This window comes from Sminthopsis crassicaudata, chromosome 2 (genome assembly GCF_048593235.1).
Source record: "Sminthopsis crassicaudata isolate SCR6 chromosome 2, ASM4859323v1, whole genome shotgun sequence".
Taxonomy (NCBI): Eukaryota; Metazoa; Chordata; class Mammalia; order Dasyuromorphia; family Dasyuridae; genus Sminthopsis; species Sminthopsis crassicaudata.
In genome coordinates this window covers 673,404,035-673,460,843 of record NC_133618.1, presented here as the reverse complement: position 1 = coordinate 673,460,843, position 56,809 = coordinate 673,404,035, and the positions used below count along the sequence as shown (strand labels likewise).

Sequence of the window (56,809 nt, the reverse complement as noted above, 5' to 3'; positions counted from 1 at the left end):
TGAATTAGAGCCAGTTGTTAAATGTTGACCAGCACCCCCTCCCCCAGGATATCCCATATTGGCACATGGCAGGACATTCAGGAGACCCTGAATCATTTAAACTCTCTGAGCCATAGTCTTGACAGGGGTTGAGGTCCCTTTAAGATTCCTTTCTGATTTCCCAATCCCCATGGCTGACCTTTGATTCACAAATCCTGACCAAAAAGCACCCTTTTGAATATCTGGCCCGGCCCCCACTATCTGCTCAGGTTTTCCCAACCCCCCAGTTTCTTCCTTAATCTGAAAAGCCCACCAGAACTTGGGGCACTGCCCACAAGCCCCTTTTAGGTATAAAAGAGCCAAGCTGGAGCCCTCTCTTGGCAGGAGCCCTTCCCCCAAACATGGTATCCTTCTGGCCATGTAAGGGTTCCTCCCCACCCAGCGGCCACCTTTGGCCCTGGTGTCTTTCTAACTAAACTTTACTTCCAAATTCCTACAATAAACCTTTTATTTATCAATCTAGGTTTTCGGGCCTGTAAATTCATTTTCAGGGAACACTGCGCCTCATGGGACTATCTTACTATCTTTGCGCCGACCAACGGGGTTCCCCCTTTCCTATCTCTCATCAGTCTCCTCACCTGTAATGAGAATGATAATAACAGCACCAGGGCTGACCTCACAGACTCAAATGAGATAATGCATCTAAAGGGCTTTGCAATCTTTAAGGCAGGAGACAAAAATCAGTTGTGGACATCATCTCATTAAGGAGGGAATCCTGAGCCTCTCAGGACAAGAGCCTGTTCTTCCCGAGATGATTCACTTGGGAAACTCTCCATGTGGCTCCGATGGTGGGTTGAGAAAGTTACGGAGCTCCGGCTGGAGAGATGCTCTGGTGGGATAGAGGGGAAAACTCAAGCTCAGAGAATCATGGGAATTTTCCAATGGTCACCCACAGAGGCAGAAATTTGAGCCCAGGTCTTCATGGGAATCTCAGAGATGAAGCCAGGGTGACCATAGCAGGTGGCTCTTCCTGGGCCAATCTTCGAGCTTAGTCAGGGGTGAAGGTCAAGGTCCCTCCATGATGGAATCAGCCTCATTGGCTTTGGAGGCATCCACACTGCCCTGTGCCTTGGTGAGAATTCCCAGTATCCCCAACCCAGCACTTGATCTCCGTCTCCCTTTCTCTCCCTCCCTGTCAGGGCCAGGAAGATAACCTGAGTTTGACTCCACTCAGCTTCTCCATGGCACGTTGCCTCTTCCAGACTCACTTCCTCAGGACTCTGCTCCTGCACTCAGCCTAGGAATCCAGACGATTTACTGAACATCACCAGCTTCTTATTAGTCATTCTTAAATATATTGATTTTTTTTAATCCCACAAACCCACTATTTAAAAATACCCAACCCTCGTGGTTTAGTAATTTAATTTTTCATTAATTTCAAGACTGAAGGGGACTTCAGGGGTCATCTGGTCTAATCCCCTCCTTTCAAAGCTGAAGAAATGAAAGCCCCCTGAGGGGAAGTGTCTTAGTCAAGGTCCCCTGAATAAAAAGCAACAGGAATAGGATTTGAATCCTGGTCCCTGATCTCGCCAATATGGGAAAATATAAGCTTGGTCCTTTTAGTGGGTATCCTGCTGCACTACTTAAAAGACAGCCTTCCCAGAGCCACCCTAACAAAGCCCTTCTGGGAAGCCCAGTTGATTGGATTCCCCCCTTGACAATTAAGCCTTCCAGCCCTTTGATTCTCCCTTTGTGCCAAGATTTCAGGGTTTGTTTGTTTGTTTTTTTTTTTTTTTAATTTTTATTTTTTTACTCTCCTTTAAAGGAGTTGTCAGTGGCAACAGGATGGACACTCTTCTCTGAAAAGATAATGGCCTTATTGGGGGAAGGCCGATGTGTGAATGTGTTTTGTTGAATTGCTTTTCCCCCCTTTTGGTTTTTAATCTTTGTTACAAGAGATGAGTAAGGAAAGGGGGGGGAGGAGAAAAAAGAGATAGAGACACAGAGAGACAGACAAGAAACAGATTTCATTTTGAATCAGAGATAACTAAAACAACAGTAAAAGAAAATAATTTAAAAGATCAACTTTTAAAATGTTAATATTTTAAAGGAAAAAAAAACTTGCTATTAAAAATTGACTGTAGAATGCTTAAGGAAGCACTCCAATAGATGCTGGGGTCGCTGGGATATATGAACTCAAGGCAGTGAAATCTTCTTTACTATCTTCTATTAATCACTGACTTTAAGTCCGAGATCCACTGAATCTCAGAGCTGGAAGGGACCTTTGAGATACTTTAGTACTGAGTTAAAATCCAAGATCAAGAACTTACTATTTGCATGACACTGAGACTTCTCCCAGCCTTAATTTCCTCATCAGAGAAATGGGGAGTTTGTTGAATGGGGGTATGTTGTAACTCAGAGTTGTAAGGAGCAAATGAATTAACATTGGCAAAGTATTTTGGAAACCTTCTAGGGCCATATGAATGCTAGCTATTCTTATTATCATGAAAGTTCATGAACTTGTTTTTATAAAAAATAGTTTTTGATAACTATTTCAATACAATTGGATTCCTTTGTAATTCTATGGATTTTAGTTTAAAATCATGATTCTGAGAAAAGATCCATAGCCCACAGAAATGAGATGAAGAATCTCAGACCCAGCCACTCTGACCCTGAAGAGGGTCCCATCTACCTCATCTCTTACCAGTGCTGTCCCTCTGCTCAAGGACCCTGGGAAATGAAGGCCCACCCTGCCTTTGGAAGCCTCCATCCCACTTCCCTGACACATCTGGAGGCCTCTAACCCACTTGGAACTTCTCTAATTACTAGGAACTTTTCTTTAAATTAAATCTATGTCCTCTGCAGCTTTTATTGAGTTCTGGTTCTTACACGGAAGCTAAGCAGAACCAGCCTCTTCCCTCTGCTACATGGAGGCCCATTGAAGACTTGAAAACCCACCATCTCTGAAGGACAAAGTCCCCCCCCTCCTTCCCTGAAGATTGTTCTTGTAGAAGAAAGCCCTTTGAGCCTCCCCCAAACACTCTCCATCTTGTTCCACCTCCAGTTCCATTCATGCCCATCTTCAATACAGACCCTCCACCCTTTTTGTTAAATCTGTTTGTTTTCCCAGAACATGGGATCCTCTTCAATTATCATATGCTATTCCTGCATTCTATTTCATCAAGTTTTGGTGGTACCTCTAAGCTCATATTTACCTGCTTGTTTTAAAATTTAAAGGCAACCTTGCTAATTATAGTTGTCCCTTCCACATGGGGGGGGTTTTTTACAGGTGTAGCGTCCCCTTGATTTGGAAAATGCTCAGAAAAGTTTTTGGTCCTCCCTTCATACCAGAGAAGAATTCTGAATTATTATGGTATTAAAGGATAAAATATATTGATATTATATAATACTAAATAATAATATATATAATAATATATATTACTATATACTATTATATATTACTACATTATATATTATATATACTATTATATAATAATACTATTATATATTATATAACGCTATACATAAATTTTATACATTTCTGAATTGCTGAACTTTTTCTGTATCATCTGCTAGCCTTCTCTGGTCATCTGCAGCTTTTACAACCCCCTCCACCCCAGCAAATTCCCACTTAATTTCTTATGCCAACTATGACATATCAAAACTGCAGTGGGGAAAGTTGTGATGTGGAAGTGCCCAGCACAGTGCCTGGAACACAGTAGGTGCTTAATCATTGCTTCCTGAATGATTGCTAGACTAACTACTACTTACTCTTTGCTTGGTTATACATATATCTGGGGCTGTAAGCATTTTCCTCACTCTGCCCTTCTTCTCCATTCTTTTTCCCCTTATCTGCTAATATTGTGGTTCTTCAGAATCTGACATTACCATTTTATTCAAGCATTTTCTCTTACCCTCTTCATTTCTCTTTGAATCCCATTTCATGATGAGGTTTACACTTCTCCCATTAAACCCATGCTTTCTGGTGTCCCTAAATATGGATGATTTTAGGGGTATATCCTTTGGATGGTATGAGCCACACACAATATGGACACATAGAAGATAAAGACTGAGCAAAATGGTATCAGAACAACATCATGGTGCTCCACCACACCAGCTAAATGGGAGGTCTGTTCAAATATTTGCTCAAAATGTTCATTTAACTGTTTGCTTTAGCACTGTCGGGGAGAGAGGGATAAATCCAAGACCCCAGTGAAAACACCCAAGCTTCTGACAAGTCACACGGAAATCCCAATCACCAGGATGCTGTTTGCAACTCGATTTATTATTTTTGGTACACGAGGAGATTCCAGTTTACCGTCACCATGAGTTCTGTCTCGAGTTGGAACATTCCCAAAAGAAAACGGCAAAATATGTGAAAGCAATAAATATCAAACCATCTGATCTAAAATGTATAAATATAAAACGTCAGTTCTGAAAACTTCTTAAGAAAATCTGGCAGTCACTTGTGTGTGAGGGCCAGGGCATCCGTCTTTGGGGCTCATCACCTCAGGTCCAGCACTGTGATGCTTATGTCTTGGCCCACCACGTGCTTGCATGTCTATGGAAGAAAACGATTTGTTAGAGGTGGAAAATAGATGATTAGGATAATATTCTTTTAACATTTATCACTGATCTTCTCTGGATGGGATCCTGGGTTTTGACCCATGAATGACTCACCAACAAGTTGGTTTTCATGAAAAGGATGAATGTGAAGGGGAGTAAGTATGTGGGGGCTCTCCTTACAATGTGTTCTTATTTCTACCAAAAAATAGAGCCAAATGTGGCCAAAAGAGCTTGGAGGGAAATGGCTTGGGTGGGGGTTGGTCCTCTACCTGAACAATGCTGGGAGAACTAACTGTGCTGACTGGATAGAGTGCTTTAGGGAGGGGCCAAGATTATCCCAGATCACAGCGAAGAAGAGAGAGAGGTCAGGGTTCTGGGGGCCCTGGCTGGGCTCCTCCGATTTACAGATCACCAAGTGGGGCTGGACACTACAGAAAAACCAGGAACCAAAAAGATCCCTACAGATCATTGATCTGCAGGACCTGGGGTTCCATGGATATGAGGAACTTCTGGGGGAGGGATGCTCCCTCTGCCAGTGCAGGCCAACAGCTCCTTTGGCTCTTAGACCGGCCTGCAGCAGGGCTCCTTAAACTTCTCCCACCTGCAACCCCTTTCCACTCCGATATTTTATGAAGCCCCGGGTATAGAGGTATATGAGACACAGAGAAAGGAGGTCACTTGTTGGGGGCCCGTGGGAAAGTGCCCATGGTTCTGTTTGAATCCTGGTCCCGCCGGCCCCCAGATCCCATTCCTCAGAAGTGAATCAGCACTCTGCTTACACTGAACAGCCTGGGGTCCTTGGTGTGGGGATGGAAGCCCTTCTTCTTACAGGCCGACACCTCCAGCATCCCGGCATTGGTGAGTCTGAAGATGCCCATGCTGGAAGGAGAGAAAACACGTTCCCACACACGTCCTCTCCGGGGGGCGGGGACCACTTGTCCCTGGTGCCCAGGCCAGTGTCTGCCCCAGAAAGGTTTCGATGAGTCGGGAGATCCCGTCCTGCCTTTCTCGAGATTCTCCATGTTGTGCACACTTCCCGTGGAACGGAAGCTGCTTGAAGGCAGGGATTTTCTCACTTTTGCAGGGCAACAAGCACTTAGTGTGCTTGTTATCGGCCCAGGGCTGAGCCCAGGGAGGCAAAGGCAAGTCCTCGTTGTTAGGGAGCTCCCAGGATAACGAGACTGCAACACATACATGAGCAGGTCCTTACAGGGCGGAGATGAGCAAAAGATGCTGGGGGACCCTGCAGGGAATTCCTGGCTCATCTCATTCAAAGCTGTCTGCTCAGAAGAGAGCACCCGCTGTAGCCACACCTGTCACATCTTTGTGGCTTCTGGGGTCACAGATCTAGGGATGTTAGAGACGAGACCCACTGCTTCATTGTACAGAAAAGGAAACTGAGGCTGGGCCCAGAGCAAAGAGCACTGGGCTTAGAGTAGGGAAGACCTGAGTTCAAATCACTCAGACACTTCCTGTAAAGCCCTGAGCAAAACTAACTTTTATTTGCCTCAATTTTCTCAACCATCTGTCTCTCAGAGTTATTGTAGGATCAAATGAGAATAATTATAAAGCACTTAGCCCAATGCCTAGCATGCAGTAAGTGCTTAACAAATGCTTGTTCCTTTCTCTTCTTCCCCCATGCCTGAAGCCACCCAGTGAGGATGTGTCAGAGGTCAGATTAGACCCCAGGGCTTCCTGACTCCAAGTATGGTCAGTGCCCTGTAAGCCTCATGCACAAAAAGGAGGTGGGGGCCGAGCCCTCTGAGTCTCCCACCTCTGGGCCTCTAAGCACGAGGCTGGGAGCCAGCCTCCCGAGGCCTGCCTGTGGCTCCGACTCCCAGACTCACTCGTTATGTCTGGGCGAGCAGACAATGGCGATGGCTTCTGGCAGCATGAGCTGGTAGGAGCAGTGCGTATGGAGGTCCACGCTGGACAGGAAGGCCGTCTGCGTAGGGTGCGTCTGTGGAGAGAAGAGGAGAGCCTGCCCAGAAAGAACCCATCTCCCTTTCCTCTGAGGTTGGCGTGCACCCCAAGGGGAAGCTCCAAGAAGCCCATTCCTGGTCTGCATCTCTCTGCCTCCTTATGGGAAAAGGAACCGATTCCCCAGGGGAATCTTCCCTTCCCGCCCCTCCAGGAGAGAAGTCCAAGCTCCCAGCTCAGGTCCAGGGGCTATGGAGTGCATCTGAGCAATGGGCGATCCCAGCTCTGGAACAGACACAGCTGCATTCTGGAGACAGTCACAGGACTCCTGCTGGACAGAGGCTCTACTTAAGGCTCCCCGGCCCTCTCCTACTTGCCCCTCTTGTTTCCTTTTTACCTCAGTCTCCTTCTCACTCCCTGTAGGCTATGGAGCTTTTGATGGCACATCAGCCATGCTTAAAGTCAAAACTGTCAGGGGGAATTTGTGGGGTGGGATGACGGGACCCTAGGCAGCAAGCAGGGACTTTATCGCCACTGGATCCTTTTATGGCTAGATCCCCGAGGATCCTTTTACACCTGGATCACCGGGACCGATACCCTAAAGGTAAGTGCCGTATTTTTAATTCACTTCAGAAACTCTCAAAGGCTCTGATATTCTTATACACCGGGATAGGCTGAATTCCAAACACTCCGATGTTAGGTTCTTACTAAGTGCTAAGTCGGTACTTAACTCTAGTTCACATCTTTAGTTCACACCTTTAAAAGGAGTTCTGAAAAGGAGTTTACACAACCTTTAAAAGGAGCAAGTTCATTGGTTGAAGTATTTCCCACAAGCCCCTGAGTTCCCACAAGCCCATTCTCTGGGAGGATAAAAGAGGCAACATTGGGCCTGGACAAGCAGTCTGGATTGGGGAAGGACAAGAGCTGGAGGAGATTCAGAGCCAGGATTCAGGAAGAAGAAGAAGAGGCTGGCTGGAGGCTGCAGAAGCTTCCCAAGAAATCTGTGCACAGAGAAAAGGATTCACAGAGAAAAGAAACCTCCTCCCAGAGAAGGATTACAATTGAGAGACGTTCAGGACTTTACACTCCCTCCTTCCTAGGAGTCTCCGCTAAGATTGCCTCCTTAACTGATTGAACTGACTGACATGAAGGAAGGGAGACCCTCGAGGGAGGCAGCTTCTCCCTCATGTTCACTGCAAGCAGCGTCAGCCTGGTGCAGTTAGTCAGGGACTGCTTTACTGAACTCAGCTGAAAGCCTTGAACTTAAGGAAAACGAATTGAGCTAGGCCCCTCGACATTCATGCGACGCTCCCCTCTGCTTTATTCACCATCTTGGGGGGGTTAGAACTGGCCCCCAGTGATTTTATTTACTATTAAATCTAGAATTCAAGCACTGATTATTTGAGATAACCACTATTAGTTACTTGTTTTGGAGAGTTGCCCAAATCAGCACATCCTCCCGTGGCCCCATATCCTCAGACGTGTCTCTTACCCAAGATGACTTTAGGTAACATTTGTAGGAATCTTGAAGAAGAAAAATCACAGGATGGGAAGAAAACATCCGACCCTCTTTTTCACAGTGGGAAACGCATCAAGGGCTTTTTTATCTTTTTTGTGGACTCGACAGACCCAGGTGTAAAGGTCCGGTCGTCTCTAAGTTACCCTTCTAGACTGCGCTCTCAACTCACTCTCCCAGCCTAGACTCTCCTTCCAGACCACCATCTAAACTCAATCTCCCAGTCAGACTGACTCTCCAGGCTCAATGCTGCCTCTTTTATCCTCCCAGAGAATGGGCCTGTGAGAATTCAACGGGGCCTGTGAGAACCCCCACAGCCAATGAGCTTGCTCCTTTTAAAGGTGTAAACTCCTCTAAATATGTAAACTCCTCTTCAGAAGTCCAAAGGTGTAAACTCCCCTTAAAGGCCTGAACCAAAGTGTGAATTCTGAGCTAGAAAATTGCCCAGACCACCTGAGTTATCACCTTGTAATCCTAACACCCAGGTAACATTATCTTGACTCAGGATTGAATGCAAAGGGTCACCTTGTCTGGGTGGCGATCCCAGGTTGCTCGTTACATACACGTTCTCTTCCACAGGGCCATTTGGACTGGGAATGCCGTTGCCCGGCCATTTTTCTTCAGGGGACAAGGCCGGTCAGGGTCTTTGTTGACTGTCCCTTGAAGAAGTCGCCCAGGACTTCCCAACGGCTTTATCTTTCACCCAGAGGATGAAGGGCAAAGCCGGCTTATCTTTGCAGTCAGCAGAAAAGAACTCTGCAGGGAGAAATGTCTGCAACGGAAATGCTCAGAGACAAGTGAGGATGGAAGCATTTTAGGAACCTGCATCCTTTGGCCTGTGGAGGAGAACCTCCTGACTACTGCTCGTAGTGACTTTCTGCAGGAACTACCATCCTCAAGGCCTCTGTCTCAACAAGGTCTGATCCTCAGAGAACAGGCTGGCCATTCATTCATGACACATAAAGGAAGGCCTCCAACACACTGAAGGGACCAGTTTATTTAAGTTCTTTGTCTGCTGCTTCCTGCCTATATGACTTGAATAGACACTGCCCTGTGCCTCAGTTTTCTGCTCTGAAAATAAGGAGGCTCTGCCAGATGGACCCTGAGCTATTTTCCAACTTTACAGCCAGGTCTTCTGGTTTTCTGGAAGGGCAATTAGCATCCCAGAATCTACAAACTGGACCTGAATAAAAAAAATCTCCTCAACACCATGAGCTGTTTAATAACCCACTTTTAAAAGTGAGAAGACCTCTCCTGAGGGAGGACTCCCTGCCTCCTGAAGCAGTCCATGGCATTTGGGAAAAGCTTGATCTTTGCAAATGTTGTCATGCATCAGACTGATTTTTCGGGTCATCCTTGGCCACGTGGAGACCAGACTTGACTGACCATCTACATGGACTAAATTAATGCAAAAGTGGAAGAGTGGGTTTCCATTTTCTGGAGCAAGTCACCTGGATCATTATTTGTCAGGCATGAGCGTCAGGACTCAGAACAGAGAACAGTCTTTGAGGTTCTGCAATCTGCCTGTGAGGGCCAGAACTCTCTCCATCCCTGACAGAGGAAGAAGCTGGCAGCAGTTAGGGGACTTGCCTAGGCTCTCTTGGGTGATAAATGTATAGGGTGGAATTCGAATCCAGGCCTTTCTTGACATCAAGGCTCTTCCAGCTATGGGGCACTGTAATGTGCCCCATATTTGCATTTAAATAGTGTGGGAACCCCAAAGAAGGGGGCTGTGATCTTGTCATCATGTCCCCTGGGCAAACAAGCCCCTGGAAAGGGGTGGAGTGGGGCAGAACTTACATGGATCCATCCCAGGGTGAGGAGATTGTGCTGGTCCTGAACACTAAAGAGCTCCTCCACGTTAGCTACGTCACAGTAGTCCGGGCCGGCCGACTGCTTGGGCACGATGACGTGGGTGATTGTAAACTCGTTGTGCGTCTAGGAGGAGGTCAGTGAGAAGGTAAGCATCAGTAAGCACCCAGGACAGGAAGGAGCACCGTCTCCCTGGGGAACCTCGTCCCCAGACAAAGTCAGGTCCCAGCCCAGAAGTGCCCAAGGGATGGGCACAGTGGGCACCAAGGGGCAGAGCTGAACAGGATGCATGAGCAGGCGCTTTGGCTTCCTGGGCAGAGAAAGGGACTTGGACTGGATTCTGCCTCTGACATTTCCTTGAAGGGACCAGATGACAGGTGTGGCCTGGGCTGCTTCCCCAGGGCCAGCCTTGGCTGGATCAAAGCAGCCCTTACTAGGGGGCTGGCCACTTGAGGAAGAATTCTTCAGGCACAGCAAGACACAGAACCAAGAAAAATTCGTCACTGCCTCCGTTCCAAGGGCTGCCTTCTCATTCTGCAGGGGAGTGGCAGAAAGCAAGGGAAAGGAGCTAATAATCAGCTTTCCTTGGCTGTTGTTAATCTGAGCTCCTTGGCTAATGGCCACTGAGTCGACAGTGGAAAGAATCATGGCTTTAAAGTCAGGTTCGGGGTTCAAATTCTGGCTTTGCCACTCCCTGTGTAACTGGGTAACTTATTAGGTCTCAGTGTCCTTTTCTGTAAAATGAGAAGATTGAATCAGATGGCCCCTGAGGTCCCTTTTAGACCTAGAGCCAGAGTTCTATATCAGTAGCACCAGGCTCAGTGGTCTTCCCAATAGTGGACCCTATGAAGCAGCCATGAAATCTTGGCTCACTTGTTCTGAAGATAAAGTCTTAAAGATACGATAATGAGATCTAGAGTCAGCAGGAGACACCATTGAGCGTGTGGTTAAAGGTCACAGAATGAGAATCTAGGTCCTGTGACAGCCTTTCTGAACCAGCCTACCTCCATGGTTTCTCTCAGCTCTCAATCTGACATCCTGGACCCCATTATATAGCACTGAAGGCAATGAACTGCCTTCTGACCCACAAAACTGGCGGACAAACGTAAGGCCCAGTGGAATCCTGGGAATACCAGGAGAACCCAAGAACCATCTCTAGCACAGAGGATTGTACTCTGCCCCACCCTGAGGGCATCTTCTGGGAGGATGAGAGGGAGACAACATCCCCAACAGGATGGGAAGACCTGCGAGGGGGTGGGGAATCTGGTTGCTGAGAGGGAGCGTGTGAACTGAACCGATGCCAGCCTCCCAGAGGAGCTGAGGCACAATCAGCTAAGGAAATCCATGGGGGCATTTTGCCAACCTTTGAGAACAGCCTTTATTATTGCCTATTTTGCCACACTGAAGCCTAGGACCCTGCCTGCAGGGATTAAAGCTTGAAGCCCACATACCAGTTTTCCACAGAGAATTCCACAGGTTTCTATGCCCCTCACTGTGTTTGACTCAGCCAAGAGAAGGAACCGGTGACAAAGATCCTTGGGCATCAGGACACAGCGCAGGCCCTCCACCACCAGGTCTGAAAGAGACAAGGAGAGACAAGGAGCTCAAGGCCAGGCCCACCTGCCTTGATAGTTTCTTTTCTTTTATCTTTTTTTCCCTGAGGCAATTGGGGTTAAGTGACTTGCCCAGGGTCACACAGCTAGGAAGTATTAAGTGTCTGAGAATAGATTTGAACTCAGGTCCTCCTGACTTCAGGGCTGATGCTCTATGCACTGCTCCACCTAGCTGCCCCCCTGGAATACTCTTGGGAACAGAATACAGGAAGTGGGCATCCAATTTCCCTCCAGACCTGTGACATTTTGAGTTCAAGATGACACAGAGCTAAAAGCCAAGAGAGAGGAAACTCTTAAGCAAGAGCCTTGCTGGGACTCAAAAATCATTGCAATTCAAGAATCACATCTTAAGTGTTCCCTATTCTCAGCCCACTGTGTCAAGTACTGGAGAGACAAAAAAACAGTCTCTTTTCTTAAGGAATTTCCTTTCTACTGAGGGATACAATAGCTGAGTAGTGGAAGAAAGCCAGAAAGCAATGAAAGGAAAGAAAGAGAGAGTGTGTACTGATGAGTAGGGTGTAAGGAATCCTAGTGAGTAAGGAATCTGAAGTGAGTCTCAGCCATGCCTTTTGTGGAACTTTTTGCTGAGAACATGAGAATGCATTTGCAGTTATCTGATGGAATACCAGGAAAGCACAAAGAAGTTGCATTAATCAAAGAGTATTCTTTATTGCAGGCCCATGTTTACCCCAGAACCTAGCCAGTTCCTTGAGTAAACACAATCCCCCTAAAGGAATGAACAAATATTCTCCTGGGTGGGCCCCTTGTGATGGAGCTCCTTGTACTTGGGAGGCTGCTACTTCTCAAGAGTTATAGATCAAATGAGAAGACATAGTGCCTTCTTTGTTCTCAGCCTAGAAACACTCCTTAAGTAGAAAGGGACCTGGAGGATTCAGGCTAGGAAGTCTTGTACAATTTGCCTAGCAATGGATCCCACTAGAGACTGAATATCTGTGACTGTAAGTCTTTCTAATCAAGGAATTCAGATGTTGGTGCTTCCTCAGAGCAGTGATGATGTATGTTGTAAGTTATTTGTTTGTTATAGTGGTCACTGTGTTTTTTAATTGTGTATTACTTTTGTGCTATGAGCTTTGACTTCCCTTATAGCTTATTTAAAGCAAGGTTCTGAGCAGTAATAAACTTGTTCTTACCCTCTTTAAGACTATGGCTGCTGAAATGCAAATTCAGAACCTAGATTAATCTTATATAGGGCCATCAGCAAAGTCTTCCTATAGGAAGTAGTCCATGAGCTGAGCCTTGAAGAGTGTCAACAGTTCTAAGAATCAGATGAAAATGGAGGGCATTTCAAACATGTGGAAGGAGGAGACAATGCCCAGTTGGGAAACTAGAAAATGAGCTGGTAAGGCCAGAATCTGGAGACAGGTAAAGAGAAAAAAGGCCAGAACCAGATTCAAGTAAAAGTATTTAATTTAAAATTATCTAGTCATTACAGTGATTGTAATCCACAACCTGATAAAAGTCAGTTCTTGAAACATCACCACCATATAGAGTAACTGCTACTATTAAATGATCAGCTGCCACCAAAGGTGTCGAAATCAAATAAAAACGGGGGCCACTAAACTACATCAAAGGATCAGAGCCACCACATAATGAATACCTTAGGAAATCACATATTAACATTATTTGTATCCTATTGGGCTTTTGTTTTGTTATATGTTTCCCAATTATATTTTAATCTGGTCTGTGATTGATACCTCAGGCATAGACCATGGAAGGTACTTTTTGAAAGGGGCTCATGCAAACTTCCCACCCAAAGGCTCATAAACATGGTGCCAATGGTCAAGCTTGACTGCACCAGGGAAGACTTACTCTGGACAGCGCTCAGCGTGGCGGCTGGCTTCAACGCCCTGTTCACTGGTGGCGACTGGTCGGCATATGTTGGCGCATCGTTTTTAGGGGCTTGCTTGGAAAAGAGGGAGTGGCTGTTCTGGTGGGAGCCGAAGCAAGGCAGGGCATTGCCATCGGTCTGCTCAGACAGTGCCGGGGCCTCCTGGCTGCGCAGCTGGTCTCGGGCCAGCTCCTGCTTCCGGAGCTGGTCCTCGAAGAAGTTGAACTGCTCGGTCTCCAATTGTTGCCGTCGCATCTGTGCAATCCGCTGCTTCTCCGCCTCTATCAACCGCTGGTGCTCCAGTTTCCTAAGCACATCTGCTTTGTATTTGTTCTGAAACAAAGGTATTGCCAGCGCTTTCCTAAGTGGATGTCCTAACTGCAATGACCGCACCAAAGAACATGAGTGTTCAGGATTCTTTTGGGCAAGGAGGGGCAGAGCAAACTTCAGAGACACGTGGCAAAGCATTTGCAAACCCCACATTATCAGAGGGGTTCCAGCAGTATACATTTAGAGCTGGAAGGCAGTGAGCCTAACCCTGCTTCATTTTACAGATGAAGAAACTGAGGGAGAGATGGGGAACTGCTTTTTCTGAGGGCCCAGGAATTTTCTTTACACATGGGCTGAGCTAGAGAGGGCCATGTAGCCACTAAAGTCTGAGAACCTGGAGTGGCTTCTCAGCACTTCCCTCTGCCAGTCTTCTCTAAGATCGCCTTGTACTAACTCCCTATGGCTCTTAAAGGAAGCCAGAGAGGTCAGTATCATAATGGAGAAAAGTGTTCAAGGCCTAGAGGTGAGCCAGAATAAAACGTCCAGAGCTGAGACACAGTGTCTTGTTCATGGAAAACAGTCAGGAGACCAGTATCAGGATTAAGAAGTTCAAAGCTGGCCTTAGATACTTACTAGTTTGTTGTCCAGGGCAGGATACTTAACCTGTCTGCCTCAGTTTTCTCAGCTGCAAAATGGGAATCATAATAACACCGATTTTCCAGGATCATTGTGAGGATCAATGAAATGCTATTTGTAAAGTGCTTAGCACAGTGCCCGGCACATGGAAACCATTTAATAAATGTCTGTTGAAATGTTTAAACTAATTTAAATTTTGAGGTTGAAGGGGCCTAGAGGGCATCCATCCCAACAGCCCCAGGAGAACCTCACAGATGACTTGCTTAGGTCACATAACAGTAAACTGGGAGGGGATGTGAACATGGACCTTTAGACTGAAAGCCATTCTCTCCTCTCTGTCCCACATCATCTACTCTCCTTTATTTTCATTTTTGGTGGTCTGCCTTCTCTTCCCTGGACAGCTCCAGCCCGCCACCTTGCTCTTAGACTCTCAGCCTCCTCATTGGTCTCCTTGTCTCAAGTTCTTTCTCTTATCCTCCTGCTTATCCTCCCCACACCTCCCAAAGTTATTACAGCAAGACTCCAGAAGGGACTGGACTTAACCTCGTCCTTATGGCATTTAAAGCTAGGCAGGACCTGGTCCCACCTCAACCTTTCCAATCTTACTACTCATTAGTCATGCTCGCACACACCCTGGTCCTGTCATACTGTCCTACCAATGCTTTCCACTAGAGGCTTCACCTCCATGGCTTTATTTGGTCTCCTTCCTATCTAGATTCTCTATACCTCCATCTCTCAGAATCCCAGCCTCCCAAGTCTTTCCCGTTGCTAGTGCTTTCTCCCATCCTTTTTCCCACTGTATATATTCAAATTTCTGTATGTCCACATAGGGACACATTTATGCCTTTGATAGGAATAAGCCCTCTGAAGTCAGGAAGTATTTTGCTTTTGTACTTTTAAGCCAACCACCTTGCACATAGTAGGTGCTTAATGTTTGTGACTGGCCTACGGTGTCCAGGTCAACTACTTCCAAAGCCAATACCAATGGGCTGCCATGCAAAAATGGCACTGACGAGCCATGATGAAGCAAAAGAGACAAGCAAGACAGAACATGTGTTTGCAAAAACATGAAAAAAAATGAGGCAGGTTCATGTTTTAAAGTCTGGGTCTTGGGTACGGGCCATTCTCTTCCTCTTCCCTTCTCTGGGCTAGGTTTCTTTTAGAGAAGGGTCTTTAAAAATATTTACCCACTTCCCTGCTGGAAGGGATGATTTTAGGCAATATGTGGAGCAGGGCCACACAATCCGAAAGCCAAAGAGATAAAAGAGAGTCCAACGCCCAATCTTGGGGCCACCCCTGTTGAATCCCGAGCCACTCACTGGTGGCCCGAGCCAAGATTCTGAGCCCCATTCTGTGACCTGATATATTCTGGCCCCAGGTCTGTTCCTGTCCATTGATCTGCTGGCCAAGAGCTTCCTCTGCCCCCCCGCCAGGTGGGCAGATACAGGGCAAAGAATCCACTTTAAATCATGGCCAGAAATCCATTTTGTAACACTTTGCTTCATTAGCTGCAGCAGAGAAGTGGAGAGACCATAGCCGGGAGGAAATGCTCCGCCTGGAGAATAGGAGCATGAATTTTTCATAGCCGTTTGACATCATCATGGTGTTAATTTTTCATCAGAACGCCTAGGACATTTGAGAGATGTATCATACAGAAATGAAATCAGGACAGAAAAAAGACAATGAACGATACGACTGTCCCACTTACTTTGCTTCGCAAGCATTCTTGGTATTCTACGTTGTATTTCTTTAAAAGATCCTTTTTCAATTCATCTGTCCTTGGAAAGGCTATCTCCTTCAGTTTCTTTTAAAATATATATACATATCGATTAGTGGGATTTCAGGAGGATGCTTATAGATCAATAGCTAGGGAACAGAGTGAGTCAAAAAAACACCAAGGGAAATGGCAAAATGAAAAATCAATTTTTCTTTAGAGTCTAAACAATACCATGTAGAATCACACATTAAGAGCCAGAAGAGAATCAAGTTCCTTATTATATAGATGAGGAAACCAAGGCCTAGAGGTCCAGTGACTAAGGATTTCAAGATCCCAAATGGACCCCCGGGGCATCCGGTCCAAACCCTCATTTTAAAGCACAGAAATCTGAGTCTTGGGGGGGGGGGGATTAACAGACTTCTCCAAAGTCACAAGCCAATTAAGTGTCAGAGCTAGGATTTGAACACAAGACCCTGGATTCCAAGTGGGGTGGGTGTTTTACTTGATAAGATTCAGGTCTGAGGTGTTTGGTTCTGAACCAATGTTTTAGCTGAAAACATTCAGACAAGGGAACTTGGGAGTGGGAACATGGAGGGTCTCAACTCGAATCTTCACTGGTTTCAGGATGTGACAAGGAAGCCCCTTTACTGATGGGCTTCAGCTGATTCCCCAGGGACACTGTCACAAGTCACAAAGCCTCTAAGCTGTAGGAAAGGCAGAACTCCAAGCCAGGCCAGCTCTTTACCCACTAGGCCACAGAGTAGAAAGTTTCCATTCCTCTCCAAGACACCTGCAGAAAATCCAGCTGGGATGGACAGAGGAGTGGCTATCAGACTCTAAGGAAACACCCCACTTATTCTGGGTAAAGCACCAGCGGTTGGCTACCAGAGAACTTCTACCTCTTTCATAAAAGAGCAACTCGGGAGGAATTTAAGAGACAAGAAAAAATAAAGTTATTTCATATTTACATTAGGACCAGACTGGTCAGAGCTGGCCTTGGAATTAAGGAGTCTTGGGTTCAGGTCCTGCGTCTGACACTCACAGGCCATGTGACGCTGAGCAAGTCAGTCACCCAGTGTCCCAGAGTCACTGTCTGAAGACTGTAAAGTGCAGAGAAGGGAGATGGGGCCCGGCTGCTCCCTTCCTCCTCCAGCTTCTGATTCCCTTCAAGGCCCAGCTCTGTTCTGGCCATCTGTGGGAGGCCTTTATAAGTCTGTTCCTAGCCTCCGTTCCTCCCATCAGATCTGCTCCCACTTTCTGCAGGAGGCCTTAGTCTGTCCCCAGCCTCCATTCCTCCCATCAGATCCACTCCCACTTTCTGCAGGAGACCTTACTCTATCCATCTTGGATCACCCCATCCAACAGCTCTGAAGCCAAGTCCCCATAGGCAAAAATGACTCGACTTGGGCTCAGACACAGGATTTTTAGAGCTCTCCACCAATGGAATAGTGTCCCCCCCCCCCGCGCCCTCCCAGGACGGGCCCCAGCAGTGATCCAAGATGGCCAGAAAGATGTCCCTGGCTGGTGGAATCGGTCCCAGGCTCATTCCCTTGGAGGAAGGATGGCTCCCGCCCCCCACTCTCGCAACTGAGGAGGGGTTCCCATGGCTGCTGTCTTGGTGTGGTTCCTTCCCGTCAACCATGTCTGGAGACTAAGTGGCCAAATAAAGACCAAAATGAACTTCAGGATGGGAGGGGGTTGGGTGGCAGGGGTGAGGAGGGGAGGCGGCATAGGCAGGGGAGCCCCTCCCATACCTTCATGATGTCCTGTTTCTCTGGGATTGCGCACTGCTGGTAGTCCCGGTGAGTGGGCAGCTTTTCTACAAACAGGCTGGAAGAGGAAAGAAGAGAGCTTCCATGTTACATGATAGCCAGGAATGGAGGCTATCAGTGGAGAAAGGAGAAGTGTGTTTTTCACGTGGGAAATGCTTAATTCACTCCTGCTCCTGTCTGGTTTCCCCTTCGGGGTCTGCTGAGGAGGGTGAGTGGTCGGTCTGACAGGAAAGGCTGGAACAAGGCAGGCCCCAGGCAGTGCGGTTCAGTAGCTAGGGGCTGGCCTTGGGGCCTCCACCCCCAGACTGAGCCCCTCCCCCCCCCCAGTGTTTCCCACTTCTTCCACAGAACAGTCAACAAGATTTCATGGGCTTGTGATTTCTGCCTGAGAACCCTCCTGGGTGGAGACAGGGCCACAGGCAGGGGTGGGAATGGCTCCTCTTCCAACACTTATGAGATAAATGCAGGGAAAGCCCATCCCCATGGGAGAGGAAGGGCCATCTGCCAGGCTCTCAGCCTCTGGGATGTGCAGGGGGACTGGAGGGGGGCAGAGAGGGGCAGCCCCTTTTTCTTTCTCCTTTGGCAGGATCTGGGAGTAAGGCTTCCTGTTTTTCTTCTGTTGCTAAATAACTTTCCTTGCCCCCTTCTCAAGCTGCCTCCCCTGTCTTCGAGTTCCCAGAAAACAGCAGAAAAATAGGAGATGAGCCAGTGGACGGGTCGACACGTGTAATGAGGCTTCCTCCCAAGGTCACCTGAGCTTTTAAACCTCATCTACTAGTTGGGAGGCTCTTGTTTGCCTCAGTTTCCTCATCAGTAAAATGGGGTAATAACAGCACATACCTCCCAGGACTGTTGTGAGAAGACACTATGAAAGGCCCCTTCTGTGTTAGGATTACCAGGTGAATTCTCACCTTGTCACTGTCCAGACAACTTGAGTTCTCACCTGGTAATCCGGCTAGCTCAGTCAGTAGAGCATGAGACTCTTAATCTCAGGGTTGTAGGTTTGGGCCCCATGTTGGGCGCCAATTTGAAAAGTTCTTGAATTGTGAGGGTCTGGTCGTCTGCTCAATTATAATCCTTCTCTGGGAGGAGATCTGTAAAATCTTTTCCTCTGTGCGCAGGTTTCTTGGGAGCTCTGAATCTCCTCCAACTCTTGTCCTTTCTCAAATCAGACTGGTCTCCTTTCAGCCTGCCTGGCGTCAAGACTTTATCCCAGAGTTGATTCTCTCAGACCCAATGCTGCCCTTCTTTTATCCTCCCAGAGAATGGGTGTGGGATAACGCAAGGGCTTCTGGGAAACATTACTTCAACCAATGAGCTTGCTCCTCCTAGAATTCCTAAGGTGTAAACTCCCTTTAAAGGCCCGAACCAAAGGTCTGAGCCAGAGAACTGTCAAGTCAACCTGAATTCTCACTTTGTCACTGTCCAGATAACCTGAGTTCTCACCTGGTAATCCTAACATTTTTGAACCTCAGAGTCCTATATAAATGCCAGCTGTTATCATCATCATTCTTGTGGATTTTTATCCCTGGTCCCAGAGAACTTAAAACACTTGTTACAGAACCGGGGAGGGGCAGGGGCAGGATTTGGCTCCGGGGTATCAATAAATTCATCCATCAGCAATTATTAAGCTCTGACTGTGTGCTAAGCTGTCCTTGCCTCTGATTCCTCCATTTTATCCTTCTGAGATGAGCCCAGCTCCCTGCCCTCATCTCCCCCCTTCCCCCAGCTATTCTAGACTAGGAGAAGAATGGGGGCTCTCAAAGTGACGGCCAGTGATGGACACTCAGTCTGGGGCATTCAGGGATAAGCACAAAAGACTTACGTGATAAACTTATTGTAGAGGACAAAGGCATTTTCCAAGTTTCCCTCTTCCAGGTACACGGATGCCATTCGCTCCATCTCCACCCCCGATCGGAAGTAGCGGCGTGGGGTGATGTCCTCGTTGATGGTGATGTTGCATCCCAGCTTGCTCAAGGCCCGGACGCGTTCCTCCGGACTTAGGGATGCATCGGTGTGGTCTGGCCCAGCGGCTAACTTTTTCTGTAAAGCAACAGGGTCCCCTTATCGTGGGATAGCACACCTCCTGGAACAAGCCGCTGTCTGCCCTTCTCCCCGGGGAGGCTCGACACGGGGCAAGGGCTCGGAGGTCAGCCCACCCAGCTCCAAGCAAGGACCCTAGTTCTCTAGCTAGAAGGCCCCCCCCCAGGCCTCTAGTTTGAGGTCACTCAGGTAATAAGTAGAAAGACCTGGAATTTTGATTCCTTTCCCAGGGTACTGATGAAGATGCTGAAAGGAGAAACTCCATGCTTCCCATTTTAACAATCCTGCTCCCAGAAATGTGACAGCTCAATGCAAAATCCAACCCACTCCAATTCAATAAGCCTCTAACAACTCTGGATAACAAAGATAGTCTAGTCCCCAAATTCAGAGCAAAAACAAAGCAGCCCCTGCCCAATGGAAACAAAGTCATTACCAGGAATGATTCCAACCAAGACAAACCACTGGGGAGAAAGTGAGATAGAAGGCAGCTGCCTGGGGCTGGGTGGATCCCCAGGGTCTAACCCAGCCAATAATCCCCAGCCTTTCAATCTCCATGAGGAGGGAGAGATAGACAAAGGCTTCCAGAAATCCCTCTGATGGAGGGGGCTCTGCGACAATGGGACGCAATGGCCTGGGGCCAGATAAGAAATGAGGAGAGGGTGGTGTGGGCCAGCAAACTATTGTGGGGAGAAAGTGCTGCTCCTAAATGTTTATTCTCTGGTACAAAGTGCCAGTGGTCAGCCCTGGCCAAACCTGCCTGGCTTGTCCAAAAAGCTGTCCCAACAGAAGAGAAATACCATATCAAAGGCTTCAGAGAATTCACCAAATATTTACTAAATACTTCTTTGGAGTCTTACTAAGTCGGCATTCAGGAGGAGTTCTTGGGGCTTTCCCTTTGGCCCAAATCACTCAGCTTACTGAATCACTGAGTGCTGGGACAGGGAGTTAGAAAAGCCTGGGTTCAAATGCTACTTATGATTTCCCCAATTCTGTGTAATTAAGGCCAAGGCATTTAATCTCATTGAGGTTCAGTTTTCTCATCTGCAAAATGGGGCACTTAGTTCACAGGGCTGTCATGAGGCTAAAATGAGATGTAGACACCTGTGTAATGCACTGTCTAAGCTTTAACAAACCAATGCCAGTCACTCTTGCTATGCTCTTGCTCTCATTCCTATGACTTATTATCTGCACACCTGCTGGAATTCTTCGAAAGAATTAAGCCATTTTAGGAAAGCCATCTGAGCCTCGGAGGATGACACTGGGACCAGAGATCCAAAGTACGAAGGGAGTGACCTCAGAACTTCTCCCTCGTTAGTTGTCCAAGAGAGGTTAGGATTTACCAAAGTCACAGAGACTGGTTGCAACAGAAGTTGAACCCAGGTCCTCTGGCCCCAAATTTATCTTTTTTTCTAGGACAAACTGCTGTCTTTACCTGGACATCCAGGTGGTGCAGTGGAGAAAGCAAAGGGCTTGGAATCAGGAAGCTCTGAATGAAATCTAGCTGCAGGTACTTCCTATCATGTGACTGAGTCACTTCCTTCTGTCTGCCTCAGTTTCCTCATCAATAAAATGAGGATAACAAGAGCATCTACTTCCCAGGTTTGTTGTGAGGATGTTTATATAGTGTTTAGCACAGAACCTAGCAGGTACCAGGTGTTTAATAAATGCAGTTTCCTTCCTTCTTCTCTGTACTCTGTGACATCTAACCTTAGCTGTCAGCAACCCACAATCCTTCCTATTTGAGGAGCCTCAGACACCCCTGATGCATTGGAGCTTTTTCCTCTTCTCTTTAGATGGCACTTTAAGGGGTCTGAGAAAACACTTTTTGTACCACATACTTTTTTATCCTCTCCTCTCCCAGACTGCTTTCCAGATGTAAATCCCAATTTAATTCAGGTCAACAAGAATTTACTAAATACCTACTATGTGCAAACCGGGTACTGTATTGGGGATACAGAGGCAAAAATGAAAGCCTGTGTGCAGCTCACCTCCTGGCAGAGAGGGGGTGGATTCAGGCACAGAAGGCACCATCTTTTTATTTTTAATTAATTTATTTATTTTTAGCATGGACCACTTAGAGGATTGTTTTAGTTGACTGGGCATATTTTTTTGGCAAGTTTAAGTTTTTCTTTATCAAGTGAGATCAAGAGGAAAAGGAAGGGATAAAACATAGATTTTTGATCTTTGAAAAGAATAACATTAAATTGAAAACAAACAAACAAAAAAAACCCCCCAAAACAAAACAACAACAAAAAAAAAAAACAAGAGCACCTGTCCTTAAGTTTATTTTTGAATGGAATCAAAGTCCTAAGTAGGAATTTTTATCATCTGAGGATTGCAATAACCCTGAGAAACAAATAATGCAGGCATTATTATTTCCATTTTACAGAAAAGAAAGTTGAGGCTCTGAAGGAAGGTGGCTTATGTAGGGTTATACACTTATCAAGAATGCGAGGTAAGATTTAAATCCAGGTTTCTCCGGACTCAAGTAGTGCAATCTTTCCATCATGCCTCTCTGCCTTTTGCCAAGCTCTAAATTAAAAAGCTCCTTTTTTTTCACACAACATCCTCATTGTAGACTGGACATTGGCAGGAAGTCAGTCATCCTTAAAGAGAAACTAGAAATTCAATAAAAATTGGGCCATTTTGGAGGAGAAATGAAACTTTAGAGTCAGCCCAGATGGGGCAGGGACCCTGTGACATCTCTTTGTTATATTTCAGACCCGGTGCTGAGAACTGCACTTTCCCCCTGAAAGATTCCAGGCTCCTCCTTTGGCAAAAGTGACCCCAAGGTGGGCTGGGTAACAGCCCAAGTAGTCCTTGGATTGCTGGACCATTGTGCTGGAGCCTCCAGACATTTCTGACTTTCCATACCCTTCTCCCACGGCCCCACTGACACAAGTCCTCAGCACTTATTCTCGCTCGGACAGAAGTCTGTCTGCCCAAAGTGCCCCCCAAAAGCCTGCTCCCCCTCGAGGAGCCAGACACGTGCAAAATGCTGCAGAGTGGCCCAGTTATTTTTAGTCCTGGCGAGACGGCAGGGTTATTAATCACTTCCTCAAAGGAGGAGATGGGGAGGATGCCAGGTGGCTGCGGAGGGGCTGGACAGGCAGCCTGAAGCAAGTGAGGCTCATAGCCATGGGCTTTTGTATGGTGTGTGTGTATGTGAGAGAGAGACAGAGAGACACAGAGAGACAGAGAAAAACAGAGAAAGATAGAGACAGAGACAGAGACAGAGAGAGACAGAAACAGAGAGACAGAGAGAGATAGAGAGATAGACAGAGACAAAGACAGAGAAAAAGGAAGAGAGAATGTGAGAGTGTGTGTATAAGTGTTTGTGCATTTGAGTGTGTGTGAGAGCATGAGTTGTTTGTGAGTGGGTATATGTGTGAGTTCAAGAGAAAAAAGAGTATATGAGTGCATGTGTGTGTGTGTGTGTGTGTGTGTGTGAGGGTATGGGTGTGTGTGTGGGGATGTGTCTGAGTGTGTACGTGTGACTGTGTATGTGTGTGTGAGTATACACATGAGTGTGTGTGAGCATGTGCATGAGTACATAAGTGTGTGGTCACTTTTTAAAAAAGTGTGCGGTGGGCACAGCGGGAGACATACCAGAGAATTCACCGTCAGAGGCTGGTCCATGGCGCCGTGTGGGTCGGCAGGTGAAGTTGCTCAGTGCTGCTTCTCGATCCCTGCATCTGTGGACAGGAGACAAAACCGGGGTGGGGGGTCAGTCCAAGCTCTGGCGGGACGGCCCTCAGGGGCTCTGGAGGAAGGTCTGCCTCATGCCGGCTCCTGCGCTGGGCGCCAGCCCCCCTCCCCAGCGCTCCACTCTCCAGGGAGCCCATCGATGGTCGGTTTATTTCTATTGCCATGGCTTTCCTTGACATTTATGAGTCGAAGGCGGGTGCAGCCCGGTACCACAGGCAGGGACCACTCTCCGAGAGCACAGAGCCCAAGTCCTGCCCGGCCCCTGGCGGTGGGACCCCGGCCACAGGTTCCTCCGGGGGCCAGGCAAGTCTCTAAGACTGTGAGGGCAGATCAGGTGCCAGGCGCTCACTGGGGAGGGGAGCTGCCCCCTTAAATGAAGGGCAGGTCCGACCCAGAAAGAAAGGAAATCCTGAAGAACGTGGGTCAATCACCAGAGAGGGGCAGCTCGGCGCAGGGACCGGCTGTCATAGGGACACTCACAGAACGGCGGACAGGGGACAGACCACACCCTGGAGGCCACAGGATCAGGTGTAAAGAGAAGCTGCTTCCCACCTGGGAAGACACGGAAATCCTCCCTCCAAAGGCCCCCCCATGACAAGGGGCGGTTTTCCTTACTCACAGCCTAGTTTTGCCTCTTTGCATGTTCCCCCTATTGCCCTCAAGTAGTCAACAAGCATTCATAAAGGGCTGACTATGTGTCAGGCATGTGCTCTCTGGGGCCAAGCCAACAAGTCGGACACCTCTTCCCATGACATTCCCCACTTGCCAGCAGCGCCCCTCTTCATCCTGAGACTCCTCCAGATGAAACGCTCCCACGCCCTTCACTCAATCATCCACCCGCGCCAGGAGGAGCCTTTCCCCCTCCTGGACGGGCCCCTGCAGCCCCTCTCATTGTCCATCTTCATTCTTAGTGCGTCTCCTGATGAAGGGCATGGACAGCCATGGATGCTCACAGGACAGACCAGCCTCCAGTGCGGGCTAGCCTGACACTTCCTGAAGTGTGTGTGTGTGTGTGTGGGGGGATGCAGCAGGCCTGGATCTGAGCTGACCCTCAGGAGGGGTGGGACAGGAGGGGGTCACATAGAAGAGGATCACAGCCTGAGGAAGCAGCCGGAGGCAGGAGCCGCCAGAATCCCGGCACCCTCCGGCCCTCCCGCCAGCACAACCTAAAAATAGCCGTCGGGCCTGAGAAGTGGCTGACTCAGGTCTGCGAGCCCAGGAAACCGGGCCACGGAGAGGCCGCTGTGCTCGGGGGCTGGAAGCATCCTTAATCTCTCCATTGAGAGGTGGGTTTGGGGAAGTAAGACTTAGAGAGAGGAAGGAAAGGAAGGGGAAAGGTGAACAACTGGAAGTCAGCAGGCAAGTCTGGGCAGTGGAAGCAAATGGGAGCTCTGTGGGAGCAGACTGAGTGACGTTACCTTCCTTCTCTTTTTCTTTCCTTCCTTTTATACCCTCCCTCCCTCCTTTTCCCTCTTTCTTCTCTCCCTTTTTCATTCTTGCTTTTCTTCTATCCTTCCTTCTTTTCCTCCCTCTCTTCTTTTCTCTTCCCTTTTTCTTTCCTCCCTTCCTCCTCTTTCCTTCCTCCTTTCTCTCCTTCCCTCCTTCCTTCTTTTTCCCTTCCTCCCTCTTTCCCTCTCTTCCTTCTTGCCTTTCTTCGATCCCCCCTTCCTTCCTTCTTTTCTTCCTCCCTTTTCTCCCTCTTTCCTCCCTCTCTTCTTTTCTCTTCCTTCTTTTTCTTTCTTTCCTTCCTTTTCTCCTTCCCCCTTCCTTCTCCCCACCAATGTTACCACCAATCTCCCGACGCTAGATCTAAGTCTTTTCTTGCCTGATCCTCTCTCCTCCCAGATGCAGCTCCTGTCCGTGCCTTCATGCTGCTGCTCTCTCTGCTGGTTCCTTCTCAGTCTGTTGCTGTTTCATTATTCACATCAGACACTTGCCCACTCCCACAGGGGCCCCAAACAGATTAAAATGTAATTCAGGAATTACTGTATAGAACAAAATAAATAAAAATGCAACAAAACATAGATAATGTAACATTCGAACACAAGTGAATATACAGCCCATAGGACTTAGAGGCCCCCATTTCTACATGGATCTGCCATCACTGATGACATCATGTTCCAAATGACAGGTCTTCCCGTCCCTCGAGGCTCTGCCTTGGACCCTCTTCTCTTCCTTCTCTGTGATGTCCAGGCCCTGCCCTCCATTTAACTCCCTTCTCCTCATTCTGTCTATGGTTATTGTACATCTACTTGTAAATGCATGGGGGACTGCCCTTGATAGAATGCAGGCTCTTTGAGAGTGAAAACTGTTTTTTGTCATGGTACTCCCAATACCTAGCACATATCCGACATACATCAGGTGCCTAATGGATGCTTATGCATCAATAATTAAGCACCTATTATGTGGCAGACCTACTGCATTTGAAGTACCAAGACAAAAGTGAAATACTTCCTGCCCTCACTGAACTTACATTCAAAGAAGACAATCCACCCATGTGTGGGGATCTAAAAAAGGCCCAGCCAGGTCTCTATGTCTCCACTCACTGTGCGAGCGGGAGCTCTCTCAGTCACTCACCTTTCCCGCCAGCAAAGGGCATCCACCCTCATGGAGTCAATGTCCTATAGGGAAAGGGCAGAGGCCTGGAGGTGCCCTGCTCACCATCAGACAGAAACCTTGGGAGGAAGTGACCAGGGCAACGCAAGGGAGCAGAGGGGCGTCCACACTAATTCTTCCCCTGATGCCAAACACTCGGGGAAAACTGGCCCCAAACCAGCCACGTGCTCACATTAACAGGCGGGCTCCATGATCAGGGTTCAGAAACGCCCCCGAACAAGATACCCAGACGATGACGTAGGGACTTGGATCTTTCCCCCACGGCTGCAGGAATAACCCCATGTTCCAGAGCCGGGTCTTGGGCAGCGAAAACCTTCTGCCCCAGAGTCAGGTCCTGAGTCCATGGAAAAAGAAGGCGCAAGTCCAGGCCAGAGGCCGTGGAAGATTCCCATATAGCCTGAGACAAGCTAGTGACAAGAAAAGGTTTCCTTCAGGCTTTCCACCTGGCTCATTTCTGGCCTCACTTCTGTAGAGCTAAGATGCTCAAATCCCCGTCACAATTAAGATGAGAAGACAGGAAAAAACAATCATATATTTAGTTTTACAAAAGACTTTATCATTATAATAGCAGTTACCCTCTGACCCTTATCACCCAGGGATAAAGGTGCTGGTAGCATCCCCCTTTTATTAATGGTAGAGAGAATTAGTCACTTGTGTAGCCTCACAGACTTGGAAGAATCTGAGGCAAGAGTCAAACTCAGCTCTTTGAGGCTCTAACCATTACACCAGACTGCCCTAGGTAATTAGCCTGAGTAGGAACTTTCTGATTGGTATCAAATCATGAACAAAATAAAATCAGCAGTGTGGTCAAATGGAAAGAGGGCTGCCTGGGAGGTGGTGCAGCTCTCACTTTAATTACATCTCTCGCTCTAACACAGGACAGGTGGAAGGTAGCGAGGACACAGCGGTAACATGAGATCAGGAAGAGCTGAATTCAAATCTGGCATCAGAGACTTACTGTGCGATCTGGACAAATCATTCCACCTCCGTCTGCCTCAGTTTCCTCATTTGGTAATGATAAACACCTCCCTCACTGGCTTGTTGGGAGGAATGAATGGGATAATAACTGTAATGTGCTCTGCAAACTTGAAAATACTTATTAATTAGTAATAAAACATCTGCGGTCCCCAGTTCCATCTGAAAAACAAGGAGTAGACTTCCTGCTCCCCTCAATCACCATCTCTTTTCCCATTGCCATTCCCAATCTTTGGGGGTCGGACTAAGCCACCTCTTGGTGAGTTATGGATTCGAGGCTTTCCCCGCTCCCACTCTCCGGGGTTTCTCTTCCATCTGCCTTTGTCTCTAGTAGCTCGCATTACTGGGAGTCCAGATGGGATTGAACTCTGTACATTGGCTGGGGCACATTGAAGATGGGGCACCGGGGGAAGAGAGGGACTGCCCACCTCGCTACCCAGTGCATCTGACCTCAAACTTCCGGCTCTGCATCCACCATGGGGATGCGTCTCTGGGAGCAAACTCAGAGCAGCAAGTCTGGGAGCTGGCAGATTTCTCCAAAGGTTGGGCTGGCCGGAGTTGGGGAAGGGGCTTGGACCTGAAGGAATCAGAGATCCCAGGGAGCCACATGCCCCGCTGTCAGAGCACCCACAGGAAAATGTGTGGAGGACAGGGGAGCAAAATAGTGATTTGTCCTTCTTCAAACCTAGTAATAAGTTAGATAATTTCATGATTTCTCTGTATGTATGAGTGTGTATGTGAGGGAGAGGGGAAGGGAGAAGATGGAATTTATAGGATCACTCATGGAGAACTAGAAGAGAAGCCATTTAATTCAATCACTCATCTCTGGATGAGGAAACAGACTCTGGGAGCATTAAATCCCCTGCCTAAGGTCAGCCTGGGAATGATGTGGTCAGCATTTGAATCCAGGTCTTTTGCTTCCCAATTCAGCCCAATGTCCACTGTCCTATCCCACCATTCATCTCAAAGGATCACGGATTTTAAGGAGGAAGGGACTTTTGAGACCATCCAGTCCAACCGACTCATTTTACAGAGTAGGAAACTGGGGCGCAGGAGCATGACTTGCCCAATGTCATACAGCAGGGAAGTCTGACAAGATGCTCTGATTCCAGCCCCAGAGAAATGTAAAACCTCTGGGTTCCTCATTAGCATCCTGGTCATAAGAAAACCAAAAACTCCCAGAAGGCAGCTGAGTAGAGAACAAGGAGAGTTCTGGATCAGCAAGCCCTCCGGTAAGAAGCCCCTCTCCCAGGACTGTTTGCAGAGCCTCATTCTGGCCCACAGAAGAGGTCACTTCCTCAGGAAGTCATTCTACACTCTGTGAATCTTTCTTGGGAATGACTCACTTGGAAATATTGATCCGAGGCCCTAAAGGCAAGGGGAGCCCAATCATGGGATCCCACTTTTAGAGCCAGAAGGGAATGGAGAAGTCACCCAGTTTGGCCCCTGATTTTATAGATGAAGAAATGGAGACCTGGAGAGTTAAGATAATCTTCCCAGGATTACACAGCCAGGAAATGACTGAGCTGACATTCAAACCCAGGTTCTAGGATTCGAGTCCAGCCCTCTTGCCTCCTGCCCCTGACATGCATCAGACTGTGGAGAATCAAGGGAACGAGTGCCAGGGACAAGGTCATTTTCCCCACTTCACACTGGGGAAGGGAAGGGGCCTTGAAGGGCACAGCTCTTTCTGTCCAGCCCCGGATTTCTCCCGGGGTGAGCCATGTTGTACAGAAGGTTATGTAGTCAAACTTTTTAGAGATAGCCCAGCGTGAGTCTACATCCTTATGAAGGAGACCCCCATTCTCAGGGTGTCAGCCCCCTTGCCCATCTCTCTCCAAGACCCTCTATGGCCACACAGATGATCAGTCTGGACCCGGTGGGGGATCTGATTTCCCATAATGCAGTGAATCAGGGGTTCCTGGAAGCAGAGCTGAGCAGCAACAAGGAGGGGCTCCCTGGGTCAGAGGAATGAGCACTGAAGGAGGCAAAGTTTGGCCACCAGCGGAGTGAACTAAGTCACAGTCATGCTCCAAGACTGGCCTTTTCTCCTCGGTAAGAAGGGGATGGACTTGGGGGTCTGTTAGGCCCCCGGGCTCGTGTTTTTGGGGCTAGGCGGATAGAACAAAGGATGACCTGATGTTTCCTCCAGCTCATCACCGGAAGACTGGGAGAAGCGGGTCTCCAAGAACTGGAAAGAAACTGGAACTGATGAAGGGCATTATGTGGCTAGAAGAGCAAGCCTTCCTGGGAAATCTGAGAAGCACTTCTTGGAGACCGGAGGTCCCCAGGAAAATTCAGCAGAATACCGGGTACCACGAGTGAATTTTCCTGGTCACCCCTTGCTCTGCAAGGCCGGAGTGCTGAAGCTTCTTCCTTTCCCCTCCATTCTAAGCAGCCTGGCTGGAATTTTTTCCAGAAAACACGTTCCTGTCTCCTTCAGCACAACTTCAGCTTTGCCCGATGACTCAGGGTCATGAGGATCACAGGGCCTGGAGGAGGGAATGATCTCGGGAATAATCCCATCCAAACCTTCACTCTTCCGAATGGGGAGAATGCAGCTTGGAGCCTTGCCCACAGAGGCAGCTGAGGAAGGACCTGGGAGGTTTGAGAAGGACAAGAGGTTGCTGCAACAAACCCTGGCTTGGGTTTAGAGCTGGGGACCTCTGTCCTTTACAGCACATCATTGGTGGGGATGTCCCCTTGCCATCAGGACAGGGCTGAGCCCATCTGGGAGCCATGTTGGACCATTAATCTCAAGCGGGGGGACGCTTTCTTGGAGACCCTCATGGAGGGCTCTTGGGCCGCCATTTTTTATCCCTTGCTCACCATAGGACCAGCCAACTTCCTTATGGAATCATAAGGTTCCTAGACTTGAACAACATCAAGCATCCAAAATTCATTCGCTTGAAGGCCTTGTGGCAAAGCTGGCACTAGAGAATAAAAAAAGAAAAGCATACAGAACAATTTCCTGCTCCCATTCCTTGCTTGTCATCCACACTAGAAATAAGCTATGCCCTCTGGTGCCCACCACGTCTCCCTTTCAGTGCCCTTCGGGCTCCTGGAGGTCCACGGATGGACAGAGGGATGTTCTAAAGCCTCCAGCCAGATGACAGACTCCCAGGGACGGAAGGGATTTTAGAGGCTGCCCAGTCCAATCCCTGCCTCAGCAAGAACTTGCTACATCAAACCTGACAGAGCCATGTGGCCTCCATGATCACCTCCAGTAATAGGGGGCCTTAGTCAGGAAAACCTGAATTCAAATCCTGCCTCAGATACTTACTAGATGTGTAAGCCTGGCAAAGTCAGATTGCCTCAGTTTCCTCAAATGTAAAGTGGTTATAATAGCAGCACTACCTCAAAGGGTTGTTTGGGAGGATCAAAAGAAACTATTTGCAAAGCACTTAAGCATAGAGCCTGGTACACATTAGGTGCTTAATAAATGTTTAATCCCTTCCTTTCCCTTTCCCTGAATAACAATAAAAGTTAGCATTCAGAAGGCACTTTAAGGATCTGAAAACATTTGACAAAATATCTTCTCTCTTTATCTTTAGGAGTGATTTAGCAAAGTCCTGGACAAGAACTGGATGGGAAAGTGTGGTTGGGCTGTGAAGGAAATGTCCCCATGGATGATCTCCCAGAGTCCAAGTAGCAAGGGCAAGACTGCAGCCCTTCCTTTCCAGAAGTTCCAGGAGCCTGCCCTAATTTATCTCTCCAATTTTATTTCCAGGTATGACCCAATTGAGTGAATAGTTGGATTTGTAACAGTCAATCAACAGACATTTATTAAGCACCTACTGTATGTGAGGCACTGTGCTAAGCACTGGGGGTACAGAAAAGGCAAAAACAGTATCTGCCCTCAAGGAACTCACCAGCAAATGGAGATGATGTTCAAACAATCATCTCTATACAAATAACAGCGGGAGGAAGAGCTGGGAGGGAAGGAAACCCAGACTGAGGGCCTCAGGCAGTCTGCTCATCCCCATCCACCTCAGTTTCCCATCTGTGGAATGAGAAGGCCGGACCTGCTGACCACATGGTCCCCTCGAGCTCTGAGTCCGTGGTAGGTCTCCCATGAGAGCAAGGGCACCCTGATAGGAGACGGGGGGAGTGCTCCCTCACCTCTGAGTAACCTTGAACAAGAACCTCCAGACCCTGAGCTTCAGTTCCCACATAAAATGAGGGGGGGTGGATGAGGTGAGCCCCCGCCCCAGCCCTTTCCAGCTCCCCTCAGGATCTGAAGAATGAGGAGCAATGGAAAATGAGGGGGCTCAGAGAGGAGAAGCAGGGAGTGCTCGCAGGGAATTCTGGCACAAGATGGCACACACTGTGTGAGGAGGATGAGGACAGAAGCTGGGCCCCACTCCCATGCCCAGCCTCCAGATGCTGGTGGTTTGGGTGGAGAGACCATGGCAAGTCCAAGCTTCTCCCCCAAACAGAAGTCCATCCTGCAGACGGGAACGTTGTGTGGCCCTGGATCGCAGGATCCCTGGAAGCATAGAACCACCGGAGGGCTGTGGGGAGGCCCACAGAGGAGCAGGGGCAACAGCAGGGAGAGGCCCCTGAGAGGTGTTTGTGTGAGGAAGATGGAGGCAGTTGGGATGGACCTAACCCTAGAGGGAGGGAGCTGTCCAGCTGAACACCCCCCCCCCACCAAGAGGTCCATCCAGACTGGTCCATGAAGTTCTCTGAGAAAACAATACCTTTCTTTTCCCCTAAATTTTCACTCACACAAAATTGAGCATTTCTCTTCATTATTTAAAGCACGATTCAGAGAAGGGGGCCAACTTTTACCAGTCTGGTTTTTTAAAAAGAGGGAAGATCCTCTGGGCACTAAAGCCCTGCCCCAGCCCCTCCATACAGTGGAGAGGTGACCCCTGTGAAGGACTGGCAGACAGGGGTCACTGAGGAGGACGGGCCGGGGGATGCCTCTTCTGGTCTCCGAACAATTGATATTATTAACTGACATCTCTTTACATAGTCTTTCGATAATAAATTATTAATAACAAATAATGACAATATCATAAATAGCAATAAAGTTAACAAAATAGAGCCAAGTAACAATAAAAAATAATAGCTAGCATTTAAATATAGGCTTTCCTCAAAACAGGCAGCCCACAGTTATCCCATGTTACAGATAAGAAGGCTGAGGCTCGAAAGCTCCAGCAGCTGCTGGGCGCACAGTAGGGGAGCAAGTTTCCACGCTCGGCCTTGACTCCCGGTTCAAAAGCTTTTTCACTGCAGTACGCACTGGCTTTCACTAAGGGATCCAGTACCTACATTGCACATCATTTATTCATAGCTGTAAAGCAGGGATGGCTGCAGAGCATGGTCATAGCACTAGCCCCGGGTGCAGGTTCGAATCTCGCCTCAGACACCAGCTACATGACATCGGGAAAGTAGTTTCCTCTCGGCTTCCCCGTTGGGAAAATAGAAATAAGCTCAGCACCTCCCTCAAGGGGTGATGAATGAGATCATGAGAGAGAAAGCGCCTGCAATGGGGAATGACGGCCTGTTTCCATCTCAGACCAGGCCCTCATCTCTCTCACCGAGGAGAAAACCTCCTCGCTCTCCTCTCACGGGAAACAAGATGGCAGAACGCTGCAGGAAACGAAGGCTCTCACCATGCATCAAACCACAGAAATCTTCAAGTCGCTGTTCTGGGTGCCCCCCCCAAGGCCCGCCCCTTCTGCCCTGCTCCTTCCTGTGAGCTGGAGGATGCTCTGGGGTTTCTGCATGGCAGCACACACAAAGGAGGGGGAGGGGAGAGAAAGGGAGAGAGAGAGAGAGAGACAGAAAGAGAGAGAAAGAAGAGACAGAGAGAGAGAGACACAGAGAGAGACAGAAACAGAGAAATAGGGAGACAGAGGCAGGGAGGAAGAAGAGACAGGCAGAGATGGGGACAGAACAAACAGGAAGCCCCCTCCCCCACACACCCTTCCAGTCATGAAGAAGGGTTAATGAGGAGTGACTGATGGCGGCTCCTGTCTCAGAAGAAGTGGAGCCAGTCCCTGGGCCCGGTGGGGGAAGGCCGGGTGCCCAGCACATTAACCACAGGCCTAATGGAAAGGGTGTGGGCCGTGTGTGCAGGGAGGAGGGCCCTCCCAGTGTCTTCCATGAGACCCTTTTCCTCCTCTTCAGGAGGGAGGGAAGAAGGGCATGGGGACGCTTGGCCAGAGGAGAGAAGAGAGGAAGGGGCTGCCGGTTGCCTCTGAACCTTTGGGGACTGTCACGAGGAAGGCCCCGGCTCCATCTTCTGGGTCTAGAGGGAAGAAGCAGGACTGACAGGGAGGATGCAGAGAGCCCGAAAGCCTCCTCGCGGCGGAGCTGTCCTCCTCAAGGCCGAGGCTGGAGGACCCTGCTGGGAATGTGGCAGGGGGACCCCGGCAGACCCTGGTTACACGAGGCAGCCTCCAATCTGTCCTAGGAGTCTGTGAACCCAGATTGGGAGGAGCAAACCCCAGGTTCAAATCCCCCAGCTACTCCTTGCTCTAAGCCCTATAACCCTCACTCACGGGGCCTCGGTTTCCTCTTCTGTAAAATGAGATAGCAGCTGCCTTACCTCCCTCACAGGGTTCTGCAGAGCTCTAAGTCCTTTGAGACACACTGGCAGGTATGGGGGCTTTGAAGCAAAAAAAAAGAAGTGTCCCTGCCTTGAAAGGCCGTGCTTGGCACTGGAGAGAATGGGCACCCCTCGCCCCCATCTCAGTCAGGGGTCACCCTCCCCCTCCTCCCAGCGCAGTGGGATGCTTTTTGCCACACATCCTTCTTTATCCTGGCACATCTGCTCAGGGCACAGTGCGGGGCATTAGGATGGAGCTCCTCAGTCCCTATCCGGGGACAGCAGCCATGGACAGCTTTGACCACCATGTCACCCCCTTTGGGAGGGACTGCTAGTCTGGCCTATCTCAGAACAGAAATCCCTTCTGCTGCAATCATTTAGTCCAGATACATTTATTAAGCACCTCCCAGGCACAAAGTGAATCCCGCTGATCCTGTCCTCCAGAAGCTCACATTCTACGGGGGGTTTTAAATACGGACACCGCCAGGTAAAAAATGCAAACCAAGCGCTTTTCAGAGGGATGGAGCAGTGAAGTCTGAGGGGTTCAGAAAGGCCCCCTCGAACAGAGGCCAGCTGGGGACTCCATGAGCCAGAGAAGGGAGTTACATCCTTGCTAGAGGGCACATAGATGGCCGGTGAAATGGGACATTCAAGGATCTCCGAACACCGTGAATCCTCATATTAGTGCAATGCTACATTCTGCTCATAGGCTCAAGGTGAGCAGAATGCCTTCATTTAACTTAACATGAATCACATACCCAAGTAGTTCTAGCATACAAACACGCCCCAACACGTCCCCAGTTAGGGACTCAATTCCCTAAGACATGACTCTCTCAGGTAACATTTAGAGGAATCCTGAAGAAAAAGAATCCGAATATGGAACACATCAGTTTGAGCAAGTGTTCCAGAATGACAAGAGTTGCCATTTCATCCCCTCTTGGGCTCTCCTTTGGAGCAATAAATGGTATTGAGGAAGGAGGATACCTCCCTTCCAAAGGAGGAGGAGCCTTCCCCTTGAGAGGCGCTGGCTCCAAATACTTCCTGGGGTAGGTTCTTAACTCATGTCCTTAAGGAAGGTCTGCTGGTCCTTAACCTATACAAGCCCTTCTGGAGGCTTTTCCAAAGATTTTGAAAAGGGTATTTTAGAATAAAGAAATATTCTTTTTCCCTCTTCTCTTTCTTTCTTTCTTTCTTTCTTTCTTTCTTTCTTTCTTTCTTTCTTTCTTTCTTTCTTTCTTTCTTTCTTTCTTTCTTTCTTTCTTTCTTTCTTTCTTTCTTTCTTTCTTTCTTTCTTTCTTTCTTTCTTTCTTTCTTCCTTCCTTCCTTCCTTCCTTCCTTCCTTCCTTCCTTCCTTCCTTCCTTCCTTCCTTTTTTCCTTTCCTTCCTTCTTTCCTCCCTCCCTCCCTCCCTCCCTTCCTTCTTTCCTTCCTTTCCTCCCTCCCTTCCTTTTTGCTGAGATAATTGGGTTTAAGTGACTTGCCTAGGGTCACACAGCTAGGAAGTGTTAGTGTCTGAAGCCAGATTTGAATTCAGGTCCTCCTGACTTAAAGGCTGGTGTTCTATCCATTCCACCAACTAACTGCCCAGAAATATTATTTCTTAATAATCCTGGAGAATCTAAAACATGGAGGTTTTTTAATGTTTCTACACAGAGAACAGGAAATAGCCCAGTTTACTAAGAAGGGAGACCACATGTAGGCATCCAGCCTGAAATCTCCACTCCGAAGCCCCAGGGACTTCATGCCATGTTCTGAGAGTCCCTCACCATCCTGAATGAACTCTTCAGAATGATCCCAGATTATCAAGAATTAAATACAACCCATCAGATGTGTTCTGATCAGACCAGAGGATACAGCACTATCACTTCCCAGGTTCTTAAATACTCTGCAATATCAGGGGCAAGACACAAGGAATTGTGAGCAGCATGCTGGGGAGAAAACTTTCCCATCCTTGGCTGGAATGATCCTTGAAAAGTAGACACAGTCAGCTGACCCCAAGCTCATCCCTGAAGCTTCCCAGTAACGACGGACCACCCAGAACTTATGAGCTCTCCTAGTGGAGCTTTTGAGAACCCATGCTTACTTCCTTGCCACAACCACCCCCCAGAGAACAATCTAATTCCATATTTGACTTGGGCTTAAATGTCCAACGATTTTGCAGACTAGCTTCTGGGAAGCCACAGCTTCCCTATCTCGGGATTTATGGAGTTGATTTTTTGGACCCAAGTATACTACTTGACATTTGTCTCTATGCATTTTTATCATACTAGATTCACTGGTATCTTTTTGGATACCGACTCCATTACCCAATGTAACCCAGCCCCTAAATGTCCTTTCATCATCTGTAAACCCCATATGACTCCCTGTTGCCTATCAATTCAATTTTCTTTCCTGGCATTCAAGGCTCTCCAGAGCCAAGCCCCCTCAGACCCATCTAGCCTCCTCCAACCCTGCTTCCTCTTAGTCCCCCATCTAGCCCACCCTGACACAGACTAAATCCCATATCCAAGCTTTGCTCTTCTATTTTTCCTTTTCTCCTCTTAAATTTCTCCTTACGCCAAACCTCTAGACTGATCTCTGCCCCCAATAAAAAGGTCAGAAAAGTGAGGTCCAGAGAAGATCAAGGTCTTGCCCACCGTTGTAATTTGTGACAAAGCAAGGATGTGAAACCAGGACTTCAGACTCCTTGTCTCAGGCATCAGGACGAGCCCCAGCTTGGGACCTAGCTCAGTCTTCCTGTACCCAACCTCTTCTTCCCCAACTCTCTTGGGGGATCCATTGAGGAAATGGAGGCAGAGAGCTAGGGGAGACCAGGGGCTCCATGGAGACGCCAGCAGCAGCAATGGGGAAGGAAGGAAAGTAGTGAGGCCTTCATTCCAGCAAGGAGGAGTGGCTGAGGACAAATTTCTCACGTCTTCCCAGCCTTAGACAAATTCCTCTCCTCCAATGACCCTTGGGAAGGAAGCAAGGGACAGGAGAACAAGCCGGATGTGAAATAAGGGGTTCCAATCTGCCTCTCACTAGACCAGCGGTGTTGGGAAAACCACTGATCTCCTTTGGGCTTCAGTTTTCTGACTTAAAATGGTGGGGCAAGATCCAAGGTCTCTGGTCCCTGTTGATGTTCCATCTAAGATTCCCTAAGTAGGAAGAAAAGGATCATCCCCCCATTCTCCCTATGAAGAAACTGAGGCTTTAGAGATCACCGAGGGGGATTTGGACCCTGCTCTCCTAACCCCCAGGCCACCCCTTTTTCTACTTATTGTCAGAGTCCTTTGACAGTCAGGGGAGCACATGGAAGCCTGGGGGGAGGCTGCTTCTCTCCAACACAAGGGGCTACTTAGAAAAAAAGGAAGCACAAAACTCACCCTGAACCCATGTCGCTAAGCAACGTGCTCCAACGGGCCGAAAGAATGCACGTTTGGTTATTTTTAACTCTGGAAATAATTATACAGAGAATATTAACAATAATCTGAATCTCGGCTCTTTGGAAAGTGGCCCGAGGCGGATGAGCTGGGGCTGGGGCTGGAAGGAATGGTTCCCTTCGCTCCAAGCTCATCCAGCTGGTCTCCATAAGGAGAACCCCTTCCCCCAGTGGAGTGGGCTGACTGCAGTTAGGGGCTCTGGGTTCAAATCCTGCTCCATGACCTTTCCATCAGTTTTGATTTTCTCATTCTTAAACAACAAGGCTAAACCCCTTTTATGGAAAGGTTTCTTCCTCTGTAAAGTGCAAAGTTTGGACTAGTTAGAGCTTGTGGCCTTCCGCTCCCTCCATCAGGCAAAGAGAGAGCCTGACCAGTGCACAGAGCCTGAGGCCAGAGTCCCACTCCTTCCCTGAGGCTCTGTGGAGAGGCACCCCACTCTCCATTCCTCATCCCCGGGATTGCACAGTCAGTCAAGGAAAGTTTCTCAGGTACCTCCTCTGGGCCAGCAATAGCAAAGCCTCTGGAAAATCCCTGCAGGGAAGACTAGTCTAGTCTTGTCCCTGACATTCACATTCACCTACAGAGCTGAATTCTAATCCTGCCGCTTCCCACCAGGAGCCATTTCACCTCAGGCTTTGCTCACTGTAAGACTTGGCTTTAGACTAGGAGATCTCCCAGGTGCCTTCCAGCTCTGAAACGTCAATTCTGCCATTGTGGCTGGGTGACCTTGGGTAGGTCACCCCTCTCTGAGCCTCAGTGACCAAGTCTGTTAAATGACCTGTTGAACAAAGGGACGTGGCTCAGCTTCCCCATCCAACCTGAAAATCGTCCAGCAGAGAATCCATCAGAAGTAAATGCTGGTGAGGTTAAAGGGCAGGAGGGGATGCAGACTGAAATAAGCCCAGAAACCCCACAAGGTTTCCTAGTGTCCTGAGGAGAAGGGCCTGCCCTGGGAGGGAGGGGAACAGGGGTCTCAGTCCTCCATCATTCGCCTCAGATTTCTCCCCTGAAAAACAAGGGTTCGGATGGCGAAGGTCAATGCTGGCTGTGGTGACACAGCTGCTCTGAGAGTGGAATTGTGGGAGCTAAATTTAGCAGCCTGGCTGGGAACAGTCAATTGGTAAGTGACTGCAAGGCCCCCAAAGATAAGAAAGAAAAAAGAAAAAAAAAAAAGAGGAGAGGGAAGAAGAGGAGAGGGGCAAGGAGGGGAAGAAAGGAGAGGAGAGAAGTGAAGAGGGAAGGCAGCAGAGGAAAAGAAAGGAGAAGGGAAGGGAGGGAAGGGGAGGGAAAAGCAAGGGGGAAAGAGGAGAGAGGAAAGGGACGGGTGAGAGGAGAGAAAAGGGGAATAAGGAGAAGCAGAAATACTTGGGCAGAAGAAGAATTTAAGGAGAGACAAATAATGAGGGGAGACAGGAAAGTCACATTAAAAAAAAAATCTTACAAAACTCTGGGAAGAAAAGGTCGGCAAAACTCTTGGCCATCCATCCACTCTGCCCGGAGCTCTGGGCTCATAATAGGAAGGCGCTGGAGCCCGGGCTCCGGCCAGTGTGACCAGGACCATTCAGGCCGTTAGATCTAGAAAGAAAACTCCTGCCCTGACATCATCCCCTTTCTGTCAGCGGGGCTTTGGCCATCAGAGTGCTCACTCTTCAAAACAGCAGTCCTGTGGGCTGCCCAGGCCCATTCTCCACGCGGCCTTCTCTCTCTGGAACGGGCGGCAGCTCCCCAGAATGTGGGACTGCGTGACCTTAGGAAAGTCACGAGCCTCTCCCCAATGGTGTCCCCATCTGAATGAGGAGGGCGGGGTTCGGACTCCAGCCCTGCTAGTTCTAACCCCCGTGCCCCGGGGAGGCCGGGCTCTCACCCGGTTACTGTGTGTCATAGCACAGCAGCAGCTGTTTTTAATCCTCCAGGCTGCGGTTTGGGCGCAGGGCAAGAACAGCCGGGGGAGTCTCTAGAACCCCGAGCGCTCTTCCAGCAGCTCCGAGCACAGCGGCCCGGCTGGCGCTGGCCAGGGTGTCAATTATTTATCAGGAGCCCTGGAGCCTTGGGGAATGGCTCGGGAACTGCCACCTCGGCCCGGGGATTTCTTCTCTCCGCCATACCCCCTCCCCCACAGCTCTGTCTGTCTCTGCCTCGGAGTCTGTCTCTGTCTCTCTCTCTCTCTCTCACACACACACACACACACACACACACACACACACACACACACACACACACACACACACACACAAGGCTAAGGGGCAGTGTGCGCGCGCGCGCGTGTGTCAGACCCCGCCTGGCCGGGGTCACCCTCCTGGAGGACCGCAGAGGAAGTTTCATCACCAACATCTGCTCGCTCACTGCCCCAGCTCACGGCCAAGTGCTCCCGCCTTCCCCCAGGCCCGCCGCCCGCCTTCTCACGAACGGCCTTCAGAGGCCGGGTCCAGGCGGGCTGGGGAGTTGGCGGGCCCCGCTTCCACGTCGCTCGCTCGGGGCGCGCGTGACCTTGAGCCCCCCCCCCCCCCCGTCCCCTTCCTCCCGCGGGCTGGGGAAGTCCCCTGCCTCGGCTCCTGCCCGCCGGGGATGCGGGCACCCGGGCACTCGCAGGGGGAGCGAGCTAGCTGTCGGCAAGGAGCGCACTTCCGCCCCCTCCCCCCGCCCCAAGTGCCGGACCAGGGATCCGGGCAGGTGCGCACGGCCGCACGCACCCACGCGGACGCCAGGGTCCAGACAGCCCCGCAGGTAGAAGGACGAGCACGGGGAACTGCAGGGGACACCCCCCTCAGTACGAGTCACACATGCCTAAGTGCAGGAAAGCGCACCCCGATAAACGTACACACACGCGCGCACACACAACCCCCCGCGCAAGCGCGCGCACGCACACGTCTGCTCACCGGCAGCTCGGGATGCGCAGGTTCCCCGGTCGGGGTCAGTGGCCAGCCCCTGCGGTCCGGCCGGGCATCGGAGGGTCTCGGCGAGGAAGAGCCGCGGCTCCCGGCGCCCACTGCCCGCCCCGCCGCCGCCGGCTGCGGGCTCCCCCGGGGCTGCCGCTCCTTCCTCCGGGCTCTCCTCGACCGCGACCGGGCGTCCGGGGCAGCCCCCGCCTCCTGCTCCTCTTTCCGAGGCTGTGGTGGCGGCCGGCTCCTTCCCGGGCAGCCCTGGACAGCGGCTGGGCCGGTCACCTGCGGCCCAAGCCGGCCCGGAGCGTTGTCCCCGCCGGGCTCCCGGGACTCTCTGGCCCCCGGCCCGGCCCCGCCCCGGAGCCTCCTCGGCCCGGTCCCGCCCTCGCCCCTGCATCCCCGCCCCCGCCCCGCCTCCCCTCCTTCTTCCCCTCCCTCCGCGGCCGCCGCCGCAGCATCCTGAGGCCGCGGGCAGGTAAAGTGCGGGCTCTTCCCCAGAGCGCAGGGGCGGGGGCCGCCCGAGAAAGGGCCCTCGGACGCTGCCGCCGCCGCCCGGGGCTCCGAGGCGGGGACCGAGGGCCGGGGCTGCTCCCAGGACCCCCGCCCGGCCTTGAGCTGGCAGAAAACAGGAAGCCGCTTCTCGGCTCCGGGAGGACGGGAGACGTGCCCTGCGTCCCTACCCCGCTTCCGACAGCCACCGCCCGGGGGACCCCAGGGCTCGGCCTGCGCTGCGGAGGGCTGTCCCGGGTTCCCGCGGTGCTGCAGTCTCCGGGGCCGCTCCGACGCCCCGCTCCCGCTTGTCCCAGCCGGCAGGAGCGTACTAGGGGCCCGTTAAACATCCAGCAGGGAACGGGTCAAACCAACGCTGCTTCCACCTCGCCACGGAGTCGGACTGGTCTCCATCTTATAGTATTTTTCAGGGAAGGCGCGCTGACTTTCCCCTCCTTCCCACTCCACCTGACCACAAGCTGGTAAACAAACAACCTGAGTCAAACCCACAAAACCCCCGCACTGTCCAGTGTGGCCCATTCTGCGTCCTCAATCCATCACCTCTCGGAGCGGGAGAGCAGGGTCCTTCCTGGCCTCTCACTGCTACCTGGAGAGCCCTTCCAAGTGCTTATCTTTGTCCCATTGGACCTCTGGTGTGCTTACTCGGTCCGGTTCTGCTCTTTCACTCTGCATCGGTTCCTGCAAGTCTCCCCACGTTTCTCTGAAATCATCTCCTTTCTCATTTCTTGCAGCAAAATAAAGATTACATCCCTAAACCATAATTGATTCAGCCATTCCCCAACTGATGGGCTTCCACTCAGTTTCCGGGTCCTTGCCACTACAAAAAGAGCTGCTACAAACAGTTCTGCCCATGTAGGGCCTTTTTCCTTTTTTATGCTCTCTTTGGGACCAGTAGAGTTAGTTCACAAATCTTTGCCTCCCCAAAAAGCGCTCCTAAAAGATTTGGGGGTTTACCCACAAAAAGTGCTCCTAAAAAGATTTGGGGCTTTACCCACAAAAAGTGCTCCTAGAAGAATTTGGGGTTTTATCCCCAAAAAGCGCTCCCTAAAAGATTGGGGTTTTATCCACAAAAAGCGCTCCCTAAAAGATTGGGGTTTTACCCACAAAAAGTGCTCCCTAAAAGATTTGGGGGTTTACCCACAAAAAGCGCTCCTAGAAGAATTTGGGGTTTTATCAACAAAAAGCGCTCCTAAAAAATTTGGGTTTTATCCCCAAAAAGTTCTCCTAAAAGATTTGGGGTTTTATCCCCAAAAAGTGCTCCTAAAAGAATTTGGGTTTTATCCCTTAAAAAGTACTCCTAAAAGATTTGGGGGTTTACCCACAAAAAGCACTCCTAGAAGAATTTTGGTTTTGTCAACAAAAAGTGCTCCTAAAAGATTTGGGGTTTTATCCACAAAAACTGCTCCTAAAAGATTTGGGGTTGTAGGGGTCCTTTTAATTTTCCTTTGGGGGAATACCAATAATAATAGTATTTAGATAGCCCAGTGCTCACTTTATCTCTTTTGAATCTCACAAGAAGCTTGAGAAGGTCATCTCCATTTTATATATGAGGAAACTGAAGCAGATGAAAGAGTGTCTTGCCCAGAGTCCTAAAGTTAGTCAATGCTTGAGATCAGATTTGAATTCTTCCTGGCCCAGAAGGCTAATCACTGAACCACTTAGTAGTAGTAATAATAAATCATAACAAATTGGAAGCAGATTAGATAGTATGCATATAGTACATTTATACAGTACTTTAAGATGTGTAAAATGCGGCACATATTTCAGTTCATTTGATCCCTCCCACAACTCTGATAAGGGTCCAATTACCATTTTACAAATGAGGAAATTAATGTTGAGAAAAGCTGTGACCTGCCTAGAGTTCTGCTGCCAATAGATGACTGAGGTAGATTTGAGTCTGTCTTCCTGACATGAAGTCTAGTTATCTCTTTGAATCTAGCTGCCCCCCAGAAGTGAGAAGAAAAGGGAATGAAAATGAATGTTCAAACAAAGATTCTTGTTAGAGATTTAGAAGGATTGAGGGGAAAGGTTGTTTGGGTTTTTTTTTTTTTTTTTTTTGGTTTCCTTGAACATTTTATTGTATTTGTAAATACTACCCTCCTCCCAGCCCCCATAACATGTCGAGACAATTTTCAACATGAATTTTTACAAGATTTTGAGTTCTGTTTTTCTTCCTCCCTCCCCTTTATTCCGCTCTTTTAAAGAGGATAGGCATTTTGCTATAGATCATACATGTGCTGTCATGCAAAACACATTTCCATGTTAGTCACAGTTGTGAAAGAAGATACAAATCAAAAGGAAAAAAATAAAGAATAAAGTGAAAAAATATCCTTCAGTCTGCATTCAGAATTCATCAGTACCTTATCTGGATGTGGAGTTTGTTACTTCATTCCAATTAATTTAAATCTTTACTAAGGAAGGTAAATTATTTGAATTAATGTTTAATGAATTTAATAATTTCATGAATTATTTTAAAAATCAATCAGCAGTCATTTATTAAATAGTCTAAGCACCAAAGATGCTAAGAAAAGAAAAAATAAAAACTATCTACAATATTCTTTGAAGGGAGAAAAAGATATGTGAGTATATGCAAGTATAAATTATGTATAAAATAAATCACAAGTATTTTTGAGGTTGGCATTAGCAACAGGGCAAAATCAGGAAAAGCTCCATATAGGAGGTGACATTTGCATTTTAGATTCTAAAAGGCAGAGGTACAGAAGTGCATCCTGGATATGCACATTGACGGTGGGAGGCAGGCAACCTGTGCTGTTTCTGAGGCAAGAATTCGAATGTCCTAAGTGAAGGTAATTGTAGCTTAACTTTCAAAATCTACTGCTATGGGTGAAGGGGAAAGAAATTCTACAAATAATTTAATAAGATCATCCAAAATAAATCAGAGAAGATCTTGGACAAAGTTCTTGGACAAAGTTGGTGCTGTAACCACTGTGCCACCTGGATGCCCCAAACTGATGACATCTTAAGAAATAAGAAATGAGTTTGCGAATTGGGGATCTGTAGTCTCTGTGCTGTAAGAACATTAATGGACAAGAAAAAAATTATCAAATCAATTCCAGTAGAGAAAGAATGAAATAAGGAGATTTGGCTTGGTCTTAAAAGAAGTAGCACAGTATGGAGGAAACAGTGGGTTTGAGCCAGAAGTCTCCATTCAAATCTTAATCTAATCTTATCATATGAATTTTTTTTATCCATATGATCTTCAGTAAGACACTTTAATGACCTTATGCCTCGGTTTCCTGAATTGTTAAATAAGTAAACTGGCTCCAAGTAGAAGTCTATAAAATAGTTCAATCCTGAACCAAATGAGATCTAGATCTTGAACATAGGAAATGGATAAAGTAACAGATAACAACAGAGACTATCACTAAGTAAGTTTAATAAATGTAATTATCAGAACAAGAAGATCAAAAGAACCTAGAAACCACACCAATCAGCAAACACTCATCCCCTTGACAAATGGAGAGCGATAGCAGCCAAGAGCAACACCACTTTAGTATATAAATTCATTTGTGAAATTTTACAGAAGAAAAAAAGGGAGAATTATGAATAGTCTTGACTCATAAAACAGAGAGAGGGGTGGAATAAAAGTGACACTGTAGAAAGATTGGCCTGGGGCTCAGTTAATTGGCAGGATGAACTTGGAAGAAAGAGGAAAAACCATAAAAGGGGGATGATCTGCCATTGTTTCTAAAACAAATGGTTTTCTCCAGCAGTTGACAGTGGAATTACTAGATTTGTACTGAGGGGACAAACAGGAGTTGGCCTGAGCAGATAACTGAATAGTTGGGAAGATGGAGGGAAGGTAGATCTGGTGTCTAGGATCAGCTGTGAATAGAGTGGCCTAAATGGGTCAGTTTGCTCACTCTGGCCACCAATCTGATTGCCTGGGTCCTAGAGAAGGGGACCTTAAATCAGAGAAGCCTTGGGGGCATGATAAACAACAGCAATCTTCAAAGTGTTTGAGGACTCAGAGGAGAAGAAGGATTCAGAATTAGGAGCAGAGAATAGGAGCTGTCCCAAGGATAAATGGGCTCCTCTGAGAGGTGATAGGGCTCTTCCTTGATGTAGGTATTCCTGCAGAGGCAGAAAGTCACTCACTGATAATGCTTGGAGGGGATGATTGCTCAGCTATAGGCTGGCCCCAAAGGTCCCTTCCTTCCTCCAAGCCTGTGATGTAGGCATCCAATCTAGGTGGCTTTGCCTTAAGGTCTCTGTTTCCCCCTGCAGACCTCTCCTCTTAAACACTTGAACCTAAAAGTGACAGGAAGGTCCCCAATTGTCACTTTCAGGAGGGCTTTCTAAAAAAGACAGAAAGTGTCTGGTTTTGGCTAATGGCTTCTGGGATGCCTTTGGAACCAGGAAATCTGGGAAAACTGTGATTTAATCTCTCAATGTGAAAGGCCACTTTCTAAGACTTTCACATTGCATCTATATCAGGAGAGGGGTTTTTCTACTCTGGGAATACTGTATTCTGAGGAGATCATGTGGCAATAAATGGGGAGCTCCCTGAGGAGCTGATTCTTGAGGTGTTTATACTTTCAGTGCTATCCCTGGAACATAGTAGGTACTTCAAAATTGCCATTTGATTGATCCTACCCTTTTCTTCCATTTCCCAAAGAAAAGATGCAAATCCCTGTGCTTGGCACTGGGTACAGCACAGAGTTTAAGAAAACATTTCCATACCTCATGGGACTTTTAGTCCACTGGGAAGAGAAGGGCGTGTGTGCTTACATGCACACACACACACACACACACACACACACACACACACACACAATTACAAGGCATTTAATAGTTGCATTGAAGCAGTGAGTGCAGAGCCCTCCTTTGGTTCTGAAGGGGAAGGGCCATGGCCAGCTCACAGCTCCCTGACTTTTAGCACCCAGCCCAAACAGTTGCTGGCTGGACTTTGGTCTTCCTGCTTCCCAGTCACTGTAGTTTCTCTTAACTATGTGGGAGTTCTGGCAATGGGCCAGTACTTCTATTGGCAAAATGACATTGACGGACAAAGCTTGCAGCCAATGATGATTAACTCGACTTAGCTGGGGAGCCTACCACACCTGCCTGCATCAGGAAAGCTGGATTCTCAAAATCAATATAGATAATCACAGAAATGGCCTGGCCACATAGGCTTTTCAACATATTTACCTCCAACTCTAGGAATGAGGCAGACCCATTTCACTAGAGCTCCCCCCCCCCTTACCTAATCAATGCACCTTCCAGATATTTGGAACTGAGAAAGGCCTTACAAATCCTATAATCATAGGCCTGGAGTTGGAAGGGGCCTTAGTGTGTGATTTCCTTATTTTACTGAGAGGCAAACTGAGATCTGGGGAAGAGAAGGGCATGGGAAGTCATTGACTGGGACAAGCAACGAGGAAACAAATAAAAAAGTGAAGCAATACTGGGTTTCACCAAATTCATGAGCTAAACCAAGCAGCCGATCCTGGGCTGTTTTACAACTGAGCATCCTTCTGAGAAGGGCAGACCAATGTTCATCCCCAGATGCAGAGAACCATGGCGGGCCCACTGGTGTTTTGATCCTCGTGGTAGTTGGGGAAATGGATTAATGATCGAAGGAAGATGCTCCATTTTGTTTTCTCTACTAAGGAAAATGCCCTTCAGATTGGGAAGAGATTGAGCTATAACAGGCAACTCCAGGTGGGAATGAATAAATGAATGAATGAAAGAGTATTTATTAAACACTTATTATATGTCAAGGACTATAACCAACCCTAAAAATAAAAATACAATCTGGAGACAGTCCCTGCTCTCAAGAAACTCCCAATCCAGTGAGGGAAGACAATATTCGGAAGTGATTTCAGCTGCCCACTAGAAGGAATGTCCTCGTGGTCCTTAGGAGGCAGCAGCAAAGTGAAGATCAGACCCCTTCTTCCAGGCATTGTCACCGATAAAATATCAACAGTCTCTACACTGAGCCATTTGGTCAGACCAAAGACAGTGGTAGCCAGAACTTTTTGTGTTTTGAGTCTTCAGGAGCTATGGCTGCTGAGGTGGGGACAGCCAGTGCATGAGTGGGTGGGCTGCTACATCTGCAGAGACAATTGATAGATTGCATCTCCACAAGGATAAGTTCCCTGGAAGATGTCTGAATAAGAAGAAGGGTGGAATAAAAATAATAAATGAGGAATCAAGAGGCAAATTAAATGACAAGAGAAAGCCGTTGCCTTCAGCTTGGGGCAAGTGGCTCAAGAGTCTGTGCTTGGCTGTAGGTTCTTTAGCGGCCTGGATGAAGGGAACAATATCATCCTTCTTAAATTTGCAGGCACAAAGTTGGGATGTTCAGTAATGGAATTAGGATCACCAAGCAGCCTGACTGGATAAAAATTAAATGAATGTAATCAAAGGACACTTAATAACCATTAATATAAAGATTTATACAAAAGTGAAAAAAATTGGTTGTACACATACAGATTGAGAGTGCCACGGCTAGCTTCGGTGAAGAAGTCAAGGGGTCAGACACATTAAGAGTGGATAGGATAACAGGAAAGGCAAGAAAGGTGGTTAATTATTGGATTCCATTGACTGTAGCAAAATGCCCTGATTGAATGCCTTGTGTGGGAGGTGGCCCTGTAGGTGAGGGCTAATATCCAAAGAAGGAAAGGTGGGGCAGCTAGGTGGTGCAGTGTTTAGAGAACCAACCCTGAAGTCAGGAGCACCTGAGTTCAAATCTGGTCTGAGATACTTACCACTTCCTAGCTGTGTGACCTTGAGCAAGTCACTTAACTCCAATTGTCTCAGCAAAAAAGGAAAAAAAAGAAAGAAGGAAGGAGGGTTTCAGGTGTCATAGGGCACAATGTAAATGAAAGCCCAGAGGAATTAAGGGAGCAAAGAACATATCCTGCTTTCTTCCTATTCTTCACCCTCTAGGATAGAATGAGGAATACAAGGCACAGAGAGGTAAATTTGGACTCATTATACCAACCAGAGTGATGTTCTAGCTTAGGAGGACACAAGAGGCTTCCTCCCATGGAGGAACATCCTGTAGCTATTTCTCCTTTGGAGGAAATGGGAGCTGAGTGGATTAAAGGGGCTAGGAGCAAAAGAGACTCATTGCAAAGACTGAAAGAAAGATCTTTCTTTTTCTTCCCCAGGGTAAAAAACAGCAGAGGCTTTGGCCATTTGTGGGAAGTGACTTGGACCCAGGATTTAGTTTGTTTTTCTGCTCAAGATCTTTGCGAATAAATAGGAGATAGCATAGCAGTCGGAAGTGACAGCCCACTAGATCTGGGGTCAAGTGAATTACGAGACTTTGGAAATTTAAAGTCAATCAATCAACAGGCACTGATTAAAACAAAGCTCCTTTCTTTTCTCGTTTCCTCATCTATCTAATGAGGAATTAGCTTCTTTTTAGCCCTAAATCCGGGATCCTATGCCTTACCTCATCTTCTGGCTTCCAACTTGCTGTTTGGACCATGATCTGACTAGGGGAAAGGAGAGAGTGCCTCTTCCCACTGTTTAACTTTTATTTAAGTTGTTATTTAATTCTGAGTCATTTATTTAACTTCTCTGAGCCTCACCTTATACATATGTGAAGTGGGAGTAATAATACTTTATCTGTTTACCTTACAGGGTTGTGTGAAGAGCCTGTGTGTAAGATTCTGTGTGTAATTTTTTTTTTTTTAATAAGCCATAAAACACATGTTGTTGATTGAATAAGGGAAAGAATAGAATGATGGAAAACTAAAAGATATCAAGAAATTTATTTTTAAAAAGAACCTGAACAGCTCCCTGTTGCCTCCAGGTTAAAATATCAAGTCTGCATTTGGCATTTAAAGCCCTCTATGGCTGATTGGGTACCAGGGCCCTGCCTGCTTTATCTGGGCTAGCCCCACTGTCCTCCTGGTCTCTAAACTCTGAATCCATCTCATCCCTCAGACTGGGCATGTGCCTCCCTCATCCTTATTTCCCAGAATTCTTTGCTTCCTTCAACCTTTCTCTTGGGCCACTTTTCACTTGGTGTTCCTCTGTCCTCTAATTACTACACATTAATATATCTATTTCTATATTTTATCCAACTAGTAAATTACAAAGTTTCGGAGGGCAAGAATTCTTTTATTGAGGCAAAGTGACACCATAGTGCCTAGAACGTTTAATCTCAAGTCAGGAAGATCCGAGTTCAAATTCAGGTTCAGACAAGTATTCACGGTGTGACCTGCTCTACCTCTTTACCACTCTGTGCTTTGGTTTCTCAACTGTAAAGAGGGGACAATAAAAGTACCTACCTTCCAGAGTGATTGTGAGGATCACATATGTGGCACAATGCCACAGTGGGCACTACATAAGCATTCTCAGCTTCCCCTTCCCCTATTTGCTATTTCTAGCATCTGATGTAGTATCATGCACATAGCAAGTGCTAAATAAATATTTACTAGACTAAATTGAATTGAAATCTTTTTTTGAAACTAAACTTTTATTGAAACTTTAATAAATAAATCCCTATCATTTCCAAATATACTTCTATTTCACCCCTATCTCTTTTAACCCCTACATGCAATGAATCTTCCTTTGTACCATGGAAACCAATAAACCTATACCAATCATGGTTGAGAGATTATCCCATAATCCCCCCATACTCCAAGAAAAGGAAGGAGGTATGTTTCCTAATATTTTCTCCAGAAGAGTATGGCCATCCCAATTACACAGCATCTGGTTTTGTTTGAATATTCATTTTGTTTCTGTTACTGCAGTCACTATCCACAGTATTTTGTGGTAATGAGAAAAATCTGGTAAATTTATCCAATTAAAAATGCAGATTTTTGTTGCTATGCTTAGTATGAGGCCTCTTTTGATGTATTCTGAGTTGGGCTGAATCCTGCAAAGGTCCTACAATCTGTCTTGAAATGTCATTCTATATTTGACGTTTTAAAATTGTTGGATAATTTCTCATTGCAAATGGCACACAGCTGGAGGTGGGGGGATTGATGGTGGTACAGAGGATTCAGGCCTTTCACTTTGGAATGCTTTGGGCTCATTTCTTTTCTTTCTTCTCCTCATTTTCAGGTTCCAAACATTTCCATCACTGATATCATTTTGCAACACATTGTGTGAAATAACCAAAGTACTTCAATGCAACATCATTTCAGATCTCACACCTGGAATCCTTCCTTTTCTTGCCTTTGTCTCTAGGCATTCCCAGCTCTCTTCCAAGCTCCAATCAGTCTGTTTTCCTTTTTTGTCACCCTCTGATAATCCTTATTTACTTTGTCACCGGTGTCTTCTATTTGCCTATTTTCCTCCATTAGACTTGAGGGCTTGGAAGGTTCTGCTCTTCTTTCTCTACTCAGTGCTTAGCACAATGTCTTGCATGTAATAGATGTTTAGTAAATGCTTGTTGATTCCAGTTGACCCAGGGCAGGCCCTAGTTGCCATGCTATTAATCATCCTGTTCCCAGGACTGGAATTCACGTTCCTTCTGTTGAGATCATGCCTGTATGGGCTGCCTACTGCTCTGTCTGGCTGCCTCTTGTTATTCACAAGGCATTTCACCCAAAGGCATGTGAAGCTCCTGGGCCTGCTGGGCTACCCAAAACAGAGCAGCCTCTGGGCAGCTTTGCAGGAGGGAACTAGAAGAGATCTGCCTTTGAATCCTACCTTGATGGCTTATTGCTTAGCACTCACGGTCCTTTAAATCTCACTTGCTTCAGTTGTCAATTGGGTATCATAAGGCCTGGAATATTGATTTCACAGAGATTTTGAGAAGTCAATGAGACCATGTAATTATGAGGGGCTTTGAGGAATTGTAAAGTGCTTTCTGGGCAGCTGGGTGGGGCAGTGGTTAGAGTGATGGGTGGGTTGTTTACCTCAGTTTTCTCATCTATAAAATGAGCTGGAGAGGGAAATGACAAACCAGTATGGGATTTTTGCCAAGAAAACCCCGTTTGGGGTTTCACATGATTGGAAATGGCTGAGTGATAACGGAAGTGCTTTCTGGATGGTGGCTGCTTTCAGCCAGTGAGTGAAGCAGCAAGGAATCTCTCATTCTATAAAGAAACAACTTCAGTTTTGCAGATGACAGAATAGAGGCCCGGAGATGAAATACCTAAACAGGCAGCTCTTCTCAGGCAGGATTTGAACTCTCGTCTTTCTGATTCCAGCAGTCATGCTTCATCCTGTATGTTGGTCCTTATAGCTGGGACTGTCCTTCTGCTTTCCTGATGTTGGATCTGAGTGTCAGAGAGATGATGACATTTGCCCAAAACCATTCCAGACCCCTGCTCTTTCCAGGGCTATTCGAGTGAAGAACATAGTCTCTCCCCTTTCTACGAGGATGGCCATGAGAGAGGTCATGACCTCTGACATGATACAAATGGGACATGAGGCTTGGCTGGACAGAGGGTGAGCACTGGACACAGAAGAGATCTTGGATTTCCTCCAGATCTGAGCAGGTAGCTGTAGTTACTATGTTCTTAGCACCAGTCAAGGGAACTGAGGTGCCCCTCTAGACCAATGGCCAAGCTATCTGCCCCATGCTTCTATTCCTGTAGGATCTGGATTCTTTTTCAGATTTCCTTTGAGAAGGACCCTGAGTTTTCCTCTGTATAAAGTGGATTTTGTTTAAAGTCTCTCCTGACACTAAATTTCTGCTCCTCTATTCTTTGTATTTAAACAGCCTTATTGTAAAGATATCATAAAGACATCTCTAAGGCTGTTGGGAATTTGCACCCAAAGGATTTTACAAGAGGAAACTGCCTGTATTGTGGGGATTGCACAGCATCCCAGCACCAGAAGGGGGCGCCCCACATTAACCTACAATGAGACATTTCCAGAAGTCCCAGAACTTAGAACTGCCCCCTTCCTCTTGTTAATCTTTGGACAAATCCAGGCAGGATTAGGTTCCCCCTTTGTGGATCTCAGGAATTTTACTTCTAAAATAAGGCCACTGGAAAATCGGAGGCTATTGTTTGAAGAGCTTTTCTGGATAGTGCCAGAGTTCAAGTTAAGAGTCCTTCTAATTAGTTTAATGTATAAATCAGGTCTAATTTCAAGACCCATTTCTGCAACTAACTACTTATGTCATCTCAGGCAAGACACTGAACTCCTCTGCATTGAAGTTTCCTCACCTCTAAAATGGGACCAAGAACACTTGTAGCACCTACCTTGCCGGGTGTGACTTTGAGCAAGTCAATTTCTTCAAAGGTAAAATGAGTGGGTTGGACCAGAAGGGTGACTTCCAAGGTCATTTCTATGTGGAAATCTGAGTCTGTGAACTGGGACTCAGAGATAGGGTAAGAGATGTTCCTGCATGTGTGCTCTGAGTCTCAGCATCCATAGTCCACCAGATGCCTTGCTGTTCTGCCAAGAATCAGCAAAAAGCCCATCCTAACCTGGCAGAGCAGTATGCTCTAATCTTACACACTCCCCTGTCTTTGATTGCAAGAAATAGAATGATTTATGTGTGCTCACGGAACAGAAATCACCTTAACTCATCCCACCCCCTAGAAAGAAGGACACAGAGAAAAAGAAAGCTGAATCAGAGAGACAGACAGACACACACAAACACACACACACACAGACACACACACAGACAGACAGAGACAGAGACAGAGACAGAGAAGAGAGAGAGAGAGAGAGAGAGAGAGAGAGAGAGAGAGAGAGAGAGAGACAGAGAGAGACAGAGAGACAGAGAAAGACAGAGAGACAGAGAGAGACAGAGAGAGACAGAGAGACAGAGAGAGACAGAGAGACAGAGAGAGAGACAGAGAGAGAGAGAGAGAGAGAGAGAGAGAGAGAGAGAGAGAGAGAGAGAGAGAGAGACAGAGAGACAGAGAGAGACAGAGAGAGACAGAGAGAATCTGCTCTCTCCTTCCTGGTGATAAAGACCAGCTTTTCTTTGATTAATGACTGTTTTGACCTTCCTAGCTCTGCTTATTCTGGGCTGTCAGTCTGAGTTAATTCAGATTCAGAGTTTCAGTGCCAAACAAACATTATTTTTCCATCAGTAAGAACCACCATATTGCCCCCCTCTAGCTCTTTGGGATATTCCATAGGACTGATTTTTTTCTTGTCTCTCCAGTAACAAATTTTCTCTCTGACTTTGGTGAGGAAGAAAGGAAAGTACTTGCAAAATAGGGGCTGGATCTAGAACCCTGCAGACCTGAATCTGTGTGATGCTGGCTAAGTCCCTGAGATTCAGTTTCTTCATCCATAAAATGGGGATAATGTTAGCCCCCCTTGCCAGAGTGATTAGGAGAATCTAGTGAGATTGTATGTTTAATAAACTGTGCCGTTCTCATGGGGATGTGGAAATGTTAGCCACCTGTTTCTTATCCCCAAGTTGTTTAAGGAAGAATATAATTTCCTTTTTTTCTGCCTCTGAAGTAAGCCCCTTTTGAGACTTTATAGGACTTTTCTTCTAGTCTCTACAGGGAACTGTAGAGCTGAATCTTGATATATATATATATATATATATATATATATATATGTATATATATATATACACACACACATATAGAGAGAGATATAATAATAAATTATCATATATAAAACCTGATCTTGAATAATTAAGGAAAGATAAAAGCCAGTCATACACCACAAGTCTCTAAATCCTATTATGGTGGGTAGTGCTGGTTGTTAGTCCAATATTAGGAAAGCTAGGTTCAGATAAGTCACTTATCCTGCCTAAGCCTTAATTTCTCCATCTGTTGGATGAGGAGGCTAGCCTAGATAGCCTCTGTCATCTCTACTAGGACCTGCGTGACCTTGGCAAGTTTTCCTCATCTGTAGAATGAGAAGTTTGGTTGATTGGCTTCTCACCTCTGGATCCCTTCTAGCCCTAAGTCTGTGATCCCCCTTACCATGGGACCTTAGGGAAGTCACTTTTGTCCTCTGAGCTTCACTTCTCTCATTTATAAGACAAAGGTTGGACTCCATGGCCTCTTCCCCTTTGGGACTTAAGATTCTCTGATAGTTCTTAGCTGAGAGTATTCTTGGCTGATGTTGCTGGACCAATGGTCCTCTACTTCAGGTTTTATTCCCAGAGTTTATTCTTAATCAATCTCTGCCTTAGGTTTCTGTTCTTTTACCCCAGGGGACTGGCTATTAATCCAGGATTATCAGTTTTGATAGAGAATCCAGTAAGAGCCCGCCTCAAGGCTCCCTCTCATTGTCCTCTCTGTTTCAAGGTAGGAAAGTTAAGTATGGACCATTTCCTGATCCAATAAAGAATTAGAGAAAGTTCCCATTGAAAGGGGTTGCAGAGTGTGCACCTCAAAAAAGTTCTCCTTTCTCAAAGGATATGAACAGACAATTTTCAGATGATGAAATTAAAACTCTTTCCACTCATATGAAAGAGTGTTCCAAATCACTATTGATCAGAGAAATGCAAATTAAGACAACTCTGAGGTATCATTACACACCTGTCAGATTGGCTAAGATGACAGGAACAAATAACGATGAATGTTGGAGGGGCTGTGGGAAAACTGGGACACTGATGCATTGTTGGTGGAGTTGTGAAAGAATCCAACCATTCTGGAGAGCAATCTGGAATTATGCCCCAAAAGTTATCAAAATGTGCATACCCTTTGACCCAGCCATACTACTACTGGGCTTATACCCCAAGGAACTACTAGAGAAGGGAAAGGGTCCTGTATGTGCCAAAATGTTTGTGGCAGCCCTTTTCATAGTGGCTAGAAGCTGGAAGATGAATGGATGTCCATCAATTGGAGAATGGTTGGGTAAACTATGGTATATGAATGTTATGGAATATTATTGTTCTATAAGAAATGACCAACAGGAGAAATACAGAGAGGCTTGGAGAGACTTACATCAACTGATGCTGAGTGAAACAAGCAGAACCAGAAGATCATTATACACTTCAACAATGATACTGTACGAGGATGTATGCTGATGGAAGTGGATTTCTTCAACATAGAGAAGAACTAATCCAATTCCAATTGATTAATGATGGACAGAACCAGCTACATCCGGAAAAGGAACACTGGGAAATGAATGTAAACTGTTATTTTTACCTTCTGAATCCAATTCTTCCTGTGCAACAAAAAATTCGGTTCTACACACATATATTGTATCTAAATTATACTGTAATATATTTAACATATATAAGACTGCTTGCCATCTGGGGGAGGGGGTTGGGGGAGGAAGGGAAAAAATCTGAATAGAAGTAAGTGCAAGGGATAATGTTGTAAAAAATTACCCTTGCATATGTACTGTCAAAAAATGTTATAATTATAAAATAAAATAAAAAAAAAATAGTAATTGAGAATAAAAAAAAAAAAAAAAAGTTCTCCTTTCAAAGAAAGGTTCATTCCAGGACTGATACGACTTCACACATATAATGGGCATCATATTACTTGCCTTCTCAATGGGTGGGAGAGTAAGGAAGAGAATTTGGAACTCAAAAAATACTAAAAATAAAGAAAAACAAACAAGAAAGGGTCACTTACACTTTTTTTCATCCTCTTCAGAGAGAGCACTAGTTATCTCCCTCTCTGGTGTGGCCCACTTGAGCCCTGGCAGAACCAGCTCATGACAAGAAGGGAGATTTGCAATGAAAGGACCTGGATTCAAGTTCTTGCCTCAACTCCTCATCCGTAAAATGGGGGGATTGGATTAGATGGTCCCGAAGGTCCCTTACAGCTCTGAATCTATAAATCTCACCAAGTGCTCAGCTTAATTGGCCAGGTGAGTTACCTTCATTTATTTTTCCCTTCCCACAGCTCACTTAGCACAACTCAACTCCTTTGAAGGGAGTCGCAATTTGCCCCTTTGGGGAAAGAACAAAGTTCAGAAATGAGAAATCCATACCTGATCACTTTATGAGATTCAATTTGCCAGATTATTGTTGATTGTTAGCAGATTCAGGAAATTCTGAGAATTTTTTTTTTTTGGTGGAGAATCTGGGGATAGTCTAGTCAACACTTCTGATGGAAAGGGAGGGGTGCCCAAGGCATGATCTTGGTTACATGGGTGCTTTGGGGGAGGCCTATGGCTCTACCCTGTCCCCCAAAGCTCATGACTTGTGACAAAAGAGATATGAGAAAAGAATGGACATGTCCCTGCCACAGCTAAAGGAATGAAAAGGATGAAAGCTTGAAGAAGAGGAGATTCTGGGAAAACATGATGGCTGTCCTCAAGTGTGTGAAGGAATGGAAGATCCTAGAGTTATAATCCTAGATATGGAAGGGATCTAAGAGCCCACAGAAGCAACAAATAGGGAAACTGAAGCCCAAACTGTGAGCAGATGGGAACCTAGGTCTTTTAGCCTCTGGGTACTATGAGCCACACTGATAAGGAAGCAGCCCAGAACAATGGGAGGAAGTAGCATGTGTTGGTCCAGATCTGTGACTTCATCAGTAAAAGGAAGGTGTGGTGGCAGAAGGCTTTCTCCCAAGGCAGGGGGGGCACCTTCCTGGCAGTTGTAAAAACTGGCCTGGGACTGCCAGGTTATTCAGAAGCTAGACTTGATCCCCAATCATTGGAAGTTGCATAAATATGGACTGTATGAAATACGGAATAAATATGGAAATCTTCCCAATAATCATAAAAAAAATCTCCAAGGATGGCTGCTCTTTACTGATTACTTTAAGATTTGCAAAGTTCTTTGCATTCATTATCTCATTTGATTCTCTAACAACCCTGTGATGAGGTAGAGGGAGTTGCCACACTTGAAAGAGCCTAAGTTTATGAGTGGTAAGCCAATTGGATAGGGATTTTTCCCTGGCTGTCATAATGAGGATGATAAAATTCTCAAGGACAGGAATGGTTTTGTGTAATTTCAGAACTTAACAATGCCTACCTGATAATAGGTGCTTAATAATTGCTCCAAAGGACACATCTGGCAGCTAATAAATGTTTGTTGAATAAGTGTCTGAGGGCCTTCAGCCAGATGAAATATAGATCACAAGACCACAGATTTCTTCTGGAAAGAATCCCAGAAGTCACCTGTTAGGATTACCAGGTGAGAACCCAGGTTGTCTGGACAGTGACAAGGTGAGAATTCAGGTTGACTTGACAGTTCTCTGGCTCAGACCTTTGGTTTGGGATTTTAAAGGGAGTTTACACCTTAGGAATTCTAAGAGGAGCACGTTCATCGGTGGAAGTATTCTCACATGCCTATTCTCTGGGAGGATAAAAGAAGGGCAGCACTGGGTCTGAGAAAATCAACTCTGGGATAAAGTTTTGACGCCAGGCAGGCTGAAAGGAGACCAGTCTGATTTGAGGAAGGACAAGAGTTGGAGGAGATTCAGAGCTCCCAAGAAACCTGCACACAGAGGAAAAGATTTTATAGATCTCCTCCCAGAGAAGGATTATAATTGAGCAGACGACCGGACCCTCACAATTCAAGAACTCTACAGTAACCTAGTCAAATGCCACCTCACACTCCATTTTATAGATAAGGGGAGTGAGGAGCACTTAGGTTAAATGATTTCCCAACATCC

At 47.2% G+C, this 56,809-nt stretch overlaps 1 protein-coding gene across 3 annotated transcripts; it reads right to left on the bottom strand.

Annotated features, from left to right (window-relative positions):
• Positions 1-4,243: 4,243 nt before the first annotated feature.
• STAMBPL1 (STAM binding protein like 1) lies at positions 4,244-40,206 on the bottom strand. Of its 3 annotated transcripts, XM_074297099.1 has the most exons (11): positions 39,852-40,205; positions 23,303-23,388; positions 19,476-19,693; positions 17,633-17,708; positions 15,870-15,965; positions 13,237-13,588; positions 11,245-11,369; positions 9,782-9,919; positions 6,393-6,505; positions 5,325-5,424; positions 4,244-4,540 (listed from the first exon to the last, which is right to left on the bottom strand). In XM_074297099.1, exons 2-11 carry the CDS (start codon positions 23,330-23,332, stop codon positions 4,484-4,486), a joined length of 1,305 nt encoding a protein of 434 aa, XP_074153200.1. In that variant the 5' UTR covers positions 23,333-23,388; positions 39,852-40,205; the 3' UTR covers positions 4,244-4,483. The 3 variants fall into 3 exon arrangements, with proteins under 3 accessions (XP_074153200.1, XP_074153201.1, XP_074153202.1); XM_074297100.1 differs by lacking the exon at positions 15,870-15,965 and having other exon boundaries at positions 39,852-40,206; XM_074297101.1 differs by lacking the exons at positions 19,476-19,693; positions 23,303-23,388; positions 39,852-40,205 and adding an exon at positions 16,847-16,978 and having other exon boundaries at positions 17,633-17,685.
• Between the last annotated feature and the right edge of the window lie 16,603 nt (positions 40,207-56,809).

Bases quoted from the DNA above. Each gene is read 5' to 3' on its own strand.
- STAMBPL1 (XM_074297099.1), bottom strand. From the start codon at position 23,332: ATGGACCAGCCTCTGACGGTGAATTCTCTG. The intron at 15,966-17,632 runs GTATGGGAGGGG...ATATTTTAAAAG, and splicing joins AGAAACAGGACATCATGAAG to AAACTGAAGGAGATAGCCTT. The intron at 6,506-9,781 runs GTAAGTTCTGCC...TTCTCTCCACAG, and splicing joins TCACCCTGGGATGGATCCAT to ACGCACCCTACGCAGACGGC.